General features: G+C 38.9%; 1 protein-coding gene and 1 long non-coding RNA gene across 2 annotated transcripts; one reads left to right on the top strand and one right to left on the bottom strand.

The window, feature by feature from the left end:
- Positions 1–6,917: 6,917 nt before the first annotated feature.
- LOC306876055 lies at positions 6,918–12,589 on the top strand. Its single transcript, XR_013784798.1, has 3 exons — positions 6,918–7,273; positions 7,876–7,949; positions 11,215–12,589. It is a non-coding gene; the product is annotated as an uncharacterized lncRNA (long non-coding RNA).
- Positions 12,590–13,279: 690 nt separating this feature from the next.
- Positions 13,280–15,052, bottom strand: LOC306875607 (uncharacterized protein; the record flags this gene model as incomplete). Its single annotated transcript, XM_079426294.1, has 4 exons — positions 13,280–13,597; positions 13,794–13,889; positions 14,063–14,230; positions 14,867–15,052. 4 exons carry the CDS (start codon positions 15,050–15,052, stop codon positions 13,280–13,282), a joined length of 768 nt encoding a protein of 255 aa, XP_079282420.1.
- Positions 15,053–72,089: the final 57,037 nt, after the last annotated feature.

Consider the following 72,089-nt stretch of genomic DNA (forward strand, 5'->3'; position numbering starts at 1 on the left):
ACACTCCACCCACCATTTACTCAAGCCAATCAGATAACTGTATACATAACTATGCCTGTTTTAAAGTGTTTTCCAGGACCTACATTTTTAAAAAGTCAACTTCAAGCACTTTAAGCATCTTGTACGAACCCTCTACAATGAGTAACACTGACCTAGCTGGACACTACATCCTCTAATCATACTAGAAAAGTGATCCAGTACCTATCATAACTTGGCAGAGCTGTGTTTTGCCAAAGGCTTTCTTTGGTCCTGTGCCGTCCATGTTCATCATGGCCATCAATCAATTTGTAAGAACTCTGCCAACAGAAAAAAGACAACCAAGTGAAATCAGTAACCAATATTTGTTTAGCTGAATGAACAATGTAAGTGACCAGAACAGCTGAGCCTTCAAGCAGAGAAGGAATGCCTTAGAGTTTTTCTCCATCGCTTTGGTCGAGCATTATTTCTTATTATTTCTTACTTTTTCCAAAACTTACCCAGGCCTGGAAATTGCTGTTTGAAAATACCATGACATTTCCAGGTTTTTAATGACCGTACAAACCCTGTTTTGAAGTAGTTTATACATTTCATTTTATTATAGGCTACACTGTTTATTTACTGAATATAAGACTTGCAATTGTCTGTCGGGTGCTATAATTGTACATACAGGATCAGCTCAGCCCATCAGCTAACTATAATTCATTATTTATAATTACGCAATGGGTCGGCCCACATTTTACAGCGGCTCACTGTGAAGGTGCTCCCGATGGCCAGTCCACTGTTATTACAGTCTGCATAGAGACGCTAAAAATTAAATTTAGCGTACACTATGAAACTATTTTTATATCATTATTTTGATTTTAATGAAAAAATCTCTTAATGAAATAATAGTGAAAAGGTATGTTTCTGCTTATTAATCACAGTTTGAACGAGAAGAAACCGCATTTTCCATATTTAATTTCTGGGATAAATAACGAAAAAATGAATGGTCTCAAAAATACACGGACTAGAGGGCTGCATTGGGATTGGGACCTGCCGGGTCCCGCGGGACCCAACGCAAATCTCGCGGGAGCGGGCGGTTTGAACTTTGCTGTGGGCGGGAATGGGCGGCTAAAAAAAACCACTGCGGGATCGGGAGGTAGCCTAGCGACATGATGTCATTGTCAACAAAATCAAAGTACTTGAAGTCTAAAGAAACGCGCGGTAGCCTAAGCGTTTTAGATGTCCCCGATAGCCCAGGCTATATTCATCTTCCCTACCAGTGCGTCAGAATACATGCAGGGCAGGGAAAGAAACAAACATGAATCTCTTTAATAATAGCAATACAATACGTTTTTTTTTTCCTGTGGGCGGGAGAAGACACAAAATCAATGCATCTCTATTATCGTGCGGGAATAAATTCTCAGAGCGGGCGGGAGTGTAACACACACGTTGCGGGAGCGGGCGGTAATGGTCAGAAATTCGGCGGGGGCGAGCGCGGGATGAAGAAAACAGTCCCGCGCAGGGCTCTAACACGGACCCCCGTGAAAGCAGGGAGATGTTCGTCGCGGAGCTCTAATTAGTCCGAACACAAACGGTTAACGCATCATCCCCTTGACATTTCAAAATCATTAATGTTAGACTTACAATACAATGCTTATAGTCATATTTTATATGTTCACACAGCCAAAGCTTCAACCACACTGGTAACGTTAGGCCACATACTGGCGGGAAATTCGAATACACACAAAAAAATCATTGCACGTTGCAGTTCCATTGCAAGTCATAGTTCATTCTAACACAACCTCCTAAGTGTTAATAGTTACACGTATAACTTGATTTATATTTTATAAGATAACACATTTACTCACCTGATAAAACGTGTCAGAGAACCGCTTTCTGGAAGCTTCGACTTCAGAATGGACCAATCAAGGCAGTGATGAGGCGTTTCAACGGAAACCCGGAAATGAGTAAAACAGCACCATCTACAGATGTGGAATGCTTTCTCAATAAATGGCCATTATGGCCCTACATTTTTCATAATTCCAGAAAATTATTGGAAAACACAAACTGAATTTGAGAAAATAAAATGCACGTTTCATAGAGCCCAAAAATTTTATTTTTTTGTTAAACTTTTAATAACTTTTTTAATAAATTACTGTTAAATTACTTTTTTCATGATTTCCATTAATTAGACATACTTTTTATTATTAATATATATTTTTTATTTGTCTGTTGGAGTCAAGAAAAATTAAAAAGAAAAAAAATGTAAAAAAAAAAATTTGATACATTACATCTTGGTCAATTAAGGAAATCTGAATAATTATAAAATCTGAAGGGGAGCCTGTTTTTGTTCACCAGACATGAAATGTCAAAGTGAAAAATTTCACTGTGAAAAATTAGGCCTAATGTAAATTTTACAATAATTAATAATTGTTACTGTAAATGCTGGTTTTACAATTATATCGTAATAACAGCAAATGGCAATTCCATGCAAAAGTCAACCTTACCATGAAAAAATAACGTTTTTACCAAAGTTTTTTCTATACTGACAGCACAGATGTCAAAATTTGGTGGTTCAAATACCCATGACCCAGGTCTCTCTTAAGGTTTTTAAAGCAATTTTTTTTTGGTTTTTGTTTTTTTAGTGCATGATTTTCCATAGTCTGGTAAGTGCTATTTTCAGGCTTGTCACATCCATAACAGTACATATTTATCAAAATTAAAATAACATTATTCTTTGAAGAGCCATCGCTTCTCTATTTGTTGGGTATTATTGCATCTGGTTTGTGCATTTTAATTTGAAGAAATCCTACAAAGTATAGACCTATTCTCTCAAAAACAGTGTCCTTTTTTGTCACATCCATAACACATGATTATTTCTCTTTTTTAACATAGAAAACTATATAGACTGATATTTTTCTGATGTTTAGACTCTATCAACTCGGGTTTATTAAAATATAAGCAGATGATTTAGTATATTGGTAACACATACATTTTCAAGAATTTATGTCACATCCTTAACACAAAATGTCACATCCATAATGCTGTATTTGCCAGTATACAGTATTATGATAGCACTATACCAAAGTATTTTTGGTAAATTTAATAATCACTCGACTGTTTACCTTCAATTTCAGCATGAGTAAAAAAATAATAATAATAATAATAACAATCAATTTTGAGTAGAAGTTACAAGTCCACATACAGCAGTTTGTGTTCCATGCACAAATCCAACACATCATGGTTCAAAAGATGACAAGGATGTGTTTCAAAACCTCATTTAAGAAAAAAATGCTATTTAAACTTAATCAAGCTAATGACAAATTCATAGTACACCATAACTTTACATAAATCCTGATTAAACATACTAATCATTGATGTCAATACGACGTCGATATGACATCAATTAAATGTTTAAAACTTTGATTTGGTCAAACGTTGATTTGACGTACATTGAACGTCAAATATATTGGCCTACATATATATTAAACCAATTTCAGTGCAGGATAACCTCCTATTTTTCCATAATTAACCATCAGAAGAAATTGGCATCCAAGCTGAAATTAAAATGATGCTGTAAAGCATCTTGGTCAAATCTTGACTAATATTTGACGTCAAATTGACATCAAGGTGCCCGCTGGGAGGGCAAGCCATTACTCATATGCATTAACTTAAAGCTTAAAATAAAGAATTATCATGTTTTGGGCAGCTTGGATCACGTGCTTCTCCGGCAGAATCTCATTCTGTTTCCTCCACTATTTTTAGATGCATTTTGTCCATAGAAATGCATTATTCAGTGCCATAATTTGACTATCCAGCTGAAGTTGGACGTACACTGTGGGCAGACCCGATTAATCGATAATGAGAATCGTTGTCGATGATTTTCATAATCGATAATAATCGATTTTATCGATTAGTTGTTGCAGCCCTATTTAAGAGTAAAGATAGAAGAGTTCCATGCTTGTGTGATTTCCCTCAGGAAGACCCTCCCTAATCTCTTTCCATTAACGCAGTAATTCAAGGATGGTATTGTTGAAGATGATGTTTTTACAATCAACGTCCAACTAAGAAAATCTCCAGATCTTCCCAAAAAGTGACATTATGACCTCGCGTTATCAGCACATTCCAGGAACGCGCCTTGGTGCTCCCTAACAGACAAAGAGATGCCACGCTTTGCACAAGTATTTTAAAAGGGACAAATTATACTAGTTTCTGCTATTGAAGCAATATACTCAAAAACACTATATACAATATATTTACAACATATATTAACCCTCTGAGCCCGACAAACGCGAATACGCGTTTTGGGGCAGATTTTCCTGATAAGGCAAGAATTACTCTGCCATTTTTGATCGTTCAGATAAGAGCTACACCATTCAAATCTGTAAGGGTCTACTTTTATTTGTATACACTCATAATAACAACTAAACTTTGTGCTTTTGAAAAATAATGAAAACAAACAAGGTGCACTCTCTGTCTTCTCCGTCTCCGCGATCTGTTTTCAGAAATGCGTCACTAAAATGAAGTGTAACTCTGCGAATACTCAACACACAGATATGAGAGTTATCTCTATAGAAAACCTGAAGTGTCCACTTTCAAATGAAGTAAGTCATATCGAAAACAAATATTCTGTTATGAAGTAATCCGTATGAAACCAACACGATGTTCAGTCTGTCCAGTCTAATTCATTATTTTTAATGAGATCCCGCCCCCTCGTGTTCACATGTAAATAACCACGTGACCCGCGCACGCTTGGAGCATAAACAGAGTCAGGAGTGAAGATCGCGGCTATACTGTTCGTTTCTGGAAGAAGACACGCTGAGTAAAGGCTGCATTTCCCTCAAACTAAGAGCAAGAGTTCATCAAGTAGAGAAGATCGATCTGATGAGTAAGTAATGTTTATTTTCTGCATTAGTTAGCGTGTTATTGTGACAAACTAGAACACATTACTAGTTGGGTTGTTCCCAAACTACAACACGATGAATGCTACACATCTAAGAATGTTTAGACCATGTTTATTATTAATAATCTGTTCACAAATATATTTTAATAACGTGCTAAACGATAACAATTAGTTCTCAGATATAAAATATATTTTTACAGTGCAAAGTTCATCTTTTTATAGTACAAAGCATACGTGCAGAATCATATCTTTTATACTATAAAATCATACATGATGTTCAGGATGGCTATATGACTACAAAATCATAGTTGGGTTTTCCCCAAACTATAATTCCTGACTAAAATGTTTGAAATCCAGTAAAACATTTTGAATATGATGGGCAATTCATTGTATTTCAATTTCTTATGACGCGAGTATGTTTTCATGCTCTATATAAAACAATATGAGAGTACATTGTAACATGATGAATGCTACGAGTCTAAGTATGTTTAGAACATGTTTATGATTAATAGCCTACTCTGTTCAAAAATAGATTTTAATAGCATGCTAAACAATAATAATTAGTTTCTTAAAAATAAAATGTATTTTTTTTACGATAATACAAAGCATGAATGAGTCTATGACTACAAAACCTATATAAATAAATATATATATATACAGATGCTCCTGATATAAACATGCTCACAAATGTTTTTTCTTTTTTTTGGTTGTTTGTATTTTATTGAATCAGACACCTGCACCACAGATGAATCCTGCTGACTTTCAGTCTCTTCTAACTGTTTTCCTCTGAGAGTGCTGCACCAACATCAGAAGTTCAACAGTTTCTTCTTGAATCCATGGAAAGTAGCAGAAACACTTAAATAACACGTAAATATCAGGCATGATTTATTTGTTTCACTTGTTGAACAGAATCTGTTGCAGGAACGAGTCAAAGTCTCTTCACATCTCTGTGGTTAGAACAGTGTGCACAATAATGTGTCTTTTGACCTTCATTATGTATGTTTTGATTATACTGTGTTGTAAATAAAATACAAATAATTTTAAACACCCATTTTTTCAGTCTCCTCACACTCTGTCCTGCCTCAGTCACAGTCACACTGATGGCCCATTAGCAGCCTTTAGGGGAGGGCCCTTTGTCTCTCAGGTGAAAATCACTTAATATTCAAGGCCATTACCACTCCCTCGCATATTGGCTTTCAATCACAAAACATGTCTTTAAAAATTTAAATCAATGTATCGTTTTCTGTGATCAAATAAACAAGATGATTTTCACATAATTTTGAAGCAAAAATTCTAGGCTACAAGATCTGGTTCTCAAAAGTCTTGTGAACAAATGTTCTGTATGTGTTTTATGGTCTTATTTCAGGGACTTAAAAATTTTAGTTTTTCACTAACCACGCATAAATGTTGATTTCTCAAAAACACAATCATGTACATAAATGCTGCTAACATATTATTGTAGCCCAGTTTGTGCTGTTTACAGTGTTATTAGACTTTAGCCATTTATATTTTTATAAGCAACTGAAAAAAGCACAAATGTCAGGGCATGTCGAAAGTTCTCCAGGTCCCCAAAACACCCTCAGGGCCCAGAGGGTTAAGGTTGTTTTCGTGTCATTTAAAAGGCTTGCTGTGTTATTGGAACTTATGATATTGTTGTAATCTTTTGATGCATAACTTTTCCTGATCAATATTTGTTCAGTTTCACATGTGTGGATGTGGTTATTTAGAATTTAGGATCGTTTAATCGATGCATTAACCGCATAATAAATACAAATTATATATGTATTTTTGTGCATGTCAAATACGTGGTGTTTGGTTTCAGATGAAAGCTGATTTCATTAATAGTAAGCTGATGTGGATGAAATTAGTTTGTTCTCATCAATGCATGATTACAATACGAATAGAAATCTGTTGTCAATAATTTCTTCATGTGATAAATAACTGATAATGTATGCACGGAAAAAGGGCTGTGCAAGGCAGAATCCGATTGGGTCAGGCGCCCATGGGCGGATCCCAAATCGGCCCGTTAAAAACAGATACCCAACTGTGTCTCAGGGTTGTGTTGGGAATTGAAAAGAAAAGCTTAAGCTCAGCTCGCTCCTTGGTCGACACTCTCAGTCATTTAACATCATGATTGAGCAGTAAACTGAGATCAAGACTCAAGCTTCCAAAGAACTTAAACATCTAAAAGCCTCAGAAACTGAAACCAACTTCCTGGGAGCGTCATCAAGTCAGAACGAGGCCAACCAACCACTGAAGAGTATTCTCGTGACAACGAACTACCAAGCCGCCAATCAGTGCACGATTTTTCCTGAGCCGGGGAGAACTGAACTCAACTGAACGCAAAGAAAGTTGAAGTAGAGCATTCTTGAACTGGGAAAGGACTGAACTCAACCGAAAGCAAAGAAAGTAAGACAAAATCTCCTAAATCTGCTGAACTGGTTGTATTTATCTTTTAAGAGTAAAGATAGAAGAGTTCCATGTGTGTGTGATTTCCCTCAGGTTGAAAACGAACAGTAGAACCCAGAACTCTCTTCAGATCAAAACCATTCATTGCCTGTAATTTGTGTGTTTAAGTCTTCTGTTTTGTTTTGTTTAGTTTAGTATTGTGTTAGAGTAGTGAAGTAAACTTTGATTCTATTAAGAAATCTCATGTCTGTTGCTATGTGATTTTCCAAGTCTGAAATTACTTGCCAAAGATCGCGTTTACCTGCGCTCATGAACTTGATAACTAACTATTTGGTTTGTTTTATCGTTGGCCGTGAATAAGATAAACAAAACTGTTAAGAAATAACGTGCTGATTTGAATGCTTGCTGGACATGTTGTTAATAAGGTATCGTTAACAAGGTATAAATTGGACATACTGATTAATCTCAATTAATCATATAAATATCGAATCTTAAGAGTGATTCCCTAAAAGCTAAAGTTAGAACAATGATTCTAAAGATTACTACATGGTATTGATCAGATAAATCACAGAGGTGACTTGTCTCTTGTCTGGATGTTACAGGGACAGATGAGACAAAGGATTGTTTATCCGGTGAAGAGTGACTGATGAAGGAATGCTGCCATCAAATGCTTTGAGTTAGTACACTACAGAAATTAATAAAACATCTTTTAAATCTTAAATTGTAGTTTATTTTAATTATTGTCATTTCGGTAACACTTTAGAATACTATTTCTTACTTACTGCATAACTAATAAGGATAGTTTTTTCCTTAGTTTTTCTATTTTATATACAGCACTGTATGTGTGCCTCCTCACCATATACCACATTACCATTCATTCAATTCCTGTATGTAAGGCAAGGACTGAGGGAAAATTAAAATACAGGTAACCGATTAGTAATCAATAAAGAATTATTAAATAATTCTGCAGGACTTTTTTTCGAACCTGAAACAGTAGGCCTATTCTAAAGTGAAAATATTGGGAACCCATTAGTAATTAATAAAGAATTATTAGATAATTCCGCAAGAATTACTTAGAACCTGAAACAGTATTCTAAAGTGAAAATATAGGGAACTCATTAGTAATTAATAAAGAATTATCAAATAATTCTGCAGGACTTATTTTGAACCTGAAACAGTAGGCCTTCTAAAGTGAAAATAAAGTGAAACCTTTAAGTTGGATATTTATGGCAAGACAATGGAGTTGGGGTTCCTTTCCGAAGCAGATTTCCTACAGAACATGCGCACAATGCAATTATTTAAGATACAGGCAAAAGCATAAGGGGTGAGAACCAGAAAGGCTTAAGTGACATTTCACCAACTTTACAGGAGGGCCAAAACAAAAAATTACCATTGGCTGATCTGACTTTGTGCACTGATTTCAATCGTTTATAATAAACATGTGTACACTCATGAATGACAGTATGCTTTTGTCAGTAGAAAGTGCTCATCAAGAGCTTTCTTTTGATACATGTATATATATACAGTGGGTACGGAAAGTATTCAGACCCCCTTAAATTTTTCATTCTTTGTTATATTGCAGCATTTGCTAAAATCATTTAAGTTATTTTTTTTTTCCTCATTAATGTACACACAGCACCCCATATTGACAGAAAAACACAGAATTGTTGACATTTTTGCAGATTTATTAAAAAAGAAAAACTGAAATATCACATGGTCCTAAGTATTCAGACCCTTTGCGGTGACACTCATATATTTAACTCCGGTGCTGTCCATTTCTTCGGATCATCCTTGAGATGGTTCTACACCTTCATTTGAGTCCAGCTGTGTTTGATTATACTGACTGGACTTGGTTAGGAAAGCCACACACCTGTCTATATAAGACCTTACAGCTCACAGTGCATGTCAGAGCAAATGAGAATCATGAGGTCAAAGGAACTGCCTGAAGAGCTCAGAGACAGAATTGTGGCAAGGCACAGATCTGGCCAAGGTTACAAAAAAATTTCTGCTGTACTTAAGGTTCCTAAGAGCACATTGGCATCCATAATCCTTAAATGGATGACGTTTGGGACGACCAGAACCCTTCTTAGAGCTGGCCGTCCGGCCAAACTGAGCTATCGGGGGAGAAGAGCCTTGGTGAGAGAGGTAAAGAAGAACCCAAAGATCACTGTGGCTGACCTCCAGAGATGCAGTCGGGAGATGGGAGAAAGTTGTAGAAAGTCAACCATCACTGCAGCCCTCCACCAGTCGGGGCTTTATGGCAGAGTGGCCCGACGGAAGCCTCTCCTCAGTGCAAGACACAAAAAAACACCTGAAGGACCACAAGATGGTGAGAAATAAGATTCTCTGGTCTGATGAGACCAAGATAGAACTTTTTGGCCTTAATTCTAAGCGGTATGTGTGGACAAAACCAGGCACTGCTCATCACCTGTCCAATACAGTCCCAACAGTGAAGCATGGTGGTGGCAGCATCATGCTGTGGGGGTGTTTTTCAGCTGCAGGGACAGGACGACTGGTTGCAATCGAAGGAAAGATGAATGCGGCCAAGTACAGGGATATCCTGGACAAAAACCTTCTCCAGAGTGCTCAGGACCTCAGACTGGGCCGAAGGTTTACCTTCCAACAAGACAATGACCCTAAGCACACAGCTAAAATAACGAAGGAGTGGCTTCATAACAACTCCGTGACTGTTCTTGAATGGCCCAGCCAGAGCCCTGACTTAAACCCAATTGAGCATCTCCGGAGAGACCTAAAAATGGCTGTCCACCAACGTTTACCATCCAACCTGACAGAACTGGAGAGGATCTGCAAGGAGAAATGGCAGAGGATCCCCAAATCCAGGTGTGAAAAACTTGTTGCATCTTTCCCAAAAAGACTCATGGCTGTATTAGATCAAAAGGGTGCTTCTACTAAATACTGAGCACCATGTGATATTTCAGTTTTTCTTTTTTAATAAATCTCCAAAAATGTCAACAATTCTGTGTTTTTCTGTCAGTATGGGGTGCTGTGTGTAAATTGAGGAAAAAAAATGAACTTAAATGATTTTAGCAAATGGCTGCAATATAACAAAGAGTGAAAAATTTAAGGGGGTCTGAATACTTTCCGTACCCACTGTATATATCCATTTCACCCAAAATGTCTCTTACGCCCCTTCTGGTTCTCACTCCTCGTTATGTACAATTATAGTAATGAGTTCTTTTGGGTGTGCAGCAAACAAAATGCATATTTCATTTCCATTATAGGCTAATAATAATGGACTGTAACAATGTTGCTGCTATAGTAGTACTTTGTACTTGTCCTTTTACTCAAGTAATTTTGAAAATGAATAGGCCTACTTATAATTTTACTGAAGTAATATTTTATTTATCTGTATTTTTACTCAAGTACTTGATTTGTGGGCCACAACCTGATTATTATAGTGACTATTTGCGTATAACTGTTCAGTAGTAGTTATTTAAGTTATATTTCTTGAACATTAACTAGTAGATAATTAATAGTAGTTCTTAAGGAGGTATTAAATAATACATTAGTTATTTAGTAGCTAACTGTTACTTAACACAATCATAAAATTGTATTACATACTGATTAGTTAACATCTTCCTTAGTAGTTAACAGTAGTGAGTTGTGTTAATGAATAATTACCTGTTAGTTCTTCAATAATTCTTTATTAGTTATGCAGTAAGAAACAGTATTCTAAAGTGTTACCGTAATTTCAAACAGAGCTATTACAGCACTTTTCTGATTCTTGATTTCTGTGCATTTGATGTAGAGCTTTTGTGGTGGAGCAGGTGACGGTGGCATTTGTGAAAAAAAAAAAAAATAGGAAAACCTGAAACAAAAATATAAATTAAGAAATCATTTTGTTACTTCTAATACAGAAATCAAATGACATTGTGCTGTAAAAATGACTGCTTTTCTATTGTGTTTGTGCATCTTTGCAGGATCTGAAATGTCTGCAGACTGGTGTGAGCAGTGAGGATGGAGAAGTCCACAGCAGCATCCTGGAAGTTGTGTACATTAATCCAGGAAACACGGGCAGGTATCAAAACACGAGAAAACAGGCAAGGCAAGACTATAACAACCGAGTGGGCTCCGTAGAGTAGCTATCGCTAGGATACAAGGGGGAAAGGGAAGTGGTGTGTGGCCAAGTATGGTGACCCATACTCAGAATTTGTGCTCTGCATTTAACCCATCCAAGTGTACACATAATGCTGCGGCACCCGGGGAGCAGTTAGTGCCTTGCTCAAGGGTCTCACCTCAGTCATGGTATTGAGGGTGCAATTCCCACCTACAATCCCTGCCGGAACTGAGACTCGAACCTTCAGGTTGCAAGTCCAACTCTCTATCCACTAGGCCACGACTGCCCCCCACGCTGTATAATACTCTGCGAAGTCAGAGAGGAAGTCCAATGCTTATAAAGCGTGTTTGTAAAGATCAGCTGTGTAATCAGTGCAATGGATGATGGGAAATGCAGTCCGAGGGTGACCTGCAAACAGTAGTGTAGTGCAAGAGTCAATGTGGTGAGCGAGTGACCTCTGGTGGTGAGTAAACGGAAGTTTATAGACAGGATTCGTGACAGAAATGGTCTAGTGTCATGGATGAGACGCTCCATCACTTCACCTGACCTTGTTGTCGAGTAAATGCACTGGTGGTGACGGCTGCAGAGACTGAACCAGCAACCTTCTGCTTATCTCTTCATTACACCACTAAGGTAATGAAGCTATATCAAAAATTACCATGCAATTGTAAAAATACGAAATTAAATTTGACAAGAAATGGAATGCTGACAACATGAGATATAAAGCGTTTTACTCTGTGTAAATGTAATACAGGTAGTCATGTTCATGGAGAACAGCACACAGATGTTTGGACCAGACACGGTGGCAGCAAGATTGTCACAAACTTGTTCTCCTGCTCTTGTTCAAGGTTGTGTGGTTCAGGGGTGTCATCATGGTCTTCCTCATCCTCTCTGTGTACTCAGGCAAGGACAGCCTAGATGTCCGTTTCCCATCCACGATCAGATTCAGTCTGACAGCAGCAATGAGGGTCGTGATGGACAGCAGAGGCAGCTGAAGGTGGACACGGTGGTCAGCTGCAGAATTGGCACAGCTGTGTTGAGATGGCAGTAGGATTTGGGTTCACCGCCTGTAAATACATGATTGTCAGAACAATGTTTGAATAAAGCTTTGTTTCATGTGTCCTTGACTTGTATTTATTTATTGTCATAGTAACTTTTATTTATTATTTTACTAATTTATTCATGTTTCCTGTTGTTGTCAGTAACAATAAATATTATAAATAACTATACACATTCTGAAAAAAAAAAAAAACTGGTCAACACAGACAATTTAAATGCAAGTTACTTTTTTATTAAGTAACCACAAAACATTAACAATAAATTGTTTGTCAAATGGAAATACTCCAATAGAGTGCAAGGCCCTTGAGAAATGGGCTGAGATAACTATCACTTTTAGAAGTGGACAATATGGATATCTGAATATCACCCAGCTGTAAACACTTCCGTCAAGTATGAACAGTGGAACACTATTCAAAATTCACGTAGTAACCTTAGAAATATAAAAGTTATACTAGAATACAATATAAGAGAAAGATAAAAAAAACTAATGTTTTTAAACTGTCATCTCTATGAGTGGTATATGGAACTTATACCGTGGTAGTTATTTTTTTGTAATGATTTACTAAACTGCACATAATGACCGTATTAGGATACAGAAATCAAAGATATGATTACTAGCGTAAACTGCAATGCACTGCATTGTCTGTTGTACTGTATGACATCAATACAGTGCAAACATGCCAACTTGAACAGCAACACATTTAAACTGTACGTTGAACAATCATACTTTAAAACATCTGTAAGCTGTCATCAAAAAACTAATTTCCTTGCTCTACGGTGTGCACTAAAAGTGACAAGTGAAATGAACAGGACAGAAATGAAATGTCAAATGAAAGAGTACCTTTGTAAGCTTTGTTCAAACACTGAGGTTACACCACTGCAAAAAGCTCATTTTTAAGACTCAACACTCTGGGCCTTAGCTTCCCATCCTCCAGACCCATCAAGACTTTCTGGGTAAAGTCAAATGTGTTGGCCAACTCTTTTGGGTAACTTAGATCCAAGGCGTAAGTTAGTCCAAAAAGCATGACAAATGCATCAGCCAATGTGGGAAAATCGATAACTATGTTACCCTCAAGAACAACTGCAATCTTCTCTGGGCAGAAGAACGTGGCATCTGTTGAATTGCCACTAATGGAGAGGAGACCAAGTGGTACGTCATCAATGTCTGGTTCATCAGATTGCTCAACCTGAAGACAAGAACAAAGAACTGTTACTCTAAACTTCCAAAGGATGACTGCTAATAAATGACGTTTACATCTATTTCAAACCATTGTATACCATACAGTAATTACAACTCTAATATATTAAAAACATGGAACTAGAACCAGGATGACATCTTAATGGCAAGTGAGATTGTTGGTAACCAAACAGTGCAATACTTACATCCCATGTCTTGAGAAAGTTGGAGTCATCCTCTTGCAGATAGGTGGGGAGAGCACGGAGGATGGCAGCTCGTCGTACATGGATGTCCACGTTTTCCTTCAGTGTGAGAATTAGACTTGAGTATGAGAATCTTGATTTAACATGGAATATAATCCGCACAGCCACACAATACTATGCATCTACCACTAAAATGTCTGTAAATGCAACCAAAATATTAAAAAATCCACTGCAGTTTCTTTATCAGGCATCAAGAAGTGTAACCAACTGACCTGGAGGTCATATATCCTGAAGAGCTGACTCAGTACTTCAGACACTTTCCCTGTGCGAGCAGCTTTCTTTCTGAACAAGCTCTGAAGACGGGGAGCATGCTGGTCCAACACAGAATAAAAGTGGTTCTTCAGGTTGACGTTTGTAATTTTATGAAACTCGGAACAGATCTGCAAAAATTAATAAGTGATTAAGCCAAGGTATATGTACAGTGTATATTTGTGATCCTGTAGAAAAAAAAACATGTGCTGCAAAATAACATTTTGAACTTCGACTGTCAACTACAAGTGTAAACCTGACACACTTAAAAAGAACCACAAATAAAAATTAACTGTCAGTTTACTCACCCTTCAGCCATCCAAGATGAAAGTTACTTACTTTCTTCAGTAGAACTCTAAAAATGATTTTAAGCTGAACCTGTGGTCTTTGGTGATTCATAAAATGCAAGTCAACAGGTGCCACCACTTTGTGAGTCAAAAAGCAGATATAGACAACACATTATAACATTATTACCATTAAAACTAAAGACTGGAGCTCAAGATTTCTGTGTCACAGGTATTCATTTTGTGTTGCTTGTTTATGTTTTTTGACTCGCAAAGTGACGACACCCGTTGACCTGCATTTTATGAGTCATCAAGGACCAAGAGTTAAGCTAAAAATAATCTTTAGTGTTATACTGAAGAAAGAACGTCACCTACATCTTGCATGGCCAGAGATAAAGTAAAATTAACAGCAAATGTTCATTTCTGGGTCAACTATTCCTTTAAATAACACATTTTCAAGTGTACTAAGAAAAATATTTTTACCTGTGACTCCATTTTAAAGGCAGGCCAGCGTTCCAGGATATCACCAACAGGTAGGTTTTCAGTGATGACCTCTTTGCGTCTCAGGGCAAAGGTCGTCTGCATTAACTTCATAATCAGAACAAGATTTTTGTCACTCTTCTTAACTTCTTCTAAAATTTGTAGTCTAAGTTGTTCCAGGCTTGCCATGTCTTCGCCTATTGGGAAGTTAGGGAGGAAATTCACTTCTGCCCTCTTGGGGCGTTTGATGTTTGTGTGAGGAGCTTGCTTGTCCGGGTTGTTTCTACTCCTCTTCCCACAATTTACAGCAACCTCGTGAAATCCTGCTCGACTCAATTTAGTTCGGTAATTCCCCATCTTAAACTTCAGACTGTTTTTCCAACCATACCACCCTGTCTGAGATCCTGGCTCTTTTAGACAAGGATGCTTGGTGACAAGTGCTTCTGCTACCTTTGAAACCTCTTTATCATTCGGGTATGCTTTGAAACTATGCATTTTGGCTGCAAGGGTCTCAAGAATGTCATGCTTTTGTCCCCTGGATAACTTGAGAGTCTTCCCTGTTTTCTCACGTGTAGCATTTCCCTCACCAAGTATGAGTTCTACCTCGTAAGAAAAAGTGGGCACTGGAAAAACATACGGCCATCTCTCAGTCCTGTCTGGAGTCACAGCATGGGGCAATGTTATTGTGTCATCTGATGCTACTGAACTTGCATCAATCTCAGATCGTACAGCTTTTACCACAGCCTTTTGTGGAAGCTCCTCTATGTCTACAAGGGAACATAATTGCCCGTCAAAATCTGGATCTTCGTAAGATAGGTTAAAGTCAAAGTCCAGCTTAAACTTTTCTTTTATCATTGTTTTTAACTCATTCACAGATTCTGGACGTGAAGACAGAGTCATCTTCCGCACAATGTCTGATGAGATATGGACATGAAGCAGGAAGTTCTGAGCTGCCATTCTTACTGTTTAAAAGAAAATAAAGAATGCATTAATGAGTTTAAAGGCAATGTTCACCAAAAATATGAAAACTCTCATTCCATACCAGATGTCTATGACTGTCCTTCTTTCTTTACAAAGACAAATTAAGATTTTTAGAAAAATAATCATTTCTGTGAGTCCATATAATACAAGTGAATGGGTTTTGGAAAAAGTTAACACTTCAAACAGCACATACAGCAATAATGATGCTATCTGTACAATTACAGTATATGAATCAATGTCTTCTGGAGTAAAATTATTGGTGTAAGAATTTTTATAATTTTAACTTTTTTTTTTACACTTTAAAGAATCGCTTTCTCAACCATAATACGCATGTTTGTACATGTGAACCATGATGTAACGCATAGTGAAGCTTGCACAAAAATGTATTTCCTTGTGCACTTCTTACGCCAGTTTCACAAAATGCTTACATCATGCTTCACAACATGCTTAAATTTACATCAAGCATGAACTTGACACTCTCATGAACATATAGATTAAAAACAAAAATTAAATATTAAAATGTTCCTGACACACACCTATTGTTTTGCTCCAGAAGACATTTATTCATGAGGTTTTATGGATCACTGTCATTATTGCTATATGTGCTTTTTGAACTTTCAACTTTTTGGAACTCATTCACTTGTGTTATATGGACTCACCGATATGGTATATTTTTCTAAAAATCATCAGTTTTGTTCAGTTGAAGAAATAAAGTCATATACATATGGGATGGCATGAGGTATGTAAATAATAATTTTAATTGTTGATATCCCTTTAACACTACTCTAACCACAAACTATTCTATATGACTATTTTTTCCTATTTCTAAATGGGTTTAATCCTCCAAATCTTTGATCAAAACAGATCGTTTCTGTGTTAACAGCAAATGTCCATCGATAGTGTATGCCGTGAGACTTACGGTGTCATTTAGTTCCGAAAGTTGATGCACAGAGAAGATGTCCAATGATGTCAGCTCAAATGATCTTAAATGTTCTCTGTACCAGGACTCGTAGTTCCTGCAAAGAAAGGAAGCAGAGTTGTTCACAAGCAGTATATTTTCAATCCTGATGAATTTTGGAAGTCCTCCTGCCTGCCCTGCGGAAACAAACATTCCATTTGCATACTCTGTGCCATCAATAGAGACTTTTGATGTACTGTATATGTTTTGGCTGTCTGTCTTGGTCTCTATGAAGTCTCTTGCCACTTGAGGCAGAGTAGTGACTTGGACAGTAGTAACACTTGAGACCTGTATGTGGGGTCTGAAAAAAAATGTATGCATTGAGGTGATATGCCATCATGTGCTGATGCCTGGTAGCGAGGGTTTTCAAGACATTCTTGAAATTCTGTGTGTCATGTATCACCTTTTTGAAAAAGCGGTGTTTTCCCTCAAATCTCATGGTCCACAGATGAACCAGAGGCCCAAAACACTTGGTCAGTTCTGGGTAGTGTTCGATATAATGATGCTTGGGTCTGAGTTTAAAGTCTGGAAACACTGCTTTAAGAATCTGTCTGTGATCACTTATTTTAGTTTGCATGTAATGGATGGATTCTTCTGTGAAAGATGGAGACAACACTAGCTGCACAATTTCTTTAAGGTCCATCAATATGGCCCATGCTTCATCTCCTTCAGGGACTTTACTTCCTACCATAAGTGGTAATAACCTCAGCAGAGTAGAATTTTCATGCCCATTCCCACCAATGTTTCGTTTGGCAACAATTCTTTGGGGAATTTGCTGAGGTTTATCAAGCCTATCAGTGTGCTGATATGGAAATGTGCAATTTTTTTTGTTTAGGGCTTCAAGGGTCAAATACTTCTTTCGAATCATTTCACTGATGCACAAGGCCAACTCAACAGGCACAATACCCTCAAACAAATCATGCAGAATATCAGGTGGGAATCCAGTAATGGGATGAAAATGCTGCAGTGCCTTGCTGAGAGCACACTCACCTGTAACACCAAAATGGCTTACATTTTCTCCTTGCACAACATTTTGCACATGAAGATCATGGCAGTCCTTCGTTCTCATGCTAAAATCTCCTTCAGAAACTTCACTGGTCTGTCTTTGATCTGCAGTACAGCAACAAAATCTACAGAAATAATGTCCTTGGAAAGACTGCACAAAGCCTGCAAGACCATGAGCAGCCAAATTATCAGCTGCCACAAACAACACCGTGCCCCTGATGCACTGACCGAGACTTTCAATAAAAACACCATCCTGCTCAAGAGTGTGCAAGTCTTTCAACAAAGGTGACAGAACACTTTCATAACCACACTTCTGCACATCTGATACTTTGCATAGCAGAGCTAGTTGTATGACATGTAGGCTGGATCTATACTTGCTGGGTAAATTGGCAAGTAACCAATACACTGCACAAAGCTTGTGGATCTTTCTAGCTGTGCCTAAAGGATTTGCTAATTCAAGGTCATCCACATACAGAATCAGTGACAATTTCAGCTCTCCTGCTTCAGACAGTACCTCATTTTGTTTGAAATACATTCCGTCTTCATGAGAAATGTACATTCCAGGTGGCGATGTTTTGGCTTCATGAATTTTCTCAAGAAGATCAGTATTTTTAAACATTGTTTGAAGCATCTGAAGTATCAGAACATACACAGCTGTGTGTCCATTGGAATCTACTGTATATTGAACTGGCAATACCAGAGGATAGTTACTCTCCACAAATATGTTTCTTCGCTTAGCAGTGGACAGCTCCGCACCTTCTACAGTAGAGCTGACAAAGATGTTACTTTTCACGACAGCTTCCACTAATTCATTAAGAAGGACTTCACTGAGAGTCTGGTCATGCTCTCGCAGAACTATGATGATTGAGTCTCTCACAAGAGGTTTGGACAGTGAGAATATCTGTGCCAAACTTTCAACTATGTCTTGTATAGCCATCTCTGATACATGAAGAACACTGTGCATTTTCAAGAACAAAGAAGTTGTTCCTTAATTGAGCTTGCAATTCATCTGTGTCATATCTTGACTCAAGATGATTAAAGTCAGTAGTCTCTAGCTCAAGAGAATCCTGAGAGGAATCAGGCTCAGTAGATTCAACTTGATTTTGCATTGAGGGGCTGTCAGTTACTGCCCAGATGATCTCGTCCTTAAAATCTGAGACATCACCATCTGGATGATTCCTACTTTTGTGGGCATTGAAGGAGGAATAGACATTGGTAGAGTACTGACAATTTCTGAATGGACAGTCCACTGTCTCATGTTGTTTTAAATGTGTCCTTAAATGACTGAGAAGGGTTTTATCGCTAAACGGCTGCTTCAGTCCACATTTAGGACAGATGAATGATACACATTCCATATGATTTACACTATGCACAGCTGTCTGAGTATGCAACCGTGTTAAGTGAATTTTCAATGCATTTATTGACTGAAATGTGCAGATACAGTCTTCATAGAGACATGGCAATGGGCTGACTGAGGAAACATTGCCATGATGCAAACGATAGTGTTCAAGCACCTGTAACCTTTTATCAAAGATAGCAGCACAAAGTTTGCACTTCCACGCCATTGATTTTTTTTTTCTTTTTCGATTTGTTGTGTTTCTCAATATTCATTCACATTTTAGTATCTTTATGCAATGAATGTGTATTAATAATTGGACATAAACATACCAAACTGAACTGCCAGCTGCTTCACTTTTAGCCTGAAAAAAGAGAGATTGTGAAGTTAGTCAGGTTGTAATATTTGCCAAAATAGAAAAAATATATGTGAATACACATGACGCTAATCAGTTATGTAACTTAAATGATTAGTTCACATTCAAAAATTTTTTTGCTGATAATTTACTCAGCCCGATGTCATCCAAGATATCCATGTCTGTCTGTCTTCAGTCGAAATTAAATTAAGGTTTTTGAGGAAAACGTTCCAGGATTTTTCTACATATAGCCTAATGGACTTCAATGGCAACCTATGATCTGAAGGTTCAAATGCCCATCTCAATGAGGCTTCAATGTCTCGACACGATCCCAGTCGAGAAATAAGGGTCTTATCTAGCGAAACGATCGGTCATTTTATTTATATATATATATATATATATATATATAGGCCTGTCGCGATAGTCGATAAATCGTTTAATCGCACGATAAAAAAAAATGACCTCGATAATTTTTCCGGCCGCGATAATTTCATTTGCATACTTGTTTGTTATCCGCGACTGAATGACAACTCTCGTTTCCTTAGCGTAGTAGAAGTGAACCCTCTTTTCAGTTGCATTGTCTTTTGTGTGGGGAGGCGGCGCTTGTCAGTCACATGGACTTTGTGTGGGAAGGCGGGAGTGCTTGAGGCGACTGCAGAGAAGAGCGAAAAGACGAGACGCAAGTTGTGACATGGAATTGGTTTCAAAGCCAAACGCGACAGCTGCAGTGTGGGAGCACTTCGGATTCAAACTGAATGACCGTGGTGAACCACTTAACCTGAGCGAGCCTGGCATGTCGCATTTGTTTTAAAACAGTATCGACTAAAACCGGTAACACAACAAACATGCACATGCACCTAAAAAACACTTTTATTGTTTTTGTTCATTGTTATTGTGGATATTTAAAATGTTTTCCATTTTCAGTGTTAAATAGTCTTTGGAAATAAACGTTTATTGAATTGTGAAAGGTGTATGTGCATTATTATGCCATTATCATTATTCTAGATGAAAATGGTCTCAGATCGACAATATTATCGTTTATCGCGATAATTTCTTGGACAATTTATCGTCCAGCAAAATTTGTTATCGTGACAGGCCTATATATATATATATATATATATATATATATATATATTTTTTTTTTTTTTCGCCCAAAACCGTACTATTTCTGAGATGTGCCATGCATTGCATCATCACGTTGGAAAGGTCACATGTCAGTCACGTCATCTACCTAAGCTATTTTTCTGTGTAGGCTACTCCTGTTTAAAAAGGTAGGGAAGGGCGAAAAACTCCCTCACACAGCAAATGTCAGAGTGTTAAAATCCCAGAGTTTTGATGACCAGAGTATAATTTATACACTTTGGAGTAAACTAGGCTTAGAGTACACTTGTCAGGTTTCACCAGAAACTCTCTCAAGTGTTAGTGCATTGGTTCAGTGTTGATGTGGAGCTGTTGTAGTGTAAATAGTGGGATGATGAACTCTTTGAGAGTCAATCTGTTGCTGTCCCGTCCGCACATGAGTTTAGGTTTCGATACGTCATCAGATCGACTACGCATTGTCATTGGTTGAATCATGACGCAGCCTCGTGGACACCAGTTTCCAACTGACATTCGAAGACGTCGTCGACATTTTGATTCTGCGGGACCGTAAGTTAGGTAAGAAATCACCAAGTGAATCATGCCGAATATTCCTGTTTGTCTTCTTGTTTTAATTCTCATAACTAAAACACTAAAAACGCTAATGTAGAAGTTAGAAGAGGTGTGACGTTTTGTAATTTAGTTTAACTAGCTAACTTACTATACCAATGGTAGCTAAAGTGATTGTGAATGTTAAATCTGGTAAAAATATTTTTAGTGGTAACGTTAACCTTGATCGTTGACCATTAAATGAAATTTAAAAATGAAAATGCAGCAATCATTTGTTAAGTTTAGCTGCCGCTCCCAATCTCGCGCCTTGTGCAGGCTAAATTGACTAACCTTAGCTAGCCTTGAAAGCTAACTTTACAGATTCCCGTCTGAAATGATTGAGTCTGACTTTATTTGCACTACATTTGGTATTGTGCGTGTTCAATAAACCAATTGTATTTTTATGTTGTAGTAATATGTGAGGAAAACTACAGCAATGCTTTTCAAAGTGCAGTACCAAGGAAAGAAGAAGTAACTGTTACATCAAACTCAATGGAGCATCATATCCAGCATTTCTCAGGGAGGGTAAGTTAATGTTAATAGCATTCTTCTCTTCGTTCTCTTTATAATTGAAGTTAAGATCAGAGGTCGTGTTAACCGAATATTTTCCGTCATTGACTATTTTTTTTTAGCAGTGACGGAAACATCTGAAGGCCGAATCAGGGTTCCTACAAAGTCTCGAAAGTTTGGAAAATGCTTGATTTTAATTTATTTTTTCAGGACGTCAGATGTAACTAAAAATATAAATAAAACCGTCTGGCAATCGTTATTTTTTGTTTAATGTCGCGAGAGCACGTCTCGTGCAATTCCATGTATTTGGCGCCTTGTGTATTCGCCTGGCGCGCAAACATCTAGGCTACATTAAGAAATGTTGCTAGCTGTAATTTTATCGATACCTGCCTAGAAGATGATAAATAAAAACTGATTGCGTCGACGATCAACAGACTGAAAGGCATTCTGTTATGTAAGAAACACACTGATGTCAGCGCTATGGGAGAATAAGCCTTCACCAGCCATTCCAAAGGTAATCGGAGACAAATGAATTTGCCTGAATTCTTTAAAAACTTTATTAAATTAATTAATATCGAATCAATGTATAATTGTAATGTAGGGAGGGGAGGGGGGATGTTCTTTCCGTCGTGCGTGTTTGTGTGAGCACTCCGGTTTCTATTTACAAAAGCAAAAGTTTACATTTTAACGTCTGCAGCATTGTATGCATTGTTAGCCAGTCGAAAGTTTAGTTTTTCATGATGCTTAGAGGACGAAACTTTCGGAGTGACCACCGCTTTTACCAGAGTGAGTTCTGTAAATAATCGTTCCGTGATAGGTAGTAACCATAGCAACGGACGTGAAAAAAAAAATCTGATATGACAATATAGATCATCATGTCTTATGCATCATGTCTTCTGTGTAAATACAGACTAATAGTGCCACTGACAAGAATAAATAAAACAAATCAGTGTTGGCTGATGATGTAAGGTGACCTTGAGTGTCAAGAAAGGCGCCTATAAATAAAATGTATAATAATAATAATAACTAACAACAACTTATGTGTTATGTTTTTTCTGTATTCAAAGCTAAAGAGAAGTTCAGCATACCCCCTGAGACAAACATGTATGTGCTGGATGACAGTGGAACAGAGGTTGATGAAGAGGTCTTCAGCGACATCTTGGAGGAAAAAGCAGACATCCTGTGGACCATTGTTAATGTTCTTTCAGTTTCTGGTAAATGGTTGTACAATTACAATGTACATTGCAGGGTAACAATACCAATGTGTTAACATTGTAATTTATTTGCTATCACAAAACCAAAACAGTAGCTTCTCACCAATGCCCGATTTGTGCTTTCTCTGTTAAAGGACTACTTTGCTTATTTCCAACCTTATCTCTTATCTGTCAGTGTTCACATAAGGATGTGAAAAAATACTTTTGAGTTAAAATGGATTAGCCGGTAAGACTGTTGAGCCGAGTACTTCTCAAAAAAACAGTCAGTCTTGCCATCTAGTAGTTAATGTATCATGGCCTAAACTGCTTAAAGTCTGGCCACATTAACTACCAAAACTCATGTAATTTATAGATGGCAAAGAAAACAGTTTCCTGGAAGCAGTCTCACCATGCCTTTTTTTTAACCTTTCCTCACTTAAACCATGTGGAAACATTGACTGAAATATTTTTTTTTAAATGATTATCTTTTTGCCCTTTTCAGACTCTCCCATCCAGTCCTCGTGCACAGACACCTTGTCACTATCATCACCCTCATCAGTCAGTGATGCTTCTCTGATGTCCCCAAAAAGACAGCGCATTGATGACGCCTTTGTGATGTCCCCAAAAAGTCTACATACTGATGACAGTTCTTCACAAGCCAAAGAGGTGATGTTTTTTCAGAACATTTTTCTTTATGTTGTAAACATTACATTTACCTGTTACTGTTACCATAACATTTTTCCCTGTTGTCAAGCTTGTCAAAAGAATTCTGGAACAAAAGCCTGGAGGGGAGAAAATCCTTGCAAAATATGCAATGACAGGAGAGATGAAGGACCGAGCACGCCGTGATCTCGTCAGCATTGTTGTTGCTGAAATGTTTGAAAAGTATGGGTAAGTAAAATGCTTTATGGTGCATGATTTGGTAAAGTGTATTCATAGTATTCAATTGCTGATTTGGTTGTTGTAATCAAATAGGTGATTATCATTAAATGACAACCATGGCCAATGAGCTGTGGCCTTGCGCAGATCATAGGTTTTCCGGTGTGTTGGTTTTAATACACAACATTTATTCCACAGACGTGCTCCCCCTATGGATAAAAGAGCACAGTATGCATTGGGGATAGTAACACTGTTCCCCTCTCTAAAAGATCCCTACTCCAAAAAAGGCTATGTGAGTACATATTTAAAAGTAAGGTTAATCTTAATAAACAAATAAATAATTATGTGGTGCATTTTAGAAGTCTAACACTTCTTTTCCAAAGATCTCTATTGATTCATGCTGAAACTATTTTTTTTATACATTTCCATCTTTGTTGATACTGTCTTTAGGAACACTTTTTTGACATAGACAGCAATGAGGGCTACATTGCCTGGAAGATTAAAAACACACAGCGAGAACTCAGCAATGGCGGTACCAATGGGGGTAGGAGAAGGAGCTCTCACACTACAGGCAGCAGCGGACCAAACTTAGAGAGAGAAGTGACTAAAGCGCAGCAGTTGGAGGGAGACCAGTGTCGTGAGGCCATATCTCTACTGAAACACAGACAGACAACGAACAGATCTTCATGAAAATGAGAGAAACCTTCCAGCACAGGCAAAAGTTGATCCATGATCCTGAGCAATGCAGCACAGTGCTTACTGTGTTCCCAAGGTTTCTTGACACAAAAGGCCTGGTAAGTGTTTTTTTTTTTTTTTTTTTTTTTTTTTGTAAGCACATTTATTATGTTTTTGCAATGTCAAGAACAGCTGTTCAAAGCTGATAACAGTCACTTACCACTATACCACCATCATCAAATACACATATGCTTGCTTCCTCCCCTTTAGGTGGCGCAAGACTTTGACCTGTTGTTTGGAGCTGAGACTTCATCAAAACTCCTTGAGAAATGGGATTTCCTGAAGGCCAAAGTAATAGAGCAAGCCAAGGACATCAGCAAGACACCCCTGCTTGACCATCTCATCCAGTCTGCAGAGGAGAACACTGATGAGGATGACGAGGTCCCAGGTAAATAATTTACATGAATCTGGTGTGTATCTTTCAAATGTCGACTTGCTTAATTTATTTACCATGACAAATAGTTGTGTAGACAAATAATATATTTTTTAGGGCTGCAACAACTAATCGATAATCAAAAACAAGTCCGTACATCAATCAAACGGCGGTCGGAATGGAAGCGCAATAACCCTTGACTGAAGCCCATGTAGATTAATTTACTACCGTTTTCATAGGCTTCAATTGGCACAATGTTTGAAGGAGAGCATTGTGCAGAATAAAATTTCCTTGATAAATTGGCCTTTTAATCCAACCAATTGATTAATAATTGACAGGTTAATCGATTATCAAAAAAATTGTTAGTTGCATAACTAGTATTGTTATTGAAAGAGTTTTGAGTTTTAATATTAATGTAGTATCAAAGGTTTTGGTCAGGTGTATATCATGCTTAAAGCAGGTGCTTCTGCCTTCTCAGGTTGGGATAGTGACATGGCCTCACTGCTACTGCTGGTCTACCTACTGCCACCTCCTCCAAGTGGAAAGAAGGGAGCTATAAAGATCAGTACCCGGGAAGCTGTGGACCATGTAGTCAAATTTCATAAGGTCAGTGTGTCCTAATCTCCAATGGCAATAGCCATTGTCAAAAGGCAATTGTGTAACCCCCCCAGATTATTGATCTGTTTCTTTTCAATGCCACCTCCACAGAATTTTAAGTCTGATAATTTATGTTTTGCCTCCTTGAAGTGCATAGCGAATAGAGAGTGGGGTTCACCTCTTTTGATTGCAGTCTTGTGCTCGTTCTATCAGAGTGTGACTTTAGGAAGTCACAGACAGGTTTCTATCAGAATGTGACTTGTCCATCAAAATGTGATGTTCAGTGTAGATTAATTTCAGTTTATTGTTATCTTACAGTCATGTCGCAGCCTTCAGGAGCACTCTGGTCCAAACCAGCGGAGGCAGCCCTACATCCTGGCAGTTGGGACGACAAGAAAGCACATCCACGAGTTCTACATTGCATTGGATGGTGATCTCCTTCCCTGCAAGGGCAAGTCTTCCCTGTCAGCCTTTGATGAACTTTTCAAAGCACATTATGTTTTCGGCATCTCCTATGACCAGGCCTTAAATGGCATGTACACATTTGTGCAGACCACCATCTACAACATTGATGTAGGTCATTCTCACGAAACACCCAGAGTCAAGGACCTAAGAGCTAAGCTCCTCAACTAAAGAGTTATGATGTTCAGATGCTTTGTTTGCAAGTCTAGTTTTGTTACCGTTCAAATGTTGATCCGTCATCTCAAAGTTTTCCATGCCTTTTATCCTGGTAAGAAGTTTCAGTTGATGTGTGACCAGACTGGATGCCACCAGAGATTTTGGACTTTTTCAGGCTTTAGAAAACATCTCCATAACAAACATAGCGCTAAAAGTCTAGATCAATTTGAGAACGAACCCGTCATAGTTGAGAACGATCCCGTCATAGTTGAGAACGAAGCCGTCATAGTTGATGTATCTGATGAACCCGTAGTTAATTTAATTCCAGAGCAACCAGAGAATTCTCAAAGCTGTAATGAGACCAGGCAACATACCCAAGAAATGTGTGCATCCCTTATTGCAAATCTCCAAAGCTGTGGTGTGGCTACTAATGTCATAACGACTGTTGTTGAAAATATGGAGGAACTTGTAGAGCAATTGCATTCAAATGTTAAAGATGATGTTGTAAAATTACTCTCTAAAGATGAGGAGATAAGAACAAAGTTTGACGATTATTTTGACAACCTTGAAAATCCATTTAGCAAACTGAACACTGAGACAAAAAGGAAAAAACATTTCAGTAAGAAATGGGGTATTGTAGAACCTGTTGAGGTAGCCCTAGGAGTGAGGTATGACGCTAGAAGGAATCGAACTACTGGCACATATGATCAAGTTCCCATAACAGACAAATTTGTTTATATTCCTCTATTGCAAACTTTGAAGTTCATATTCACCAACCAAGAGATCTGTGATCATTTTGTGCAGCCTTGTGAGAAAACTGGGTTTTACAAAGACTTCTGTGATGGTAACTATTTTAGAGATCACCCCCTCTTCTCTGAAAAACCAAACTCTCTCCAAATACAGATATTCTACGATGATTTTGAAATGGCAAATCCACTCGGATCCAAGCATGGTATCCATAAGGTTGGAAGTATATACTTTGTTTTACGAAACCTATCTCCAAAGATAAACTCCGCTCTTATGAATATTCATCTTTTAGCCCTTTTTCATACTGAGGATGTGAAGAAGTATGGATTTGATTTAATCTTACAGCCCCTCGTACGTGATCTGAAAGTCCTTGAGTGTACTGGAATTGAAGTTCCTTTCTCTGATGAACCAGTTTACGGAACAATTGCACAAGTAACTGGAGACAATTTGGGATTGCACACATTACTCGGGTATGTTGAATCATTCAGTGCAAACTATTTTTGTCGTTTTTGTCTAGTGGACAAACAGACCTCACAAACGGTTTTCAGGGATGATGATCCAAGAATAACATTGCATAATAAAGCACTGCATGATCAGCATTGCAATGACCTCATGGTAGATCCTACACTGCCATCCACATTTGGAGTTAAGCGACAATGTTTATTCAATGATCTACAGTACTTTCATGTTTCTGAAAATTATGCTGTAGACATTATGCATGACATATTGGAAGGAGTGGGGCAATTTGAGCTGAAGTTGCTGTTTGCTTACCTCTCAGACAACAAAATCATATCCAAGACAGATGTTTGTAACCGAATATACTCATACAATTATGGCTTTGTTGAACGAAAAAATCGTCCAACCAGAATAAACTTGGAGCAGACTGGAAACGGAATTGGTCTCAATGCCATTCAAACTTTTTGCTTAATCCGGAATATGCCCTTGATATTTGGAGATGTTTTACGAGAAGGAAATGCCCACTATAGACTCTTGTTGCTTCTGTTGCAAATTATGAACATTATATTTTCTCCAGTTGTTACTGATGGAATGACAGTATGTCTGAAGCATCTCATTGTTGACCATCACCAACTTTTCAAAGAGCTTTACCCACATCGCAGAATGATCCCTAAACATCACTTCATGATTCATTACCCAAGAGTAATTCGAAAAATAGGTCCAATTCTACATGTTTGGTCAATGAGATTTGAAGCCAAACATAGGTTTTTCAAGAACACAATCAAAATTTTCAAAAATATAACAAAGTCATTGGCCCAAAAACATCAGATGGCTATAGCATACCATTGGGAATCAATGCCATTTAAAAGTATTGACTGGGCCAATAAAAACTGTTCAGCTCATTGACTTGCCACATGGTGAGATGATTGCAGAAGAACTGCAGGTTGACTTAGACTGTGAAGTTGATCTGACTTCTTGGATCACTTGTTTTGGAACTGAGTATCGTCCAGGCCTTTTAGTTTGCACGGACAAAGAGGACAATTTGCCTGTATTTAGTCAGATAAAAGACATCATTGCATTTAATCGAGAATATTTTCTTGTAACAGAGGACTTTCAGACACTTTGTTTTGCAGAGCATTTTCATTCCTTTCATGTGACACAGGGAAGTGATCATAATGTTTCCATGCTTAAAGTTGATAAATTGCACTTCTTTAAGCCGTTTGATCTGCAAACTACTTATGGTTTTGATAGAGATTATCAGTATGTTGTTCCTGTACATGTGTTTGTATGAGTTTGTGGTTTTTGAACATACATGAACTGTTAAATAAAACAGACATAAAAAGCACTGACTTGGAGTATTTTTCATTCACTGATGGTGCTAGGTTTACACTGCAGGTGTTGGAAACTATTGAAACATTGTAAATAAAAAAGTACCAGCTTTAGAGTACATTTGTACTCTTCAGGTGTTAAATAATGAGCTCTGCAAAGGTTCTAGGTTTACACTGCAGGTGTTCAAAAGCACTGAAACGGTGTCAAAAAGTGCTAGTTATAAGAGTTAATTTTAACTCTCCAGGTGTTCTAATGTAACTCTATTTTGAGAGTATATATTTTACACTTTTTACAGTGTTCACTGAACACCGAACTCTTGGACCTATATATACACTGAAACGTACACTGAACACTCTGATTTTTGCTGTGCATTTTCACTATTTTTTACAGTCCATCTACCACACACAACTTTTCACCTACATTGTTCAATTCCTTTTTTTTTTTTTGGAAAGTTATTAATTTGATTTTTGTAAACTCTTATGAATTATAAGGTACTACCGGTATTTCATATGTGTCACTATACTTATTACGTAAAATTTAGACACCGGGCCCATTATGCTTGGCTGGAGAGTAAGTTTTTAATAAATTTTTCATTTCTGTATTGGCCTTGAATCAACACTTGTACTCTAATATAGTTAAATATAAACATGCTCATTCTAATCATATTGTACATCTGTTCTTGCTTTAGGTGTGGTGAATGTCAAAAAACTGCCCCAGGCTGTAAGAGACATGTGTGTCCCTTTTAAAATTGTAGAATGCAGAAATTGCAGATGTTTTTTCAAAGACTGGGTGGGGTACTGTGGAAATGGAAGGCGTGGAGACCTGCGAGGGTTTTATACAGACCCTGAATTTCCTGAGCATTGCCCAGACTGCCAGTCTGCCAGTTTTACGGGGCAGGAATGAGGTGTGGTCTGCACAGTGTGCAATAGTTTATTTGTAACTGTTCATGTTTTATTTTCTCGTGAAATAGGGACTTCCCCCACAACCTTATGGCATCTTCATTCTGATGTCAGATTTGACAAATTTTACTAATTAGATTGTGTAATTTCCAATAAATATTGCAAAACCATGAAGTGTTAATTTGATCTGGATTGTTTGGTAAATTGTCTGAACATGTGAATCTACGTATATTTTAAAAACAGAAGTGGTTACATTTACAAAAAAAAAAAAAATAAGAATTGAATATCCAAATGGGCAAGGCAAATAACTGTGGTCAATTAACATGTACAAGTCTGTTGTATTGACAAAACGTTATAGTCCATTGATCTAGGCTGAATTTGTCACAAAAAATAGTGATATGATCTGAACAATATATATTTTAAAGGTGGTTCTTGTGAATGCAGTTTGCATGAATTATTGATGTTATAATATTAAGTATATTATTGAGAATTTTTTTATGTAAAGAGATATGATAAAGATCATATTTCAATTTGCACACAGCTTTTATATTATATATTTTAAGTTATAAAAGTAAAATGGCAATACGGAAAAGACGTGTGCAATTAAGCCTGCAAAGAATGCTGTCTATCCACTGGTGAAAACAGAACATAAATATGCTGTCTATCCAGAGGTGAAAATATAAAATAAATGTCTATCCAGAGGTGAAAATGTAAAATAAATATACTGTCTATCCAGAGGTGAAAATATAAAATAAATGTCTATCCAGAGGTGAAAATGTAAAATAAATATACTGTCTATCCAGAGGTGAAAATATAAAATAAATGTCTATCCAGAGGTGAAAATGTAAAATAAATATACTGTCTATCCAGAGGTGAAAATATAAAATAAATGTCTATCCAGAGGTGAAAATGTAAAATAAATATACTGCCTATCCAGAGGTGAAAATGTAAAATAAATATACTGCCTATCCAGAGGTGAAAATGTAAAATAAATATACTGCCTATCCAGAGGTGAAAATGTAAAATAAATATACTGTCCATCCAGAGGTGAAAATGTAAAATAAATATACTGTCCATCCAGAGGTGAAAACTAAATATGCTGTCTATCCAGAGGTGAGAACTAAATATGCTGTCTATCCAGAGGTGAGAACTAAATATGCTGTCTATCCAGAGGTGAAAATATAAAATAAATGTATGTCAATCCAGAGGTGAAAATAGGAAATAAAATTGCTGTCCATCCAGCGGTGAAAACGGAAATTAGCAGCGAAACGGAAATGACGGAGAAAACAGAAATTAGCGGCGAAACGGAAATGACGGAGAAAACGGAAATGACGTAGGCTGTCTATCCACTGGTGTCCAGCCAGTGGTGTCTAGCCGGAGGTGAGTCTGCGGGGCTGCAGCTGGATGCTATTGCATGACTTCCCGACTTGGAATAGTTGGTTGCCATTGAAGTCCATTCTGTGTAGAAAAGTCCTGGAATGTTTTCCTCAAAAACCTTAATTTCTTTTTCGACTGAAGAAAGAAAGACATGGATATCTTGGATAACATTGGGATGAGTAAATTATCAGCAAAACATTTTTTGAAAGTGAACTAATCCTTTAATAGGCATTATTCTCAGTCTGATCACATAAAATAAACCTTAAACATTTAAATATTAGCCTATTTATACTGCACAATTTTCTTTTTGAAATGTTCAATTTTAAGCAAGAACAAAAATGCCTCGGCTAAATAACACAAGCTTAATGGTATGGCTTGAGCAAACTATTTAAATACAATTTATAAATACCTGTCCTTACAAAAAAATGTACAACATGTGGAACAAAGTGCTTCTTATTATTGTAAAACCTCTATGAAAACTACTAACGTTAGCAGCTAACTTATTTGTCTATTCATGCGTGCAAAATAAGATGAGTAACAGTCCGCCGCGCCATTTTGAGGTCATTAAAAGTTGTTGCCCGAAAACGTTTTTACACAACCAATGCAAAAAGACAGACTTTGATATTTAAAAAAAATAACTTAAATACATTTGCTTCAACAATTCAATCCATTTTTACCTTTAGTGAGGCAGGGTACAATTGATCAAATCCTCATTCGCTTTGCAGATGCATCGAATACATTAACTGCTACGACACTAAAGATATTTGCAGAAAATAAAACAGGGAACTTACCAGATTAGTGTGCCCAAAGAGAAGAAGAATATAATGGCGGGCAGCACAACAAAGAAAATCTTGTCACCAGCAGGTTCCGAAAATTGCATGCCGCGTTTCTCACCAAAGGTCCTCACAGACAACACCACAGCAAATTCCCGATCGAAGAATATTTCCTCCTACGCAATTTTTTATAAAATATGATCGAGTTTTTCACGTGTTGAAACCTTAACTGGACAGATTTTCATCTGAGGCGGGTCAGGCGAGCAACAAAAACATGGCGTGTTTTCACGAACTTGCAACCGATAGTTGAAGGAGGAGCACGTACGGACGTAAGTGACGTCAGACGAATTTATAGTAAAACTATTTGAGTGCACTGACAAAAACAAATGAAAGCATTTGAGTGCTGTAAACTTAAAATTTCACTTTCGTTCTCATTGCTCAGAAAATTAAAGGCGAATGAACGTTTTTATTTTTTTTGAGTAATTACAACCCATTTTATTTATGGAAGTTTTACTGTTTGGTTTTACAGTGTGTGAATAATCATAATATTCATATAACCATAATGCATTAAAAAATACATTTGTTTTTGTTGTTGTTGTTTTTGTTATTTATAAGCCTCAGGGATGAAACATGGGAAACACAACAAGAAAAAGAAGACAATAAAGGAGATTTAAGCCAGTTTTGTGTGTATATGAAAATAAGTACGATTTCAACCATGCTAAGGCACTTCCACTAATGCCAACAACATCTTCAAAATAATGTTGTGATCGATAGTGTAGAACGCAGTGCTAAGATTATGTAGAACTAATAAAGAGATACAACCACGATCAGATGATAGAAGCAGGTCATTTGTAACTCTAATGAGAGCAGTCTCAGTACTATGATACGGTCTAAATCCTGATTGGAATTCCTCACAGATACCATTTTTCTCTAAGAAGGAATATAATTGTGAGGATACTACCTTTTCTAGTATCTTTGACAGAAAAGGCAGATTTGAGATCAGTCTGTAATTAACTCTTTGGGGTCAAGTTGTGTTTTTTTAATGAGAGACTTAATAACAGCCAATTTGAAGGTTTTGGGGACATATCCTCAAGTTTCAAGTTTACTTTATTTATATAGCACATTTAAAACAGCCAGACGACTGACCAGAGAGCTTTACACTTGGAAGCATCCACAAGAAAAATTAAAAGGAAACAAGACACATAAATAAGAAATGGAATAGATAAAATACAACCTAATAGGCCATTGAAAACAAATAGGTTTTTAAGAGTGATTTAAAAATCGTCAGACTAGGAGCCGTTCTAATCTCAACTGGCAAGTCATTCCAAAGACGAGGCCCAATTACTGAAAAGGCACAGTCACCTCTACGCTTGAGTCTAGAGTGTGGAATTAAAAGGAGGTTCTGGTCGCAGGATCTCAAACTTCTCAAAGGGGTATACTGGTGGAGCAATTCGGATAGGTAAATGGGTGCTTGATGATGTAACGATTTAAAAACAAATAATACAACTTTGAAGTGTATTCTAAATTGGATAGGCAACCAGTGAATGGTCTTCAGGAGCGGAGTGACATGATCCCTTTTTTTCTTTTTTAAAAGAAACTTAGCAGCAGCGTTCTGGACCAATTGAAGACGGGCAATTTGTGATTTAGAGATGCCACAATATAAAGAATTACAATAGTCTAGACGCGACGTAATAAAAGCATGAACGGCCATCTCCAGAGTCTTGTCGGTGAGAAAATTTTAGATTTTTGCAAGTGTACGGAGCTGATAAAAACTAGATTCAATCTCGGTGGAAATTTGTTTATGAAATTTTAGCGTGTCATCCAACAAAACACCCAGGTTCCGTACCTGTGAGGACCTAAAAGCAGATAAAGGTCATAGGTCAAAATCAGAGTCCTTCATATTATCTGATGGACCGAAAACTATCATCTCAGTTTTTTCTTCATTTAGAGATAAGAAATTTTGAAATAACCAAGATTTAACTTCATCTAAACAAGACAACAGAGCATTCATGGCCATAGGATTGTTTTTCTTAAAAGGTAGATAAATTTGGGTGTCATCAGCATAGAAGTGAAATGACATCCCGTGTTTCCTAAAAATGGAGCCTAGAGGCAGCATATATAGTGAAAATAAGGTGGGAGCTAAGACAGAACCTTGAGGAAGACCACAGGAAAAAAAGGAAGTGGAAGAGAAGAAATCTCCTAGCCTAACCACATATTTCCTATCCAACAGGAATGACTGAAACCACTTTAAAACTGTGCCAGAGAGACCCACCCAAGATTCAAGTCTATTAATTAATATGGAATGGTTGATAGTGTCAAAAGCAGCTGATAAATCTAAGAGAACAAGGACCACAGAGTCCCCTGTGTCAGTGGCTAAGAAGATGTCATTTAACACTCTCAAGAGGGCTGATTCGGTACTGTGAGCAACCTTAAAACCAGATTGAAAGTGTTCAAACAAACTGTTTAAAGCAAGAAAATATTGAAGCTGGAAAAACACAATCTTTTCCAAAACCTTTGAAACAAATGGTAGAACAGAGATAGGGCGATAATTTTTTAAAACAGACAGGTCGAGTGAAGGCTTCTTGAGGTGAGGAGTGACAGTAGCCACTTTTAAATAAGCAGGAACCACACCTGTTAAAAGACACTTATTAAAAAAGGACACTAGGCCCGGTGCAACTGAATCAACAATTTGTTTTAGAAATCTAGGATGAATAACATCATATGGAGAAGAGGATGGTTTTAGTTTAGCAATAGTGTCTTTAAGTGAAGAGAAACTGGTTTAAAAACATTCCAAGATGCAGACAACGGAGGGAAAACAGACAGCTCAGTAGAGGAATTATGTTACCATTCCGGGTTTACTTACTTTGTCCTTAAAAAACCTCGAGAAGCTTTCACATAGAGCGACAGATGCAACTGACACAGTATTTACCGGGTCTAGAATGATTGTCCAAAATTAAATTGGAGAAATAGGTCACCTTAGCTGATTTGGCGGCTCTCTGATAAGCCAGTAAACTGTCTTTGAACAGCTGTAATGAGATGTGTAAATTGTCTTTTTTCCACTTTCGCTCAGCCTTTCTACATGTTTGCCTTAGTAGCCGAGTCTCAGCAGTATGCCACAATTCGGATTTGGGTTTGTACTTAAAAGGCTTCAAAGGGGCATTTTCATTCATTACATCAAGCCAAGCACTATTTAACAGACTGAGATGTTCGTCTGCATCCAAGTCTGGTAACGGAGAATCCAAAAGTAGATGAGAGTGAGACTTTGTGAAACACTGACTAAAATTAACATTGAACTGAGGCGAATAAACCCTAGACAGAGGTGTCACTTTAGAGGAAACATGAGAAAGACTAGGAAGGCCCATTGAAAATAAAATGGGCTTATGATCGGAGAGCATATAATCAGATGTAAGGTTATTACATATAATATTAACCTCCACCAATAAAAAATGTAGGGTTAATTACATTATAATATTAATATTAATACGTAATTTAAACAAATAGTTTAATTTAGCTCAAAGGGAATCATTTATGATTTTATAGGGATTCGAACAGAATCAGTGTTACGGCGATTCACTGAACGAGCCGTATAACAAACTCTGCACTGGATATTAAAATATAAAATATAGTGAAAACACTATTTAATAGCACAGTAACGAAATCGACAGATTAAGGCATTAACTTGTGAGCAGAAAACACAAGATACTTCTCTTTTAAAATATAAATCAGATTTTATTTATATAAACCTAAGACATAAACTAATCTAACACATGAACACAAGCATTCACACATTCACACGTTGCAGAAAGAGAGAGAGTGAGGAAAGGATGAGTTTAAGAGAATGAAACGTGAAATCCCAAGTTTACAGCAATAGACCTGAACAACCATCAATCACTTATTTAACCCTCGTTTTGAGTTTCTCAATGAGGCTAAAATTTATATTAAATACACCAATTAGAACCTGTTAGAATCTGGAGGTGTGTTGCTTGCTTTGCCTGTGTAACGGGTTGTGTCCTCGTTGCAGACAGGGGGGGTTTCCCGAAGTGTCTGATTCGCTGGAAGTTCAGTAGTCTTTGAAGTGATGTCTCTTGGGCGTTGGCTTGCTGGACGTTTGAAGAAGTGCAGTCGAAGCTTTAACATTAACACACGAAACTCCACGGAAAGAAAAGAAAACCAACGTAAAATAGTAAAATAAAATGATGTAATGAGACTAAGTTGTTTTCCTTCTCATTATGGCACATGAGGCCTGAGCATGCTCAAAGAGCGGCACGCACGCGGTGAGAGGGACAAGGGTCCGAGAGTCAGAGAGATAGAGAGTGATGTAACAGAGAGAAAAGAGAGAATGGAGGATGTCCTGAGGTTTTAAACTCAGCTTCTGGACCGTCCTATCTGGACGCCTTGACCAATTAGACACTGTCCTTGCTTAGCTAGGGTGTGTTCTTCAAATCATAAATCAGCTTGTTATCAGTCACATGGTCCGAATTTTACAAGCTATGGCCAAGTATACCTTATTGAACATGATTTCATAATAAGACTATGATGCATTTGACAAAGAATTGACAGGAAGAAACATTTCAAGCGTGAATTCTCAAACTCATAGATACTAAACATGCAATAGGTCTCTTTAAGGCTCGAGCCATTCAATACTTATTAAAAGCAAGACATATTGAGTTATTAAAACAAGGATATTCAAATGGGTTACATACACAATATGCAGTTATGCATAGAAATTATTAGTTTCATTAAAATTGAAAATGAAAGTCTTTATGTGGTTCTATGGAGAACGAGGCATGTTCTTTAGAGAAGGAATGTTGGTTTGGTCTGTATTCTATGTGGGGGAGAAGTCAGTCTAAGGAAGCTTGTGAATACAATCGTGGAACCCGTGATGGCCATCTCTTTGACCATCAGTCTTGATTATTTGCAACAAATTTGACAGTCTCCTTCTTGAATTGGAATTATCAATAAGTGTTAGTTTGTCTCAAGGTTGTAAGTTGTTTGGTGAAAGAGAGCTTGTTAGTTGGGCTTGCTTCAGCTAGTTGGAACTAGGACTCCGGACAGATTTATGATATCCTGTTTCTTGGAGCCTCTCTTTCTGGAATCTCAGCTTCTCATGTTTCAGTGTCCTAATGCATCTTAAAATTGTCTGATTCAGTCTCTGATATCCTACATCTCCCCCTTTCGATCGGCGAGGTGTTTAGTTGAAGACGTCGTCGAGCGCTGGAAACACAAAGGCAGAAGAAGCAGACAAGAACACAGCAAACAACAAGACAACACCTCCATAACAGTTACTGTATTGGTACAGGTCCTCAGGTTATTTGAGGTACAGACGGTTATATTCAATTAGTCAATATAGTTTAGTAATTTGAACAGTTCAATTTAGAAATTGTCGTTCTAATTCGGTTCAATACTTTGATTCTTCGATCAAGTTTTGAGATTAGATTTGTTTGTTCCTTCTAAGTTGTCTTAACTTAAGAATGTTCACCTTTAGTTTCTGGTGGCATCATTTGTGGTAAAATGAATTGACCTATTGTGCATGGAGCTCTCTGGCTTCCATTCAGTTTAGAGTGGCTTGCGGATATTAGGTGTGACGAGTCAATCCTAATATCAGACCTTTGACCCTTGCAGGGTGTCTAGGTGTTTCACCTACTAAAGAAAGAGGGGAAGGAAAAGTATAGGTGAAAGAAGAACAAAACAAAGCTGCTGTGGGTTTTCCTAGCGTGGTTTGCAACTTCTGTTGAGCTAGGATGTCATGTGCAGCTAGGAAGTAATGTACCTTAACTTAGTGTCAGGTGTTCTACCTATTGTGAGGATAGCTGCATGTTTCTTCATGGTGGTGTATGTAACTTCATGTTATGCTCCAATTTGTATATTCTACTTGTGAGAAGAATATGTTTGTGGAATGTGTTATCAGTAGATGTGGTTACCTCTGGGTATAGGTAATGTTATGTGTGTTAGTGGTGTAGTGTAGGTGTGGTCAGATCTGTTTCAGTCTGTGTTGTCTCCCCCTTTTCTGGTATGTCAGTGAAGACTGGCTCTCTGCATCCTTGGCGTGGATGAGGGCGTGTCCATGATCTAATGGGGGTCAGTCCAGCAAGGCAGGAAGTTCTTTAGCAGACAGTCGGAGGTAGTTTGGCATGGCTGTGTGAAGCTGGGATGCAAACTTCGTCTCCTATGTTGCATTCCTCTTGTGCTGCCTTCTGGATGTGGCAGACGTTCTGACCTTCTGTGCTTTGGTGGTTGCTGTTGCACAGACGTGAATGTAGTTCTTGAAGTTTGAGTTCATTTAGCAGTTTGCTAGTGAGTGATGGGTGACTGAGGTGATGTTCTCTGGTACCTCAGTTTTCATCATTGGTTGGCCGTGAGAGACTTGTTCATTCTGGGTGGTTGTTGAACAGGTGCTTGTCATCTCTGATATGGTGTTGTACCATGTGATCACCGGCCTTCCATTCTGTCGCTGGTCACAGCGAGCATGACTCAATTTTGTAGTCATCCGTGTTCAGCTTATCTTGAAGGAACTCGTTCAGTTGTTTCATGACTTGTTCCATGTCTTCTGATGGTAAGCTGTCTTGTTCTTGTGCATACTCAGCACTGTGCATGTCTGAGTGGTGCTGAGGTGGGTTTCGTTGTCGCTTACCCACACGAGTCGCCCTTGGATGAGTCAGGCGATTACCTTTGGATGTCTGGTTAGGTTTCCAGTTGTTGTGGTTTCTTGAGAAGCGTGGCTGGTAGCTGTCGTGGACATGGGGGTCACGTTCTCTGTGCTCTTGATGGAGGACTCTGGTGTTGTGATGCAACTGGGTGTCGTCCAGTGCAAAGCTTGAGTCTTTGTTGACAGAGTTCAAGAGTGTGGAGGTTGTGTTACCTTTCTTTGAGGCCATCTTCTGCTTGTTGTAGGCCTTCTGTGTTAGGTCACGCAACTGTTGGATGGTCATGGAGCCTGGACAGGCCATGACGCCTAGATGGTGGCTGACTCCAGGGTGCAGATTTCTTAGGAAGAGGCTTTTGAAGTTCACATCCTCTTCAAGGTCAGGTTCGTTGTGTGCACCGAAGTAAGCTTGTCGGAGTCGGTTGTAGTAAGCTTGTGGAGCCTCTTGTCGACCTTGTTTGGTTTCTAAGGCAGTCAAAAGTCCATGTTCAGATTCAGAGTCTGTAAACTCTTTAATCAGGACTTCACGAAGTAGCTGGTAGTCTGACTTCGTTCGACTGGGCTGTCGATCTAGAAAGTTTCGTACCTCAGAACTGGATGTGGCTCTAAGGAGGTATAACCTGTCTCTGTCAGTCACATGAGGTCTCATTTCCAGATAGAAGTCGATATCTTGAAGATGGGCCTGGATGGTGTGGCCCTCTGTGGAGTTCGGGTCGAACTTGCTGATGTTTTTAGACAGCTTGTCGAGGTCTTTGATGGTCATCCCATGTGCAGCTCCGAGGTCTGCTTGGATGGGAGGTTTACTTTCGTTGACAGGAAAGAGTTCTGTGGCGAAGGCAGGTGAGGTTTTGGGTTGTGGCTCTTCGCTTCTTTCGCTGTATACCAGTTCTTGGATGTGGGACTCTGCTCTGCTCAGCAGAGGTGAGGCTGAGAGCTGTTTCTCTCGCCTTGGCTCTTGTTTCTGCTTATTAGCATGTTTAAGTTCTTTTCTGGCCATGTAGAGCTGATTGTTGGTATCGTCTATTTGTTGGGTCAGATTGTCTATTTTAGAAATGTACCTTTCAAGGTGGTCTTTCAAGGTACTGATTTCAGCATTCTTGTCGCTGATGTCATGCTTGGCTTTCTCTAGGAGCTGTTCAGCATACTGGAGTCTGTTTACCAGGTCTTTCTGGGCAGCCTTTGCATGTTGTTGGTCGAGCTGAGCTGCTGTCAGGGCTGCTTGGAGCTCCTTAACTTGTTCCGTTGATTCCTGCTCCCTTTCGTTGGGTGCTTTGAGATGATCTTGAACTTTCACTTCCAGCTTGTCTATGCGGCGTTGAGCATGTGTCAGCTCCTCTTGAAGGTGGGTGACGTGCTTGTCACTCAGTTTCAGCTGGGTTGTGAAGGCATAGCTTAGAGAGCTGGAGATTTTGACTAGCTCCTCGTGGTTGTTGTTCTGGCTTGAATCTTGTGTCAGGAATCTTCTCAGGATTAGGATTATTATTAGAAATAATAACAGTTCAAGGGTCTTGGGGGTGAGGCTGTCTGTCGTGGCTCTCAGCCAAGTGTTCCCATCTTCCCCTTGTGCAAAGGGGTTTGCAGTCTGCGGCATGTTGGCACGCTCGGGAGAAGAGAGACTGACACAGATCTGTGTGGAGTAAAAGCCTATGTGTGGTGACAACTACGTGTTGTGTCAGTGATTTTGAACCACTAATGTAGTGTGGTGGTGATGACTGTGTTGGTCGCAGTGTCTAGGTGGTAGACTAAAGATGTGAAGACTTCGTCACTCTAATGAGGAAGAGGGGAAAGAGAGAAAACAGGTGAAAAGCAAATTCAATTAAAATAAACAATTCCCTTTTTTTTTCAAATGAGAAATTATTTATTAAAAATTTATTTCAATTAAATGTTATCAAGAAGGCAAACAATATTATTAAATCTCTGTTCTCGACAGATGAATATAATAATAATTCTGATATCTCTTTTTAGTCTGACAGGATTGACAACGTACACCTTACAGTTGGATCGCTCACCAGGGAGGCTGCGAAGGCAACGGTTGCTCAAAACTTCTCTATTAAAATTGATCTCAGTGTTGTATGAGATGTTAAAATTTTGATTGCGTTTTTAATGTAGGGAGGTTAGGAAGAACGATTACAATCAAATTCGGAAAGATGATTAGTCTTTTGACAAGATTGTGTATCTCATTCACTTAGAATTGATTGATGGTTCTTACAGGTCCCCACAAATGTGAAAAGTGAAGATGAAAGCAAGCAGGAGAGAACAGGAGAGAAGAGAAAGAGACCGTAAATCGAGTGGATGGTGTCCACTAGCAAGCAGTTATGCCGACTACGAGTTGTTGTCAGTTGCTCCACAACCAATCAACAAAAATAAAATTTTGGGTGCAAGAGATTTGTCTCTTAAATTTATTTGAACTCGTAGTGAGGGATAACACTGTCTCCTATTAAGGCTCAGGTGAGACAAAGTGAAATTGAAATTAAATAAAGGAGAAAATCAGTAAATAAAAATAGAAAATAGTGGCTAAGTGTATAGCCACAACAGGAAGAACGAGGGAATAAAACGCAATAAAGTAATGAGTGAGTATAAGTCTGAATAGAATCTATTAATATGGGTAATAAATCAATTAGATAGAATAAGTTTACTTAAACTTTCCAAGTTCAAGACTTATTTGTATCTAAAATGATTAGGCCCAGAAGAGAATAATAGAAGTATTGATCATATGAAATGATCTGAGGGAAATTTGAATGATTCAAAATAAATTTAAGGTTTTAATTAAATTTTTGAATTTGGCACAATTAATAATTGTGAACTAGTATTTCCCTTTCTAGTAAAATGCAAATAAGTGGTAAGAAGTGAGAATTTAGAGAAATAAGAAATAGAAAGACCAACAAGTCTATTAGTTGAGAGGTGTTTAAAGGGTTAAATCACTTTAGCTTTCCAAACACACACTGTATTAAACCACTGGAGGTTAATGCTAACTGCTAACCTTTGAGGCTAATCTTTAGCATAGACTTGTACCAGGTAAACAACCGTTTCGTTAGCTTAGCAACAGCATCGAGTTTGTTTACATCAGCATCGATGTGCTGCGCGTGCGCAGTACAAAGTTGCTCCGGAAGAAGGTTAAGACTTCCGTGTCACGATCGTAACTGTGGAAACCAAAACAAACGTTGCTTTGCCAGTACAGTTAAGCATGTTACATGAAATGTCAGCGCATTTCAACACTGTACAAATAAACAACACCGCTTTTAGTTGTTCTGCGATGTGGCGCTTAAACTCTCAGTTCGTTCAGAGTTAAACTTATTAAAATAGCAGCTTGGTGCTGCAGGGGAAACAGTACTGTATCAGAAGCCGTGCATAAACACAACAGGTTTTCTTCGCTGTTGGTTCAAAGTTAAACTTTACTTGATAAAGCTTTTAAAACTCCCATTAAAATCTCCCGGACACACGCAGTGTTGAGCGAGATTAACTTCACTTAGTGAACAGTTACACAAACAGACAAGCGTTATTGTCTAATGTTTAACTGAGGGAGTCATAGATGATTTAACAATGGAACACGCACTGCTAATCAAACTATGAATAATAATGGCTCTGATAAATAGGATTGAGGAACACGCTCAAAACTATTCTTTATCCACTGATTTATTTCCCGTTTAAATCACTGCAGTTTAGCTTCGTTCTGCTAACAGACTGAGATTCAGGAGAATACTGACTGACCTGGAACCCGCAGGACATCACTTCAACTATAAATAAAAGGCATTACAGAAAGAGAGGAACACGCTCAATTTCGACCTTATTGTACGATCTCAGATGTTAACTTTAAGTTCACTTACTGCAGTCTGAGAAGCTCTTTTGCTGACTTCATTCATTCAAGCGGGGCGCGCGCAGCTGACGCACACACACACTAGTCTCTGCTCAGACGCGTCTCTCATTCATTCAAGCGGGGCGCGCGCAGCTGACGTCACTCACGCGCACGCGCACACACACAAGTCTCGTCTCTCATCCGCGGCAATAGAAAAATATTAAATACTTGGTTTATGCTCACAATTTAGATTAATCTGCCCGCATTCTCCACCAATATGTAAGGTTATTACATATAATATTAACCTCCACCAATAAAAAATGTAGGGTTAATTACATTATAATATTAATATTAATACGTAATTTAAACAAATAGTTTAATTTAGCTCAAAGGGAATCATTTATGATTTTATAGGGATTCGAACAGAATCAGTGTTACGGCGATTCACTGAACGAGCCGTATAACAAACTCTGCACTGGATATTAAAATATAAAATATAGTGAAAACACTATTTAATAGCACAGTAACGAAATCGACAGATTAAGGCATTAACTTGTGAGCAGAAAACACAAGATACTTCTCTTTTAAAATATAAATCAGATTTTATTTATATAAACCTAAGACATAAACTAATCTAACACATGAACACAAGCATTCACACATTCACACGTTGCAGAAAGAGAGAGAGTGAGGAAAGGATGAGTTTAAGAGAATGAAACGTGAAATCCCAAGTTTACAGCAATAGACCTGAACAACCATCAATCACTTATTTAACCCTCGTTTTGAGTTTCTCAATGAGGCTAAAATTTATATTAAATACACCAATTAGAACCTGTTAGAATCTGGAGGTGTGTTGCTTGCTTTGCCTGTGTAACGGGTTGTGTCCTCGTTGCAGACAGGGGGGGTTTCCCGAAGTGTCTGATTCGCTGGAAGTTCAGTAGTCTTTGAAGTGATGTCTCTTGGGCGTTGGCTTGCTGGACGTTTGAAGAAGTGCAGTCGAAGCTTTAACATTAACACACGAAACTCCACGGAAAGAAAAGAAAACCAACGTAAAATAGTAAAATAAAATGATGTAATGAGACTAAGTTGTTTTCCTTCTCATTATGGCACATGAGGCCTGAGCATGCTCAAAGAGCGGCACGCACGCGGTGAGAGGGACAAGGGTCCGAGAGTCAGAGAGATAGAGAGTGATGTAACAGAGAGAAAAGAGAGAATGGAGGATGTCCTGAGGTTTTAAACTCAGCTTCTGGACCGTCCTATCTGGACGCCTTGACCAATTAGACACTGTCCTTGCTTAGCTAGGGTGTGTTCTTCAAATCATAAATCAGCTTGTTATCAGTCACATGGTCCGAATTTTACAAGCTATGGCCAAGTATACCTTATTGAACATGATTTCATAATAAGACTATGATGCATTTGACAAAGAATTGACAGGAAGAAACATTTCAAGCGTGAATTCTCAAACTCATAGATACTAAACATGCAATAGGTCTCTTTAAGGCTCGAGCCATTCAATACTTATTAAAAGCAAGACATATTGAGTTATTAAAACAAGGATATTCAAATGGGTTACATACACAATATGCAGTTATGCATAGAAATTATTAGTTTCATTAAAATTGAAAATGAAAGTCTTTATGTGGTTCTATGGAGAACGAGGCATGTTCTTTAGAGAAGGAATGTTGGTTTGGTCTGTATTCTATGTGGGGGAGAAGTCAGTCTAAGGAAGCTTGTGAATACAATCGTGGAACCCGTGATGGCCATCTCTTTGACCATCAGTCTTGATTATTTGCAACAAATTTGACAGTCTCCTTCTTGAATTGGAATTATCAATAAGTGTTAGTTTGTCTCAAGGTTGTAAGTTGTTTGGTGAAAGAGAGCTTGTTAGTTGGGCTTGCTTCAGCTAGTTGGAACTAGGACTCCGGACAGATTTATGATATCCTGTTTCTTGGAGCCTCTCTTTCTGGAATCTCAGCTTCTCATGTTTCAGTGTCCTAATGCATCTTAAAATTGTCTGATTCAGTCTCTGATATCCTACACAGAGACAATAACATCAGTAATATCAACTCCATAGGAGAGGATAAGGTCCAAAGTGTGTCCGTGAATATGAGTGGGACCTTTAACCCATTGTGTCAGATTAAAAGCATAGATTATATTAAGAAATTCCCTCGAGAGAGGGTTTGACTGACAGCAAACATGGACGTTAAAATCGCCCATTAATAAAAAGCGATCAAATTTAGTGACAATATTTCCAATGAAGTCATATCCTAATGACAATGATGAATTAATAATAGCCAAAAGAGGAACTTGACAAATAGGACAGCAAGCCTATAATGTAGATAACCAACCAAACACAAAAAAGTTTTTACTATAAAAAGAAAAAAACAACAACAACAACAACAACCTTTCTATCACTTTGGGTCAAATATACAACATCACTAAGAAATAGAGAGAACTAACCTGTTCATTGTTCTTGACTTTGTTGTTGTCCTTGTTCTCAAATTCCATATCCTGTGTCTCATGCCGAGCTTCATCTTGAGGATCATTCTCATCCTCCACCACAACAACATCAGAACAGGACTTAATGTGATTAGTTAGAAGTTGAAGTGGGTATGATACATTGCATGTCTTAGGCATGTCACGAAAGGCTTCAGAAGATGGTGGTAAGTCAAGTAAAGTCAAGTCAAGTCTGCTTTATTGTCAATTCTTCCACATGTACGGCACATACATGCAGAGAATTGAAATTGCGTTACCCTCAGACCCTTGGTGCATACAGTTAACATTTAAAACACTGTATTTATCTGTATTTGAACGTCTACTGTCAGTTTAAACATATGTACATACAACTATACAGATATACAAATGAGGACATTGCAGAAAAATAAAGAGGTAGATAAAGTGGCATAGGCACATGGCAGATAGAGTGCAAACCAGTTAAATAAAACAAAACTGTGCAGATATATGTGTATATGTATAGAGTGTATATATATATATATATATAGTGCAAGAGGAGCTTATCAGTCTGAGGACATTGTAGAAAAATAAAAAAAGAGATAATGTGGCATAAGGCACAAGGCAGAATAGATAAGAGTGCAAACCAGTTAAATAAAACAAAACTGTGCAGATATATGTGTAGTGCAAGAAGAGCTTATCAGTCTGTTAAAATGACAGGAGAAGACTTTATTATCAGACTATCCAAATAGGTAGTTTGCAGTCAATGCTGGATGAGGTCAAAGGGAATCATTTATGGTTTTATAGGGAATTTGAAGAGAATCACTGTTTCAAGGCTGATCACTGAGTTGGCAGCGATTCACTGAACGAGCCATATAACATCAACTCTGCACTGGATGTTAAAATCTAAAATATAATGAAAACACTATTAAACAGCACAGTAACAAGATCGGAAGTTTAAGACATTAACTTGTAAGCACAAAATACAAGATACTTCTCTTTTCAATATAAATAAGACTTTATTGGATAAATCTAAGACATGTAAACTAATCTAACACATGAAAGAGAGGATGTAGTTCACTTTGTGTCATGATTATTGATTTATTACCCTCATAAAAATTCCACCCCCCTCCCATAACTGGACACCTGTTTGGACACCTGTTTGTACACCCCTAGCCCCCACTCGGGTCTAAGCGGCCATTTTATTGCCCTTATGGTGAACTTAAGAATTTATGACTGTGTGTGTGTGTGTGTGTGTGGGGCCAATGTTATGTGCTTTAAACTTTAAATGATGAATTTGTGTTAAATGGGTAAAGGGATATTTTATTAAAGTGTTTTCACATACACATCAAGAAAAAAAAACATCAAACATGTACGTAAAACGTACAAAGACTGTTTATTTCCCTACAAGTGTAGACTTAAAACAGGAAAAACGTAGAAAATAAAACCAAAAAAGCATTAGATACTATCTTAAGTCGTTTGACAAAGTTAAATAGAAGAAGTGAGCGCGTTCGTTTAAACCTATTTTGCGGTTTTAAAAAGTTGTGAGTTTATAACAGGTACAAAGTTAGATAATATAGATTCGTTTTTATCTTACGATGGTACGTGTGTTTTTCCCTTACAAGTGGACAGTAGTCTTGTTAAAACAGTTTTAGGAAAAACTAAAACAAATAAAAAAGCATTAGATACGTTATTTCCTATCATTAGAATTTAAAACTAGATCGTTTGACAAAGTTAAATAAATAGAAGAGTTGAGAGCACGTTCGTTTATCTATAACAAAAAAGAATCGGTTGCGTTAGTTAAAACAATAAGATATTTATCAAAAAAACTACGTCTTGCTTTAAAAAATAGTTTGACTTTATAACAGACATAAAGTTAAATAATATAGAGACGAGTTCTCTTACCGTGAAGTGAAATAAAAAATATCAGACCGTTAAAACACCAGCATAAGATAGCTGTAAAATCTTCTCGCATTACAATTGAAAACCTAGCATTTGTCCCAACTTAGAAAAGTTAAACAAATGTCTATCTTACGCAGCGTCCGTTTACACAACCTCACGCTTCTGTGTCAAAACTGAGAATGAGCTGCGGGCCGCTGTCAGGACACACCCACAGCGCCGCCCTCTAACGCTGTAAGGAGAGTCTGAAGATTTGCATGTTAAAGAAATTAAAGTAATGTTTTAACATTAGAACAAAGTTATTTATAAATATTTTACATTTCTCAATTAATGAAACCGTTCACCATTCATCATAAAGCTTTTCACTTTTGAAATTAGGTTAATCTATACAACTTTTCTTTTAAACATTCACCTCTAGGACACAGGGGAAAAATGTTGTTTTCAAAAACATTGTTTGAAAAATGTTCTTATTTTATTTAAGCGTCTTAATTCCTATAATAGACCTTTGATATCTGTCAAGCTTCTGCCGTGGTATAACCCAGACTTTTTTTCGTTTTAAAAATGAGGTTACACAAGCTTCTTCTAAACATTCACCTCTAACCCAGGAAAGTGTTGTTTTATTTTATTTTATTTTAGTTATTTACACTTAGCACCTTTTATTTATTTACTCTTCGATATTGTCAATCTTAAAACTTCTAGTGTGCTGCATCGGTTAAAATACACGTGCGGGAAGAAACTGAAATGATAGCAAATGTTTTGGATTTTCAGTCATAATTAGAGGGGTGGTAAACTTTTTTTCTACAACATCTTACGAATGTAAATGTATGTCTCACGCAGAGTGACCAAATGAGAAAGCGGGCTGCGCGTCTGGTCGCACGGGCACTGAAACGGCGTTATCTGATCAACGTTGTAAAATAGGTAAAGTTTCTGGGATTCAACTCATTTGCAATCTAATGAGTTTTTGAGGGGATCTGGTATCATAAACATCGTTAGAACGCGGTCCATTGATTAAAACAGATGGTGTTTCTAACATGTTCAACGATCAAAGGATATCCGCTTTAAACATTTATGAGGCACGCCTGGCTGTCTGTGTGTCTGTGCGTCTCTGTCGGAGGTTCAGGCAAAACTTCACCGCATTATCACTCCACTTATATTTCTTCCCGACATAAGAATTAAATCAGTCCCTGCTTCAAACGTGTATTTGAACGGATGGGTTACATCATACGACATCAATAAACAGATATTCTGAGATTTTGATGGTTAAAACCTCTCGTCGAATTTAAACACTTCTAGATAAGGAAAGAACAGGGTCTACACGCGAGGATAACACGAACTAATTATCTTGTAAAGAAAAAAGAAAGATCTAAAATCCGTTTCAACCCATCTCCAACAGAGTTCAGTAAACTGATGAAGACCAGACGGGTAACTGCGGGTGGTGAATTTGAGCGGGACTGTTTTGATTTATTACAAAAGTCAGAATCTTTTTTTTTTACGATAACGGTTTACGATACAATTGCTGAAAACGTCACACTCCCTGAAACGTTAAAAACCACAGTCTATTACATCTTCATTATCTGTAAACTCTGTTTCTCCCACGACAACAAAATACCTCACCGACCTAAGGACAATGGCTAACAATTACGACGGTAAGTCTGTGTTTTGTTCACAGATGATATTTATGATGATATTTTTGTTTAAAATGAATATTTTAATGTATATTTGTTTAACACTACGTTATTATCTTCAGATACTTTCGAGAATATCGAATTTGACGAGGGTTTGGAACAAATCCTTGAAGATATATGTAAGTCTTTACATCTGGCTATTGAACAGTTTAACAACTAATAACCGCCCATAATAGGGTAATAACAATCCTTATCATTTATACAGTTGATGAAGCACAACTATTTATACATGGTGACGAAGTGGGGCTTAATGGTGAGTTATACAGATTTTTTTCTTAACATCTTAAAAAAGTTCCAGGGTCTCAAACGGTCTCTAATTATTTGACAGCCGAAGGGGATGATGACGTCGCGGTCGCGGCAGAGGAGGTTGCAGTGAGAACGGATTTACATCACGAACCAGATAACGTCGCACAGTCCGACCCCTCCCACGGTGACTGTTCAACAGAAAGAGTTCACACGCTTACCGACTGTGAGAGTGGACGTAGGACAGAGACCGGTTCTCCCAGGCAACCAATATATGGTTGTGGTCAAGGCGTAAAACGTCTGAGATTACCGGAACAGGACGCTGATGCGCCAAGCACTAGTCGTTTAAGGAGTTCAGAAAATAATGGTATGTATTAAAACAGAAAATCAGATTATTCTTATGTTCCGCTTTTATCTAATAAATTAATAAAAGCATTATTGTTATTCTTTTGTTTTCAGAACAAGGTCATGACGAAGGAAGCCTAACAGCCTGGACTGATTCCATGATTAATGCTTGGGATCAGGGTTCGTTCGCTGATACGGAAACGGAGGAGGAGGAGGATTTACCCCAGGAACTCTTCCGTGAATGTGATTTAAATAGGAGACTTGATCGTGAGGCGCTGAACCGTCTTAACCGATACTTTGAGAGACTATTCGACCTGGCTGGACAGCCCTTATCATACCGGGAAGTAGAAGAGATTGCATCTAACAGTCAAGGTGATGTAATTTCGATTTTAAGAAACGTAATCGATTGCCAGCAACAACATACAGACGCCTTAAGACACGCAGCTGAATTTTGGAGAAACTGTCACGAGCAATTGTATAACCAATTCAGAGAGTTTCAACGCGCTATGATTCATGTACCGGATTCTGTCCGTGAACATCAAGTGGAATTATCTCTTACTGTTAACGCCTTATCATTGTTATCTGAACGTTTGAATCTTTTACAAAGAATGTTAGTAGAATTGCATGATCGAATGATGGGTGGAAGATAAAAAAAAAAAATATATATATATATATATATATATATATATATATATATATATTTTATATATCTTACATTATTTGTATGTTACAGGTATTGATTTTTCATACAATTATTAGTATTTGTCATTGACAACGGATTATTATTGTTTTATTCGTGTTATTAGTAGCTAGTTCATGGTGAAATGTATCGGATTTTTCATACAAACATCACCATTTGTTATTGACAACGGATTATCATTGTTTTATTTGTGTTATTAGCATGTATGACAATTTCTTCTCATCATTGATTGTTTGATTTATATCATCAACATTTCATATGTATTGATTTGTATTTGGTTATTATTATCTGTTTCTGATTCATTTTACAACCGGTTGACATATCTGCTTACGCTATGTTGTGAACCATTGTGACGTTTTCAAGAGGGTGCGTTTGTCTTTAAGGTTGGACTGTTTTTGTATTTACTGATTTAAAAATAAATTTTCAAAATGACCAGTAAAAGGTGTCACGACGATTTACATAACCATGAGTCAGAGGAGGAACAGAGAACATCGAGACCCAGACGCGATTTTCAAAATAATGCAGGTCAATTACGCGATCTGATTCGTAATCAGTTACAGATGTTACAACCAGATTCGCTTAACACGATCGAAAGATTACACGAACTCGTAGATATTCAACATGAATGGCTAGGGATGTCTATAAACGACTGTGAACAAACCGGCGCGGGTCCGTCTAACGACGACTCCTCAGGTTATGAACGGTTTGCTCCAGAAATGGGTCTCAGTCAAAACTTTAGAGACAGACTAATAAATGAAGGAGGACGTGTTGGTGATTTTACAATTATTTCTAGACCGAAATTTAACGGGTTAGAAATTCGTAGAACTTTAAATTTCCGTGAAATTGACACTGATGATTACGCCGCGTATAATATCTTTTTGCAAGATATTTTGAACGAGATCGTTGATTTTTCACGACTGATGGGTGGTGAAGACGGATTTATGAACGTGTCTCTGCAAGGAGAGAGTCTCCCCACAGCGATTAATGCGGTTCTAACACCGGATAATAACCACGACGTTGCTACGTTTCTCGATCAGATCGAACGAGCCGCTCAAAGCAACGCGGACGTGGGGACCGATTCTGCACTACAGTTATGCGTATCAGTGGCGAGAAATAACCGAGGAGGGGGTCGTAGAAAATTTACCGATTTGGCACATAACACGGTCATCCAAAAAAATAGGATGAATCTTTTCATCCCAAAAAATATATCAGACAATATGTGTTTCAGTATATGTCTAGCGCGTTTTTTAAACCCGCATACTCCTGACCAGGAGTTGTACAGAATAGCCAACGACATACACACAACGTTGGGTTATGGGGTGCAAGATAAAATCGCCTTTCATGACGTATATAAATTCGAAATGATGTTAGACTTGAAAATAGTAATCTTTCACAGACCGTGTTCAGGTAAATTGGATGTGTATAAAAACACAAATGAAACCCATCAGAACACCGTGCATTTATATCTACACGAGGATCATTACTACATGATAAAAAACTTGAAAGCATTCTTAGGATACGGGTATGTCTGCCAGTACTGCTATCAAGGCTTTAACGATCCTAACTTACATTATTGCAAATTTACATGTAACACGTGTAAAACCCCTCAATGCTTCACACAGGCTAAGAAATGGTTGCAATGTGAGGACTGCATGAAATATTGCAGATCTGACTTCTGTTATCAAACGCATAAACAACCGCAAATCGACGGTGGGCGATCTAGGTGTGACCTCCTGAAATACTGCGATAAGTGTTGCAGACAATACAGAACGAAATGGTCAGCAGATAAACTATTACCACATGTCTGCACGCCGTCCAAATGTACGAATTGCAACGAGATTCTGGTAGATGAAGGCCATCACGCATGTTATATACAACCCCTAAAACCTGACGAGCATAGTGAAAAGTATATCTATTATGATTTTGAGACAATGCACGAAAATGGTAAACATGTAGCAAATTACGTGTGTGCCATTTCGCAAGACGGTGAGGAGTTTACTGCCGGAGGTATCGACTGTATAGACAAACTGATTAAACATTTCAGAAGGGCAAAATATGCTGACTTTACATTTATAGCTCACAACGCATCGGGGTTCGATTCTTATATATTGCTCGAGTATTTTACAAATCAGGGGTTGACGCCAAAAATCATACTGCAAGGATGTAGACTGTCCTATATGTACGATCACGCATTTAAACAGCGATATATTGACAGCTACAATTTTTTGTCTATGAAATTGTCCAAAATGACAGCCGCTCTAAACCTAAACACAGACGAAAAAGGTTTCTTTCCCCATCATTTTAATCGTTTGCAAAATGCAGATTATGTAGGGGTGTATCCGCCTAAAGAATATTACGGATATAGTACGATGTCTGGTTCTGATCAGATAAAATTCGACAGCTGGTACCAGAGCGTGGTAGGGCAGGTGTTTGACTTCAAAAAACAACTCGCAATGTATTGCAAGAACGATGTTGTTTTGTTGCGAGAGGGGTGTATGAAATACAGAAGGGAATTTATCGAATGCACAAACGTGGATCCCTTTGGCTGTGTAACGCTTGCCGGTTGTGCAATGAAGGTGTTTAAAACCCTTTTTTTACCCAAAGACACCGTAGCCTTAACTCACAGAAAGGCGTATCTTAACCAGTACAAAGCTTTTTCTACCCCGTCCATCCAGTGGTTGGAATACCTTAAAGCGACCAAAAATGTTGATATTCATCATGCCTTAAATCACGGAGAAGTAGGATTTGGTGCTTATCATGTGGACGGATACTATGAGATTAACGGAGATAGAATAGCTTTGGAATTCCTGGGTTGTTTCTGGCACGGTCATTGTTGCCGTTTCAACCCTAACGAGTTAAATCCTGTATCAAAAATACCCTACGGTGTACTCAGAAGACAGTCTGATAATAAAATGGAGGTCTTACGTAAAACTTACAATCTCAAAGTTCGCACTATATGGGAATGCCAGTGGGAGAAAGCCAAACAAAACGACCCTGATGTTATGGCTTTTATGAGTAATTACACAGCTCCTGAACGACTGAACCCTCGGGAATCGCTTTTTGGTGGTCGGACGAATGCCCTAAAACTTTATCATAAAACCGCAGAGGGCGAACGCGTTTCATATCTGGACTTTACGTCGCTGTATCCTTTCGTACAGTCGCGTAAAACTTACCCGATCGGTCATCCTGAAATAATTTTAAAAGATTTTGAACCGATCGAGTCTTATTTCGGACTTATTAAATGTACTGTACTACCCCCACATAAACTGCTTCATCCTCTCATCCCCTTTAAATCGTCACAGGGGAAACTATTGTTTGCTCTGTGTCGCACATGCGCAGAGCAGCAACTACAGGAGCGCTGTCAATGTAACAGGGTTAAAAATGTTACTTTAAATGTTATAACTTTCACCAAAATTACTGTGTTTTTGTTCATTTATTAATAGTTTGGAGACCTCTTGTGGCGATATTAAGTAATTAGTGGGTCAATTGCACTTTCATCTGTTAAACCACACCCCTACCCCCAGCAGAGAAGTTTATCCCGTGCTGAGAGGTGGTAGGTTAAATTCGCTCCCGCAAAATGAGTTTTCTTTGTAACTTGACACTTGTTAATTTCACAAATAATATTAAGATAAACTGTTAATGATATTGTGTAGCAAGCTGTTAAGTGATTGTATTTGATGAACTTTGTGGAGTTTAGATTCAATTTGCTCAACATGTGCGTTGCATGGCTGACGCCATCTTTTTTTTGAATCAAAGGTTTACTTCTCATTTCTGTTTGCTCTTTTAGATGAATGTACATGTTTAAATGCTCACTGTCGCCAGAGGATGTATGTCTCTCCTTGTTGTGTTACAGGTATGTTTATATAGTTGAATATTGACTGTTAAAACTGTATTGAGACAGATTTGCGCTGCGTCACGTTCTGGTGTTTATTTAAAACCCCAGCAGAGAAGTTTATCCCGTGCTGAGAGGTGATGAATGTACATGTTTAAATGCTCACTGTCGCCAGAGGATGTATGTCTCTCCTTGTTGTGTTACAGTAAACAACGCATGAAAAGCAGTTCTCCGTGTCCGCCTGTGATTTGAATGCTGTCGGAGGAGAAGCGTTACACTGGTGCCGTGACTCGTCGCATCACGAAGATCCGCATGACGCAGATCGCCGAGTGGTTGCTGAATCCCGGAGATCATCATACTTTCATCATGAAATTGTGATAATTGGGCAAATAGTGGACGGGTTGGTTGTTCATTTTACATTCCGAACGTATTCCTTGTGTTAAGTGGAACATTTAATGAACCTGGACTCTGGACTTGCGACTCTATTTGAATTTTGGACACTAATTTGCCATGCCTCAATTTGATCACGAACTGTTCACGCAAGTTTATTTTTAATTTTGTGTTTTTTGTTTTTGAAGGGCTCTTTATTTTTGTTTCACTTTACCTCGCATTCATTAATGGCTGAGAAATTTCCTTCAGATTATGAGGCCACTAGCCCATTTGTGCCTAGAGGGAGGGGTGTTTTACTTACTGGGGTGAATAATGGTGACACTGCCCGCAGTGAGTCATTTCATGGAGGGATTGGGCACTTCCAGCCTATGTGTGACAGCGAACGGGGTATAGGCTTAGGTCGTGGACACAGCTCAAGAAATCCAACAATGGGACCCTTTTTGGTGGATGGCCCTTTTGTTTCCACCCCAAGAGCTGATAATACTGACCACGTATTGCAACAGCTGACAGATATGATGGGTAGACTCGGTGCCCAAATTGGTGATTCAATCATGGCGAGACTTTCTGAGACAGGAGTTGTAAATGCTAACTATAACTCACAGAATAGCAGAGATGTGGGCTCTGACAGTACCAGACAAGAAGTGTCTCAAGTCACTGTTCATGTCAAAGCAGACAGAGAACCAGTGATATTTAAAGGTGACGGTTCTGATAAATACTCTGTATGTGATTGGATTGAGTTGACGAAAGCCCAACTAAATAAACAGAAGTGTCCAGTATCTGACCAAGCTGATGAGATACTGTCCAGATTAATGGGAAAAGCAAGGGACATTGTGAAAATCGGTTTGAGGAGTGATGTTTCTCTGGATGTGATACGCAATCCGGACATTATCTATTCAATACTGCTCAGATACTTCAGTGATGCTGCTTCTTGTTTGCCTTTGGCCGATTTTTATTCCACATGTCCAGAGCCAAAAGAAAATCCAGTCGATTACTGGATCAGACTTAATAAAGCAGCAGATTTGGCTGAGGATGGGTTGCGCAGACAGGGTAGAGTTATGGATAATATTAGCATGGAGGTGGCACGCATGTTCGTGAAACATTGCCCTGATCCTGAATTGTCATGCCTCTTTAAATGCAAGCCAATCGATGAGTGGACTGCAAGAGATATTCAGAGAAGACTGGATGATTACCAGAGAGAGAAAAGAGCACCACTGAGACTTGTTAATACTCATCTCCAAAACCTTACAGCTTCCATTCAACGTGAAGACCCGTCTAAGCCGTCTGAATATTCTCAATCTAATGTGCAGACGAGCAGTTCTAATGTTCCTCTACCTGCGCAAAATTTGTCGTGTAGTACTCACTGTACTGACCCAGTCGTCTCCATGAAACAAGGTGTGCAGAATCCTGATGGGGAGATCTTTGGTCGCATGATGAATATGCTGGAACGAGTGCTAGAGAAGATTGAGAAAAATAGCAATGTTCCTACTTCACAGAGTGCTGATTTTAGGCAAGGTGTCGAAGTGTCTTTATGTGATGTTTGTAAGGCGAACACTCATTCTACTAAAACTCATTGCCTAAGAGAAAGACTTTGTTTCTCTTGTTTTTCCTCAGGGCACTCACAGAATGCATGTCCTCGCAGGGTGTCGGCTCGGCGCAATCAGAATGGGGGAAACTAATGGACCCGTATATGGTGGGGGGATGTGCGGGTCAATGTGACAACTCCCATAAGACTGATGTTGGTGCTGAAGCTGCAGTTACAGTGGGCAAAGCTCTCTGCGATTCAACAGAGAATGTTATTGTACAGAACACAAACACGGTATGCAAAAGTGATAGTTTGTTTTACACACCAGTTATCGTGGGGAACAAGTTGACTCTTGGTGGCATGCTTGATAGCGGGTCAATGGCTTGCACAATGAGTGAAAAAGCAGAGGCCAAACTTCTCGATGCTGGTGTGTTGGCAAAAGAGGACGAATCCAATTTTGATGTGGTTTTGATCGGCTGTGGCGGCAGTCGAGTAAAGCCTAAATCTGCTTATGATGTAGAAATGGAAGTGTATGGCTGTAAAGTCATTGTGCCTACTCTAGTTGTACAAGGCCAACTGGATGACCTTATAATTGGGACAAACGTAATCAAACATGTGATCCGTGAGTCTAAACGTTGTCCTACATACTGGAAAGCATTGTCTTATCCATGTCGGAATACTGATCTAGAATCAGAACAATTTCTCTCCATGTTGGCAGGGGTGGAACGTTGGAAGGGTGGGGAAATCCCAGACAAGATTGGAACAGTCAGATGTGCTTCAGCAGTGTGTCTGGAACCCGGCCGTGAATACCTGTTGTGGGGGAAGTTGGATAAGTCTTGTGCCATTTCCCCAGGCAGTACTGTGATAACTGAACCTACTACTTCGAGATCGGCTCCTAGACATGTGTTAGTAGCAAGACTTGTCACTCCCTTGTGGGGTGATGGTTGGGTGCCGATGAAGCTCATTAACATGTCTCATCAACCAATCTTGTTAAGACGCAATGCAAAGATCGCTGATCTATTTGCATGTGTGGCGCTCGAGGATATGGAAGATGTTGTATCCATGAGTAAGGATGTTCCTTTGTTGAGCTCTTCTCAGGTGGCTGACCCCACATCATGCCTGGTTGGAGGGGAGGAGTTAAAGGAGCAGTTGCTACGTGTCGGTTTGGGTGGACTGAGCGTTGACGCATGTGAGGTTTCTGAAGGTTGTAGGAAACAACTTCTGGACCTTATTTTGCGGTATGAGGATATTTTCTCCCGCCATCACCTTGACTGTGGCAAGGCTCAGGGATTTGTACACAGAATTCACCTTACTGATACTAAACCCTTTCGGTTGCCATACCGAAGAGTACCCCCGAGTCAGTATCAGGTTCTTCGCAAAGTACTTGATGAGATGGAGGAGAGAGAAATAATTCGGAAGTCAACCAGTGAATTTGCCTCTCCATTGGTGCTGGTTTGGAAAAAGAATGGGGACTTGCGCATCTGCACTGATTTTCGGTGGCTGAACAAAAGAACGTTCAAAGATGCGTACCCGCTTCCCCACCAAGCCGATTGCTTGGCTGCACTCGGTGGTAATTGTTTATTCAGCACTCTGGATCTCACGTCGGGGTTTTACAATATGCCCCTGTATGATGATGACAGGAAATATTCAGCTTTTACAACCCCGATGGGGCTGTACGAATATAACCGTCTTCCACAGGGGTTATGTAACAGTCCCGGTAGCTTTATGAGAATGATGACAGCAATTTTTGGTGATCAGAACTTCTTAAGCCTACTGTGTTACCTTGACGACCTTCTCGTTTTTGCCCCTGATGAGAAGACTGCTTTGGAGCGTCTTGAGATGGTTTTTAGCAGATTGCGTGGACAAAACTTGAAGCTGTCGCCAAAGAAGTGTTATTTTCTCAGAAGGTCCGTGAAGTTCCTTGGGCATGTAGTTGATGAGACGGGTATCGCTACTGACCCTGGTAAAGTCGAGAGTATTGCTGGAATGACCTGTGCTGATTTGATGGAACAGGATGGAGTGACTCCAAGTCAAAAACGCATAAGGTCATTTCTCGGGATGGTAAATTATTATCAACATTTCATACCCAAGTATTCGTCCATTGCTAGACCTCTCTTTGAATTACTTTCAGGGCAAACAAGAAAGTCAAAGGGTGGCTGGAAGTTGAAGCGATCTTCACAGGGTCGTAAACTAAGTTGTGAACACTGGACTGATGACCACGTCAGAGCCTTTGAGGTGCTTAAGTCATCCTTGATTAATAGTGTTGTCCTGGCCCATCCAAAATTTGATCAGCCTTTCATTCTATCCACTGACGCCTCATTGGATGGCCTTGGGGCTGTGCTATCTCAAGTTCAAGAGGGTGACACTATGGCTAGGCCGATTGCATTCGCTAGTAAATCGCTGTCTCGATCACAGAGGAACTATCCTGCTCATAGGTTAGAATTTCTGGCCTTAAAATGGGCAGTGTGCGACAAGTTTAGCCACTGGCTAAAAGGTAACAAGTTCACCGTCTGCACTGATAATAATCCACTGACCCATATAATGACTAAGCCAAAATTGGATTGTTGTGAGCAGCGATGGGTAGCTAAATTAGCCAGCTATGATTTCGATATTAAGTACATACCAGGCTCTCAGAACTTAGTTGCTGATGCTTTGAGTCGTGTACCTTTTGTGAGTGTGGGACACCGGTTGCTGAATGAATCGTTTGATTGTCTCAGGTGTGATATGAATGAGATGTCTGATGTGTCTGTTCAAAATGCTTTCAGGCATTCAGCAAATTGTGCTGAGTACTTCACACACGATGATTCTATTGTCCAGAATTCTACATTTGTGTCACATGATGTTGTTTCAGCAGTCCTGCAGTCTCATAACGAGTGGGAAGCTGGAGCTCGAGTCCGTGCTCTGATGACTATACATGGTTTGCCTCAGATGGTTGACATTGACTATGACTCTCTCCCTGCTTACACAGTGAGCGAACTTCGTGACAAACAATGCAGTGACAGAATTCTCTCTCGTGTTTTGGAGTACGTGGAGAGATGTCGTAGGCCCTCGAGGAGAGAGAGAGCAAAAGAGCCTGCTTTGGTTGTAAGGTATTTGAAACATTGGGAGAAACTTAAGATTGTTGATGGGGTGCTTTACAGGGTGTCTAGGGACAGCTTGTTGAGGACGAAGCGGTTTCAGTTTGTGGTCCCTGACTCTCTCAGAGCTGAGGTAATGAAAGGCACACATGACCAAGCAGGTCATCAGGGTCAATTCAGAACCCTCAGCCTGGTGAGGCAACGGTTTTTCTGGTTGCATCTGGACAGGGATGTGCGTGAATATGTGCGTCATTGCCAGCGATGTGTCGTCAGTAAGACTGCTGAACCCGATGGTAGAGCCCCTCTAGTGAATATACAGTCCAACAGACCTCTGCAGATTGTTTGCATTGATTTCTGGTCAGCAGAAAATTCACAGAACAAATCTGTTGATGTTCTTGTTGTGACTGATCATTTTACTAGACTGGCACAGGCCTTCACATGTAAAAATCAGTCAGCCAAGGAAGTAGCCAGGGTTTTATGGGATAAATACTTCTGCATCTATGGGTTTCCGGAGAGGATTCACTCTGATCAAGGGGCTAGTTTCGAAAGCAACCTTATTAGTGAACTTCTCAGAGTCTCCGGTGTAAAGAAATCCCACTCAACCCCATATCACCCTATGGGCAATGGGGCCGTTGAACGTTTCAACAGGACACTTGGTAATATGATTCGTGCATTACCTCCTGGTGAGAAACATGATTGGCCGAGGCGGTTACAGTCTCTCACCTTCATGTACAATTGTACAGTGCATGAGACTACAGGATTTGCCCCTTTTTATCTCATGTTTGGGAGGGTCCCCCGTCTGCCTGTAGACATGATGTTTCGAAGTGTTTTAAGTGACTCAACATCTTCAGATTACTCAAAGTATGTGTCCACCCTATCAAAGGATCTTTCTGAAGCTATGAACATAGCTCAAAAACTCGCTTCTAAGGAGCAACACCGCCATGCTGTGCTGTACAACAGGAAGGCAAAAGGGCCCAATATAGAAGTGTCTGATCACGTTCTTCTGGCAAACCGTGCTGAGAGGGGAAAGAAAAAAGTTGCTGATCGTTGGGAATCAACCGTTTATACTGTGGTTGACACAATTCCTAGCACAAACACATTCAGAATTCGTAATACTGTCACTGGACAGGAAAAAGTAGTTCATCGCAATTTGCTGCTACTGGCCAACTTTCTTCCTGTGACGGATGGTTGCTGTAATGATTCAACATCTTTGCCTTTTTCAAGTGATGTTGAAGCTGATAGTCCCTCATCAGTCTCTGAGAATGCCACTTTGCATAATACCAGCCCCTACTTCACACAGGATGGGATTACCGTTGGAGTTTCTGAGGGTAACTGTTCAGATGAGACCATTGATGCAGGTTCTAATGTTGACACCAGCAAGACGGCTGTTGATGACTCTGCAAGTATCGTCCCCAATCCGGCTGAATCTGTGCCTATAATGGATGACACGGAAATCTGTGAACACACAGAGGCTACTTCTTCAGGTTCTTGTGACAAAGACTGTACCTACAGAACTTTAGAATGGGTCTCTCAGTTGCCTGATGATAGTTCTGATCGAGCTGATCCTGGTCTACAAAGCGAGGTGTCTTCTCCTGTCAATGTAACCAATGATTCTGATGCGGTGGATGGAATGGCAGGTGGATCTACTGCTCTTCCAGAACGGTCTTCTGTTACTTTAACACTACCAGACCAGCAATGTGATTCGAGCGGTAGTCAATCTGTCCAAGAGAGAGTCAATGACGACGTCCCAAGTGGATTTGCTCGAGTGACATCCCGATTCGGACGTGTCATTAAACCTGTGAACAGACTGATATATACCATGTCCAGACAAGATGTTAGTTATGACCCTAAGAGTTATGTTACATCCATTTGTAGGTCAGTTGTTCAAGCTCTTCGAGAATAGAGTTTTAGTTGTTGACCAGATTTGTTTGTGAATGTTCTAATTTTGTACAGAATTTTTTTTATTTTTTTATTTTTTCTCTTTCCAAATATTGCAAGAATGCGTACACACTTGTATAAATTATGTGACAGAGTAGTGGGGTGTAAAATGGGCATCCTACAGCCAGTTGTTGGGTTGAGATGCTGGCGCCAGTCTCTTTCCATTCCATCCTTATGGGATACTTTGATAGTTGGCGGTTCTCTTCTAGGACCCTGTCTTATGCATTGGTAAACCTTTGTGTGTATTTTGGTTCTGAGATGTATGCAATTTTGGTGAAATTTAGCAGGGGTGGATGTAACAGGGTTAAAAATGTTACTTTAAATGTTATAACTTTCACCAAAATTACTGTGTTTTTGTTCATTTATTAATTGTTTGGAGACCTCTTGTGGCGATATTAAGTAATTAGTGGGTCAATTGCACTTTCATCTGTTAAACCACACCCCTACCCCCAGCAGAGAAGTTTATCCCGTGCTGAGAGGTGGTAGGTTAAATTCGCTCCCGCAAAATGAGTTTTCTTTGTAACTTGACACTTGTTAATTTCACAAATAATATTAAGATAAACTGTTAATGATATTGTGTAGCAAGCTGTTAAGTGATTGTGATTGTATTTGATGAACTTTGTGGAGTTTAGATTCAATTTGCTCAACATGTGCGTTGCATGGCTGACGCCATCTTTTTTTTGAATCAAAGGTTTACTTCTCATTTCTGTTTGCTCTTTTAGATGAATGTACATGTTTAAATGCTCACTGTCGCCAGAGGATGTATGTCTCTCCTTGTTGTGTTACAGGTATGTTTATATAGTTGAATATTGACTGTTAAAACTGTATTGAGACAGATTTGCGCTGCGTCACGTTCTGGTGTTTATTTAAAACCCCAGCAGAGAAGTTTATCCCGTGCTGAGAGGTGATGAATGTACATGTTTAAATGCTCACTGTCGCCAGAGGATGTATGTCTCTCCTTGTTGTGTTACAGTAAACAACGCATGAAAAGCAGTTCTCCGTGTCCGCCTGTGATTTGAATGCTGTCGGAGGAGAAGCGTTACATCAACACAGAGAAGAAGAGCGTGCGTTTTCAGGGGTTTGGACGAGCGTAGAACTCACACACGCCGTGGTTAAAGGATATAAGGTTGTCAAAATTGTGGAAGTGTGGCATTTTCCGCAGACCTCAGACAGTTTATTCACCGATTACGTTAAGACGTTTCTCAAATTCAAACAAGAGGCTTCAGGTTTTCCTCCGCACGTGGTGACAGATGACGAAAAACAGTGCTACGTCAAAGCCTATTTTGAGAAGGAGGGCGTTCATCTGGACATCGACAAAATCGCCCTTAACCCCGCCCGTAGATCTATAAATAAATATTTGTTAAATGCTCTTTGGGGGAGATTCGGGCTTAGGTGTAATTTACCAACAAGTGAACTTTTAACTGAACCTGAAGATTTCAGCCGTTATATATTTGGAAACAGTCACGACATTAAACATTTCTCATTCGTGTCAGACTCGGTAGCACTGGTGCAATGGTGTTGTGCAGAGACGGACCCCGCGCCCGCGAACGATGTTAACGTGTTTATCGCTTCATTCACCACCGCTTACGGTCGTTTGGAATTATACGATCTTATGGACAGATTAGGATCTCGTGTTTTTTACGTAGATACAGACAGCGTTATCTTTTCAACAAAAGAAGGCGAATGGATGCCTCAAACAGGATCATATCTAGGTGAGCTGACTAACGAGCTTGACGTAGATGACAGCATCGTTGAATTCGCCGCGACCGGACCGAAATCGTACGGTTTTAAAACTGCGAAAAATAAAGTCACCCTTAAAGCTAAAGGCGTGACCTTGCATTTTTCGAACGCCCAAATCGTTACCTTAGAAAGCATGGTTTGTCTGGTACATGGTTATGTGACATCACGTGACACGACCCACCTGCTCACACGGACAGACACCATTGTGCGTGATAAAAGAAAATTCACATTGCATAATAGATCAGTTTTGAAAAGGTTCAAAGTGGTTTATGACAAACGGGTTCTTTTGACCGACTACACAACTTTACCTTACGGATATTAACAACATGTCTGGATCACACCATGTGTATGTTGAAGAACGTTTTGATTTTCATTTTCAATTTCCTTTTTCCGCAGTGATCTCCGGGCCCTCCGGCAGCGGAAAGACTGTCTTTGTAAAAAATTTGTTGTGTAATGCAGATAAGCTGATTGATGTAAAATTGGATAATATTGTGTTTTTATACAGCTGTTGGCAACCTTTGTATGATGAACTCTTGTCATTGTTTGATATTAAATTTATTGAAGGTATTCCAAAATCTTTAATGGATGAAAATTTATTACCTCCTAATAAGAAATCTATTTTATTTTGTGATGATTTAATGGAATCAGCATATTCGAACGATGAGCTCTCACGAGCATTCACAAAATATGTCCATCATAAATCATTTTCCATTATATTGATAACTCAGAATCTGTTTTTTCAAGGTAAAACCAGCAGAACTATTACACTGAACACGCACTATATTATTTTGTACAAAAGCCCGAGAGATTCCATGCAAATAATGGTTTTAGGTCGTCAGATTTTTCCAGGGAATACCAAATATTTTATGGAATGTTATCAGGATGCAACCAATCAACCCTTTGGTTTCCTTTTGATCGACTTTAAAGCTAAAACGCCCGAGCGCTTTCGTCTCAGATCAGGTCTGTTTTCAGATCACCAGGTGGTGTACGTGCAGAAAAGAACGCGGTAAACTTTGGTGGAAATAAGAAAGAAAATGAGCGAGAGGCTTTGTAAAAACCTACCTCTTTTAAAACTGTTATATAAAGCCTCACCAAGGCAGCGACGTGTCATTTTACATACGGCATCAGATCAACTGATTTTATCCTTGTGCGAGATAGCTCTTAACGTACTCCGCGGTACCATACCTCTAAACACGGTGCAGTTCCGAAGATTAAAAAAGAGAAAAGATGAAATCAAATACGCTGCGAATAAAAAGATTAGCGTCATAAGAAAAAAACGACTGATTAATCAGAGAGGCGGTTTTCTTGTACCCCTGTTAAGCGTGGCCATACCATTTATCACAAGTTTAATAACATCCAGACAACATTAGGAATGGAATATGCTGAAAAGCATTACGTGATTCCTCAGAACCAGTTGGATAAATTAAGGTCCGGGAATATTCGCGAGACGATCCAAGAAGTTGTGGAGAACAATTTGGACGAGGCTATAAGAAAAATATTACAAAGAACCGATTTAGATCCACACGGGAAAGCTAAACTTTACGCCAACGTTCTGCAGAGGTATTTAACTATAGTAAAACAGGGCGATTTGGAGAGCGGTGGTTTAACTCTCACGCTCCCGAAACAGGACACCCCACGTCCCGACGCACCTGCTGAAGCACCTGTCACGCCGAGTACTAACGCACCTGCCCCGGGGTCTAATAACGGTGATGGAGAGGATCAAATCGTCGACGAGATCTTAAACAACGTACCACGAAGGAGTTTAAAAAACATTAAATTCATTTTGAATAAAATGTCTAATGCTAAGCAATTGTCTTCATGGACAGAATCTGGAGAGTTTGTGTTTAAAGGACGTGTAATCTCCGGATCACACATATTGGATTTGGTTAAAAGTATAACAGCCCCTCACATGATCCGTGATGAATACAGACCTCGCGGTTGGAACGAATTTCTGGACGCCTTCGCCCTTTTAAACATACCATTTTCAACTATAAGCAATACGCAAGTTAAACGAGCTGTCGAGAGCCTGAAAAGAAAATCACCCACACAGACCCACCAGATGTCGCCAAAGACACCCTCTCCGTTGAAACAACTGAGAGGTAAAAAGAAGTCTGCGGTTACGTCACAACCCAATACCCCCATTGGACCCGCTTTTAATTCGCCGGCTCTTGATGCTACCGCCTGGTTGTCTTTTTAACATAATTTCTTTGTAAACATGATTGAAATGTTTGTATTAAACCTGCGCTGAATTATCAACATGACTGATTACGTATGTCTTTTATTTATACACAGACTCACGCACACACACACACACACACACACACACACACACACACACACACACACACAGATACATTTGTGATTACATCTTTTTATTTATTAATCACATCTTTCATTTATACAGTACGTGTGTTAATACATTGTCTTTTAGTTATTAAACATGAAATTATAGAAACGTTCTAGATGATTTACAGAGATTTACAGATCTGGACGCACTGATTACAGTTAAATGTCTCGCAGAGTCTAGGTTTCAGTCTCTTTACAAAACGAACAACCATGTCATCATTTTTAATCGAATCATCATAATACATTTTAACAATATTTTCATAATCGACCCCTTTTGATATGTGATACAGAAAAAACACACAATGTTGTCCACAGACGTCTGATGCAATGTTTTGAACCTGTTTGTTAGAGTATCGTACGCAAATAGAATTGTTTTTTAAAAAGTCTTGGACGGTCTTTGGAAAACGCTGATCTTTAGGGTTTCCACCGAAGCTGTCAAAAAAACAGCTAATGCGATCGTTGTTTATGTAGATGGCTACCCAGTGTTGACCCGGTTCTGTGGATGGATCCGTGTTAAAAATAAGCACGGCAGGTAAATTCTTTAAAGGTGATTTGGGGAGGTGATCGGACGGAAGCACTCCTAAAAAATACGTGTTGTGTGCGATTTTATCCATGACTGCCGTTAGTTGAACCGTATTCATTTCAACTCTCAGTAATAATCGACCAGCACCTGTCTTCGATTGGATATTTCGACGATCGAATCAAAAATCGCATATACGATGATGGTTATGGATTGTCTGAGAGGTTGTCTGAATCGGGCTTCCAGTCTGATGTTCCCCGATCTGATTAGAGAGACGTGATTCGAACAATCTTCATCGGGCGCTAAATTAAACCCGTAGAGGGTGTATCCGTTGAGAAAATCCTGACGATCTATCGCCAGAGGATGATTTTTAAGATGTCTACCGGTAGATAATACCAGTTGATAAAAGTCCCTCACGGCAGATCCTCTCTCATACTCCGGTTGCAGGGGTTTGGATGGGATTTGGACACCGTCACGATATAAAGCCAAAAATTCCAGATTAAAATGTTTAAAAGCAAAGGGGTTTTTGTCGTATGCACCTGAAAAAGCTGAATTTTCCGTCATTGCTAAAATGATGGATTTCGGCAGCGTTCCGAGAAAAAGATTTTCTTGATTAGACACGCGAGATCCTACAGGGATAGAGAAATTCTTCAGACACACGCGTTCTATAGGGTATTTAGCGGTGGTCGATAAAAGAGCTTGCGCGTGTCCTAGCCGTACACCCGGCGAAACCGAAACTTTTTTCACAAAAAGAGATGCTGATATAATATTGAGTTTATAAGCGGTGCCGTCATCACGCATCAGACAGAACTCGTCTTTACCTCGCGTCATCCGTATTTTTATATCTACACCGTTCAACATTAATTTTTCTTGAAAGAATATGTCGCTATGGATGGGTGCTAGTAACTCTACAACGTTGCTAGCGTTGGTAAACGCGGCTCGTTTCATTAAACCCGCATTCTCTCCAGCAGGGTCTGTAGCGTCCATGTGACCCGCTGTATCTCTGTAAAACAATCCTGCTGAAAAGACGCTTTCGAGGGTATCTTTTCCGAAATTTATCAACGCTTCGATCAAACACCTATAAGGATAAGTGCTAGAGCTCTGCGTTATCAGACGATCGCCTAGAGAAACGTCCACCTGTGAGAATATACACGCACCCGGGTAATTTATTAACCCGACGGGTGCACCGTCTGCAATATCGCTGCCGTCCGGCCTGGTTATTTTGATCCGTGTATATAACAGAGTGTTATTTAGATCGACGTAATCTTCGCCTGTCCCCGCAATAAAAAATTCTAGCGGGGATGAGTCCGTTATCGCGGATAGCGGTGGTATTTCGACGTATGTATTTTTTTCGATAGATGTCTGAGTCATAGGAACGGTAAATAAATCCAATTCGGATTTAATACACTCCTCCGACATATTGTGAAATAGAGACATGGTTTAGAAAATAGTGTTGAGCGGTCTTTTGCGCCGGACAGTTTTCTTTACACGTTTCGCACGGGAACGTCTTGAGCGTTTTGCGACCGTACGTTTCTTACTAGCCGGTTTACCCTTCTTCACCCGGCCACTCCCCCTACGCATTCGCACTCCGGGCGGTTTAAAAGACCCGCGTGACATAACCATTAATCCGTTACCGTTTTGGACGTCGTTGTTATTATCGTTATACGATCTCGATAGAGCTGTGGTTACTACGTCGCTAGCTATATTTCTCGCAGCGGCTTTTAGATGCGGTTTTGCTATACTAAAACCTCTTTTCAACAGAGGTAGGGCTGTTCTGAAAAGCGCTTTGAAAATACCACCTATACCGGAACCGTACATGACAGAGCCACCGGCGTAGCCGGGTAATCCGTTACCCGCTTGGTTACGGTAGTAAGCGATATAGCGTTCGGGATCCATAGTCGTATAGTTTCGTTAAACAAAACAAAAAACAACTATTTCACGGGTCTAAAGTGGAGTTTAGCCACAACTTTGCCGTAAGTGAAACGGACGTGTTTGTTCTGATCGTCTTTGACTTCGATGCAAATGTCTGTAATATTAGACTTATTCACAGGTGCGTAATGCGGCTTATCGAATCTAACACTAATGATATCGTTAGCCGCGCCCTCTATATGTACAGTTCTCAGTAGCGGTACATACGAATCACCGACTGATTGATATTCAATCATGTCTGTGTATATATACATACTATAAAACCCTCCTCTTATGTCGGCCTGATGCGGGGCGTACGTCACGACAGGTGCGTCATCAGTACGATCTTTGCGAGGTTGATTTACAGAACCTAGAGATGCGCCAGGTTTTAAACCTTAAATAATAGCCAACTTTCCATAAAATATCAAAGATGTGTTCGTCGGTGCTTTTAGAAATATCCTGTTTTTGACGTGATCGTAACCGAGGGTCACTCTAGGAGGTAGATTCGCATTTATTTCTCTAACCAGAAACAACACATCCTCATAATATCCCGGTTTTAAGGCATTACACACTTTAGATATGTTTTGAAGGTTTTTTTCTTTAATATAGATAATCATGCCCTCAGTCTCTTCGTGACGATCCTCATGATACCCCAGTATACCGGGTGTCGTGTTGATAACAAACGCCGCATCCTCCTCATTAAACGTATACCAGGATATAGGATAATAAAATTCGATCAACCCCACCTCCCATTGACCTTTGAGGTCCATACTTCTGGCAAGTCTGTTTTGTAATTAGAAATACGGTTGTCAGGATACACGTCCATTGACGCATTGCAAGGAAGCGTAACGTAAAATCCGCCTTCGCTCATGATATAGATTATCACGAATGATGCTCATGATCGTGTCGTTGTCACTTTAAGGATTTTTCCGTATGTCCAAGATGTCCCGTTCTGCCAACCACGAGGAAAATTTAGTCGGCCATCCCCACCATTTCACGAGACAGAACACCTGTTTCCCTCTCTTTTTTCGATCTAAAATCTTTTCTATTTTAAACGATTTATCTTGATTCACAATAATTTTTTGTATTTCTTTTTCATAAAAACATCCTTCGATAATATCACCGTCATAGTCTTGTAGCCTGTACACCGGCGGGGTCCGGGGTATACAGGCTGCTATAGTGAAAAACTCTTCCGTGTAATTCTGGGCATACCCCTTAGAAAACACATTTCTGACTTTAGACACTCTAACCACATCACCGATTTTATACCTAAAGACAGGTGCATCTTTACGCATGCTTCCGTACAGATTATTAAACACCACCGCTTCGTTTTCTTTATGAACGTCCAGAGGTCGCATTTTAATACTTTTGTGATAACTCGCGTTATACCCATCTATAAGATCTTGTAAGATGTCATAATAACGCTTTGAATTGACAGCTGTTAAAAATCGTGACATTCTTCCGCGAAGCGTTCGATTAAAACGTTCAATCACAGACGCCTTAACGTCGCTCGCCGTAGCAAAATGATGTATGTTATGCTTTTTCATCAATTGTTGGAAATGTTTGTTAAAAAATTCGGTGCCTTTATCAGTTTGTAATTTTTGCGGTATGCGGTTTTCTTTGAGTATAGATTCGAACGCTTTGGTAACCTCCTTCCCCGTCTTATTTTTCAGCGGTCGAGCCCATGCGTACTTACTAAAGATATCTATACACGTTAGTAAAAATTTTATATTATCGTTTTCTTTCGAATAAGCAGACATATCAACCAGGTCTGCTTGAAACTGCGCATCTTTTCCGTACACCACTACCCTATTGCGCTTGTATTTGACAGGTGCGGTTCTGTGTAACGTATAGGCGTCCTGAGATGCTAACCAATCCGTCACTTCTTTATCCTTCAGAGCTACTCCGTATTCCTGTAACACTCCGCGTTTTAACCGTGCTTTACCCCCCAAAGATCCTGGATCTGAAGGATTGTAGTACACTTTTTTCATTAATTCAGACATCTTACCCCCGTGTTTTTCAGAAAATAATGACAAACGCTGTTAGTGTCATGGATTTTTATTTACAACAGTTGTAGAAGTCATAATCAAACAATAAATATGATTGGTTACACAACATCTAGATATTGAAGGAATTTCACACACATTACAATATTTTTCTCAATCATATATTCAGTTAATACATCGATAATTTCACACACATCCGTTGCTTCTTTTCTTGACAAGGTCATCACACACACATCGGTTACATAAGTACAAAGACACAAAATGTTACCAATTTTAAGACTTTCTTCATATTCAGACATATTTTCAAGAATGTTTTTAACAGTCGTCTGGATATCGTAACCCTTTGCAATACATTGACGCAGCATAATGTTCCACTCAGCCGACATACGCCGTACAATGCTCATTTGATTTTTTAATTTCGTTAAACGTTTATTATCCACATAACAATCAGTCTCATCATCGATAATCTTATACAATAAATGTATTATTTCTCTCTTAATGTGTCGTTTAAATAAGAGTTTTGTCAGACAGACTGTGTTGCAGAGGTTTCCCATGTTCCCAGTTAGTCGGAACCTGCCGGAGCACTTTTCTTCCAGTTGTCAACAGCGTCGTAAACAGCCTGTTCACAGGTTTCGTTCACAAGTGTTGTCCTGAGTTCAGCCAATCCTCCGACTATGAACATTTCATCCCTGAGTTCGCACAGTACAGCATCGACAACACCCTGAATCCTTTGGAGGTGTGGGGTTAAACCAAACAGTTTCAATGTTCGGGCCAGAATGTGTTTTAGGTCAGGTTTACACACTTTATCCCTTAGTTCTTCAAAACACCCGAGAAAATAGTACGCAGGAGCCTCATAGAGACATGAATGTTGGGTTTGCGATGGATGATCCGTCGTACAGCCATAACAATCTTTCTTTAACTGTCTGTCTACCAGATGTTCCAGAATGATCCCGACAACAGCTTTAATGATTTTATGCCCGGTTACACCGATACATCCGTCGACGTTGTCCGTGACGGTATCAGAGGTTGTACCATCGCCCGCCGTAGATTGAGACGGTCCGTACTTCGCCAAGAATGCGAGGTTATGGTAACCCAGTTCTTTACAAAATTTGTCCAACCAGACGATGTTATCCGTAGACGTCCATGCGGCACACGCATTGTCATCGCCTGCAGAACTAGGTGCGGTTGAAACGTTTTCTTGGGACATGTTGCCACAGTTAGCGATCGAAGTTTATTACCTCTGAGTCCTGTTGGGGAGGTCTGTATTTAATGGTTATAGAATGTGGGCGGTGCTACGTGAGCGCCTCTCCGACTGGTCACACACCATTCAGGGTGAAACAATTTCACTTTTATGTTGTTGTATCTGTCAAACGCGTCGCACCACTTAAACAATTTGTCAATCTTTCCGAATATGTCTTCTAATGCAGGCACGTCTTTCCATTGAAACAAGAATTTAATGCTGTAGTATTTGAGATGATCCTCTTCAGATATCGGCCAAACACGTTCGGGCAGACCTTCTGTGGTATCGCTACAAAGTATGTAGATGTAATCATTGCTGTGTTTATTAACCTGATCCCCTAACACTCTGTAACGCATTCCAGGCGTAACACCGTTCCATTCCCCTATGAATAGAGGGTCATCGCATCCGTCTTTTAAATCACGCCAAACGTGGTTGTAAAATAAACACCAGTCTTTTACTGTGAAAAACAGTTCGGGGTCTTCGTTGGTGTCGTACGTGATTCTTTCATCGGCGTCCACGGTGCTCAGCCTGACCTCCCTGTTGGTCTTGTCAAAGTTGTAACCGCATATGCGATTACCGGATAAATGAAACTCGCGCTTAACGTCATCCAAAGCTTCGTGGAGGAAATTGGTCAAACACGGACCGTGTTTCATCTTCCTAGGTGCTAGAGTGAGATCATCCATAGCATCCACGACGGGCTTCTCGGGGGTTTTAGGTATTGACACCTCAGCCATTGTAGAATAATTTTCTGTTTTTCCAATTTCGCAAAGCTACGTACGTATTTTACGTCTAGGTGAAGATAAGTTATCCTCAACACCGGTTTTTAAACACGACGTTACAACAGGGGAGCTATCGCTACACCCACATTAGGACGGTGATGTGGGTGTGGCCTGACAGCGGCCCGCAGCTCATTCTCAGTTTTGACACAGAAGCGTGAGGTTGTGTAAACGGACGCTGCGTAAGATAGACATTTGTTTAACTTTTCTAAGTTGGGACAAATGCTAGGTTTTCAATTGTAATGCGAGAAGATTTTTACAGCTATCTTATGCTGGTGTTTTAACGGTCTGATATTTTTTATTTCACTTCACGGTAAGAGAACTCGTCTCTATATTATTTAACTTTATGTCTGTTATAAAGTCAAACTATTTTTTAAAGCAAGACATAGTTTTTTGATAAATATCTTATTGTTTTAACTAACGCATCCGATTCTTTTTTGTTATAGATAAACGAACGTGCTCGCAACTCTTCTATTTATTTAACTTTGTCAAACGATCTAGTTTTAAATTCTAATGATAGGAAATAGCGTATCTAATGCTTTTTTATTTGTTTTAGTTTTTCCTAAAACTGTTTTAACAAGACTACTGTCCACTTGTAAGGGAAAAACACACGTACCATCGTAAGATAAAAACGAATCTATATTATCTAACTTTGTACCTGTTATAAACTCACAACTTTTTAAAACCGCAAAATAGGTTTAAACGAACGCGCTCACTTCTTCTATTTAACTTTGTCAAACGACTTAAGATAGTATCTAATGCTTTTTTGGTTTTATTTTCTACGTTTTTCCTGTTTTAAGTCTACACTTGTAGGGAAATAAACAGTCTTTGTACGTTTTACGTACATGTTTGATGTTTTTTTTTCTTGATGTGTATGTGAAAACACTTTAATAAAATATCCCTTTACCCATTTAACACAAATTCATCATTTAAAGTTTAAAGCACATAACATTGGCCCCACACACACACACACACACACACACACACAGTCATAAATTCTTAAGTTCACCATAAGGTCAATAAAATGGCCGCTTAGACCCGAGTGGGGGCTAGGGGTGTACAAACAGGTGTCCAAACAGGTGTCCAGTTATGGGAGGGGGGTGGAATTTTTATGAGGGTAATAAATCAATAATCATGACACAAAGTGAACTACCATCTCTCTCATGAACACACACATTCACACAAGTTGCAGAAAGAGAGAAAGTGAGGAAAGGATGAGTTTAGAGAATGAAAATGTGAAATCCCAAGTTTATAGCAATATGTGCTATTGCATAGACCTGAACAACAATCAATCACTTATCTAACCCTCGCATTGAGTTTCTCAATGAGGCTAAAATCTATATTAAATGCACCAGCTCAGCTAAA

The sequence above is a fragment of the Barbus barbus genome (genome assembly GCF_936440315.1).
Source record: "Barbus barbus genome assembly, chromosome: 10".
Lineage (NCBI taxonomy): Eukaryota > Metazoa > Chordata > Actinopteri > Cypriniformes > Cyprinidae > Barbus > Barbus barbus.